The sequence below is a fragment of the Condylura cristata genome, unplaced genomic scaffold (assembly GCF_000260355.1).
Source record: "Condylura cristata isolate star-nosed mole 26May11 unplaced genomic scaffold, ConCri1.0 scaffold00007, whole genome shotgun sequence".
In the NCBI taxonomy this organism is placed as follows: domain Eukaryota; kingdom Metazoa; phylum Chordata; class Mammalia; order Eulipotyphla; family Talpidae; genus Condylura; species Condylura cristata.
The window spans coordinates 33,242,054-33,305,293 of NW_004567108.1; the positions used below are offsets into that span (position 1 = coordinate 33,242,054).

At 37.1% G+C, this 63,240-nt stretch overlaps 2 protein-coding genes across 4 annotated transcripts in view; both read right to left on the reverse strand.

The window, feature by feature from the left end:
- The window catches only part of FAM151B (family with sequence similarity 151, member B), a 21,690-nt gene extending 14,041 nt beyond the window's left edge, over positions 1–7,649 (reverse strand). Inside the window, exons 1-3 of one of the 3 annotated variants that reach the window (XM_012721788.1) lie at positions 7,490–7,649; positions 6,435–6,626; positions 2,014–2,139 (exon numbers count right to left, since the gene is read on the reverse strand). In XM_012721788.1, coding sequence (XP_012577242.1) covers positions 2,014–2,032 — 19 coding nt within the window. In that variant the 5' untranslated portion in view covers positions 2,033–2,139; positions 6,435–6,626; positions 7,490–7,649. Of the gene's footprint in view, positions 1–2,013; positions 2,140–6,434; positions 6,627–7,489 lie in introns of those variants that run through there. The other 2 variants (XM_004678433.2, XM_012721789.1) reach the window with 2 other exon arrangements.
- Positions 7,650–16,280: 8,631 nt separating this feature from the next.
- ZFYVE16 (zinc finger, FYVE domain containing 16) lies at positions 16,281–60,013 on the reverse strand. The gene is made up of 18 exons (XM_012721893.1): positions 59,847–60,013; positions 48,364–48,472; positions 45,439–47,693; positions 44,148–44,244; positions 41,415–41,576; positions 39,185–39,327; positions 37,733–38,108; positions 35,228–35,350; positions 34,332–34,487; positions 33,242–33,466; positions 28,358–28,440; positions 26,655–26,759; positions 26,174–26,321; positions 23,992–24,072; positions 22,335–22,497; positions 21,392–21,497; positions 20,002–20,169; positions 16,281–17,441 (listed from the first exon to the last, which is right to left on the reverse strand). Exons 2-18 carry the CDS (start codon positions 48,431–48,433, stop codon positions 17,277–17,279), a joined length of 4,626 nt encoding a protein of 1,541 aa, XP_012577347.1. The 5' UTR covers positions 48,434–48,472; positions 59,847–60,013; the 3' UTR covers positions 16,281–17,276.
- Positions 60,014–63,240: the final 3,227 nt, after the last annotated feature.

Genomic DNA, 63,240 nt, shown 5'->3' on the forward strand with positions numbered 1-63,240 from the left:
AACTAAGACTTCCTGCCTGACTGACAGTATCAAGGTCGCTGACATGCGAGGACATTTTAGAATTTCTAGGCCTGTGCCCAACTTACCACACAGAAGGGAAGAACCACAGCTGACCCACAAAATGAAGGGAAAAAGTCAAATGTTATTTTAAGTCACTGTGTTTTGGGGGTAATATAACACAGCAACAAAAAAACAGAAAGAAATAGTTCCCTGGAAGTGGATCACTGTCTTAACAATAAAATGAAACACATGAAGCTGATTTTGGGTGTGAAGGATTCTAGAAAGACAGAGTGCACACTAATGGAAGTTGGAAAACAGTAAGGAATTTCTAACTGGAGGTGTGAGAACAGACAACACTGTGGTGAAACTTTTGGCAACACTGCCACTTACAGCAACTGGTAGAAGACAGAAGGGTACCTGATGGATTTGGGATTAGGCTAAGGAGGTTTCCAGGCAGAATGTTGAAAGTGCCAACTGGTTTCTTTCAGTTGACTTATATGATAAACTATGGCAACAGTTTACTGGGTAAAATAATTAACTCTTCATAGTTTAAGCAGCACAGAGAGGAAATATTTCCACCTCAAAACTTATCCTGAGTTAAAAAATAAAACCCACCCTTCTTCAGTTGGTAAAAAAGATTCTCAAAATAAGACACAGCCCCCAGGCTAAAAGTCAATTCCAGGACACCACCAGTTAACTCAGGGTCAAGATAAACTCAAGGTGGAATTGCTAAAAAGACAAAATGATCTTGCCTGATGTGCCTACACTATTAGACAAAAGAACGTCTAGAACTGTAAGAATATTGTACCACAGTACTGTCCCTAGTAGATCTAAGTAAAGAAAAACCCGTCTCAAAGAGAGTGGGGATGAGGCTTTTGATTCAAGAAACACTTTCTAATTTGATATTTAGAGTCTACTACATTTTTAATAGAAATGTAGCTTAAAGAAACAGATACGTTCAAAATGAAAAGAGGTATGTGGACTCTGAAATTTCTACAAGCAGGAAACAGGCTAAAAAGCTACTCAGCTGCAAAGATGGATCATTTTTCATAAACACATAAAGAGATGATCATCATTAATCTTTAGGGAAATGAAAATTTAAACCACAGTGAGATATGAATCCATATGGTGGTAAAGGACTGTAATAAAAAAGAGTAACAAGTACTGGCAAACACATGGAGAAACTGAAAGCCTTGTTCACTCTGCTCCTAGGAATATAAAACTATACAGGTGCTCTAGACAAGCTTGGCAATTCCTCAAGAAGTACTCATCTAGAAAATGGAGGGTTATACGTACATAATTATAGTCTGAATCCATAAACCAAAAGACACAGATATTCTGCCCAAGGAATTAATTATAAGTCAGTATACAATATAATCCATTCAATAACTGTTTACTGAGTCTTGCTTTAGAAACCATGAAAGACACAAAAATGTGTTGACAGATGATACTGATCTTTAAAATTTTACTCAAATGCAATATATAAACAACTGTAGTAATATGACAGTTTCAATTAAGATCTAGAGAAGAGAGAAATAATGAAAATGTGTTCATTTTGTAAACAATGAGATTACTTATAAAAATGTTTGTCAGTCAGGCCCTCCCTGGTGGCGCAGCGGGTTAAAGCACTGCACTGAGAAGCTAAAGCCACTTCTGCATGAGTTCGACCCCCGCCTGCCCCCGGAGGTGACCACATGGCGTGGCAGACCTCTTCTGACCCGCCCGCTGCTCCCCTCAGCAGTGTACTTCGTCGATCTGCCTGTTCTGCTGCCCACTCTGTCCCTGGTGAAGCCTCTCACCACCCCTGAGCCTCTGGCCTGTACCCCAGTTCTGTATGCACAAATAAATAAATTAAAAAAAAAAAATGTTTGTCAGTCTAGAATTTATACTTGAATCATCTAATTCTTTAATACCCAAATAAAAGAAAGAAATTCACCTCTTTCTGCTACTATGCCCAAATAAAAGAAATTCATCTCTTACTCAATGTAAACACAAATAACTGTATTGACTTACTTTTCAGTGCCTCATTCATTTGTGCTTTGTGGTTAGCTGCATGATACCAGGTGATCTGGGCTCCATCTTCTGTTGTAATCTGCTTATTCCTCAGAAAATATTCCAAAATATTTTCACTCCAAGATCCTAAAATAACAGCATTTGCATTGAAAAGAACAGATTATTTTTTTAATGGGGTAAGTTTTATTGATGGAGAATAATAAAGTAAACTGGGAAAACATTCAAAATTTAGAACAAATATTATATACAGATATAATAAACATGCTACTGTGTAAGTAGTAGCTTTTCCCCCACATCCTTGGCAATATTTGTTGTTACCAGTTTTTTTAATATATACCATTCTTACTAGTGTAAAGTGGTATCTCACTGTGGCTTTAACTTGCATTTTCCTGATTAAGAGGGATATTGAACACTTTTTCATATGCCTGTTAGCCATTCGCATTTCCTCTTTGGAGAAGTGTCTTTTAAGCTTTTCTGCCCTTTTTTTTTTTTAAAGATTTATTTATTTATGCATATAGAACTGGGGTATAAGACAGAGATGCAGGGGCAGTGAGAGGATTCACCAGAGACAGAGTGAGGAGCAGAACAGGCCAACTGTCTGAAGTACACTGCTGAAGGGAGCAGCGGGCGGGTCAGGAGAGGCTGCTGTGCCATGTGGGTCAGCTCCTCAGGGCAGATCAAACTCATGCTGAAGTGGCTTTAGCTTCTTAGTGCTGTGCTTTAACCCATTGTGCCACCAGGGAGGGCCTCTGCCCACTTTTTAACTGGATTATTTATTTTGTTTTGTTGAGTCCTATATGTCTTTGTTATCCATCCCTTAATTTGGGCATTTTTAAAGGCACATTAGTTATTGGCTACAAAAGATATAGCCAATAATGAGAAATTATGAAATTTTAGTATATCCTCATGATAAAATATGTACTGATGTAACTGTTAAAAATGAAATTTATGAGAGATACCAAAAGACTCACAGAGATGGTAATCATACATGTTACCAGAGAAAAGAATAAATGTTAGTGGTGCACACTGAATGTGTACATGGCACCTCTCAACAAAACACACTACATTCAAATTTTTTATAAGGACAACTAGTATTAATAATAAAATACCAAGACTCCAGAATCTAAAAACATTTTAAGTAAAAATTTCTTCTTGCCCTGTTAATGGTGAAACTACTAACATATACTTAGTCACAAATGTATGTATCTTTAGCATTTACCCTACCTGTAATCTAGGGTAGTCCTACTATTTTAAGAAGGCTACAACTGAAACTAGGACAAATAGAAAGGTAAAATTCATTGCGACTTTAAAATTAAGATTTTGGGGAGCAGTTTTAGGCTTGTAGAAAAAAATGAGTGAAAAGCACTGAGTTCCATTTATTTATATAAAAGATACTGTAATTTTCAGTAGAATTATCTGGCTTAACACACCTCTGATTTTAAAGTCAAACACAGTAATACCAGCTTTCAAAAGTTATGCCATAAAGCTGAAATAAAGCCTGGCTACTTTGCTCAAAATGCCCAGTCTCTCTTTCAACTTCCCAATGAGGAAAAGGGTTGGCCAAAACGACTCCCTGTTGATCTGTTCAAATTATGGATTACATAAATGTCACATTCCTTTCATTTCATCCAAGGGGCACAAAAAGCACTATTTCTCCCCTTTGATCCCTCCTTTTCGCATCATATGGGAAGTCTTAGCTTATGTACTAAGATAACAAAGGGAATCAAAAGTTATACAGGGGTCCTCCCTGGTGATTCAACGGATTAAAGCGCAGCACCATGAAGCTTGCCACAGCCACTTCAACCCAAGTTGGATTGCCTGCTAGGGAGATGACCCACCTGTCCTGACCCGCCCGCTGCTCCCCTCAGCAGTGTACTTTGTCTGTCTGCCTGTCCTGCTCCCCATCTGTCTCTGGTGAAACCTCTCACCGCTCTTGCCCCTCTGGCCTGTACCCCAATTCTGACGTTGGAAAAGAGGAAATAAAACTGATGTTTTCTCAGATGATATGTGTATACAGAAAATCTGAAACATTTGACACAAAAATTCTTGGGATTGGTAAGTGATTAGCAAAGCTGTGGGATACAAAAGTTAATCACTTTCTTATATATCAGCAATGAGCAAGTGGAATTTGAAATGAAAAACACTATACCATTTACATTAGCACACCCCCAAAATGAAATGCTTAGGTACAAATCTAACAAAATAAATGCAAGATCTATATGAGGAAAATACAAACCTGAATGTTAGGGGAGGTACTATGCTCCCGCCCACCGCTTACAAGCAGTCACCTTGAACTGCAGGTCCCAGTGTGCCACTAGAAGAGGGGCAGAGCTGAGCAGCCAGGTGAAGCTATAGAGCATGGAAGCAAGTGGACTCAAAATGGAAAAGGGGTTGTTTTCTCTACAACAAGGTCTTGCATGTAGGGTCTTGGAGGAGATGTATGGAAGAGAGACGAGTAGATATACTTGGAAGAGACAGGATATACTTGTGTGAGAGACACATAGGGAAACTGCCCTTGGTGGAGATAGTGCAGACATTATCTTGATTTGTGCTTTGATTTTGCTCTTTTTGTCTCAGACTTGCCTGGGCCCATTCACCTCTTTCTGTGTTTCTCACCTAGAAGGTGCTTTCAATTGGTGGCAATGTTTCAAGCCTCAGAAACCCTGCTCAGGCTGGTCCTTTTTAGCTGGATCATTTGCCCACAGGTAGTGGGTAATTTGGTGTGTTTTACTAGAAAGATATTAGTAATATCCTCTCCTTTCTTCTTTCCCCTGTCTATATACTCTAAGTATAATAAAGATCTAGGACACTAAGAGTCTGCCTTTGTTGTTACGGGGCAGATGGCTGGACCCTGCTTTAGAGCCTGCACAGCCTGTCTGTTTAGGGTTCCTGGGTGTCACTTAGGCAGCGCTAACATGATAATTGAAAATAAAGAACCAAATTAATGTAGAGACAAATAAAAGTAGAGACAAATAAATGTAGAGAACAAATAAATGTAGAAAAACTCAGTATTATCAAAATGTTAGTTCTTCCCAAATTGACCTACAGACTCAAATAATCCCAATCAAAATTCTTACCAAATTATTTTATATATTTTATATCAACCAACTATCTTAAAATCTAAATGGCAAAAACCTAGAATAGCAGGCACAATAATGAAGAACAAATGGAAGACACAATCCAACACCAAGACTTACTACAAAGCTAGTAATGAACAGAGTATAGGATTGCTGAAAGGACAAATAGATCAATGAAACAGAAGAAAGACTCAGAAGTAAACCCCTAGAAATAGAATCAATTGATATTTGGCAAAGAAATGAAGCAATACAAAGGGGTAAAGATAGCATATGGAAGAAATGGTTCTGGAACAACTTAACATTCACATAAAAAAATTAATGAATCTAGAGACAGACCTTACAACTTTCACAAAAAGTAACTCAAAATAGATCATAGACCTAAATGTTAATATAAATGTAAGTGCAAAACTATAAAATGCCTGAAAACAGATAACTGCATCAAGAAAATGTGATATATTTACACAATGGAATACTATTCAGCAATCAAAAAAAATAAACTCATGCCATTCGCAGCAAAATGCACGGAGCTAGAAGGATTACGCTCAATGAAACAAGCCAGAAGGAAAAAGAAAAATGTTTTCGTTTATAGGATGATTACAGGGGAACCAAATAAGGGATCAGGAAAATAATAATAAATAAACAAAATTAACAGGCAACTATTAATCAGAGACATTCTGCGGGGTAGGGGGATTAATACAGGCAAGGGAAGAGCAAAAGCACTACTCTGATGACTCACGGTGAATTGGTGGTATGAATTTCATAGGGACTACAGCTGAGAGAAGAAAGCAAGTATTATACAAAAACGAGCAATGACTTATTAAAAAAGAAAACCCCAGAATTTAGGAAAGAAAACTAGCTATCTTTGGATATAGATAGAACTTTTTAGATGCAACACAAAATGTACCATCCATGAAAGAAATAATGAACAAGCTGAACTTCATTACATGGAAAACTTCTCTGCTAAAAACAACATCAAGAAAATGAAAAGACAAGTCATAGATCCAAAGAAAACAGCTGCAAAATACACACCTGATAAAGGGCTGCAGTTCAAATACAAAGACTCTTAAAGCTCAACAATGAGAAAACAGTCTAATTGAAAAATGGGCCAAATAGCTGGACATCTCACCAAAAGTAATATACAGGTGGCAAATAAGCATTGAAAAGCATGGGGAAACGCAAGTTAAAACACCAGTGAAGTACCACTTCACAGTTATTTGAGTGACCAAAATCTGTACTTCTGGTAATAACAAATGCTGGGGAGTATTCTCAATTCATGAAGGTGGGACTGCTAAATGATAACCACTTTCAGATACATCTGACAATTTCCTATTAACTTATACATACTCTTACACAATCCAGAAGCATGCTCTCTGTTATTTAACCAAAGGAATTAAAAACACGTCCATACAAATATCTTCACACAGATGGTTATAGCAGCTTTATTCATAATTGCCAAAACTTGGAAGCAACGAAAGTATCGGTCTTCAGCAGGTGACTGGATAAACTGTGATACCACCAAAGGGATATTATTCAACACTAAAAAGAAATAAGCCATGAAGTCATGAAACATGTATATTACCAAGTGAAAGACGCCAATCTGAAAAGACTACACGCTATATAATTTCAATTAGATGACATTTGTAAAAGGCAAAACTATATATAACAGAGTTAGCCTGGGGTGGGAACAGACACACAATTTTGAATTTTTATGCTAAACCATTCTGATGCCACAGTAATGGATATGTCATTATATATTTGTCCAACTCTAGAATGTACAAAACCAAGAGTGAACCCTGAGGTAAACTATGTATGATATGTCAATGTATGTCATCATTCTAATGAGTGCATCATTTTGGTGGGGGATTCTGAAAACAAGGGGAAACTGAGTGAGGGTATGGGGAATATGAAGATTCTCTGTGTCTTTCACTCAATTTCCCTATGAACCTAAAATAGCTCTTAAAAACTAAGTAATCTGGGCTCGGGGCGGGGGAAGATCATAATAATGAACAATGATATACCAGAGACATTTTACGGAGGTGGAGTGGGGAATGGGATCAAATGTGGGGTGGATTATGATGACGGCACACAGGTGAACTGGTAATGGGAAGCCCACGGGGATTACAACTGAGATGGAAAGAGGCGATGTAAAAATAAACTTAAATTAAAAAAAAAAAGTACAATATTCTTGACTTTTTTGGCCACCCCAAGGTTTTAGGCCAGTAAATAATGGGTGCGCGGTGAGAACAGCTTACTCGACCACCCAAAAAACCAAGAGGCGCTGCCAGAGTCTCTCGAAGCGGCCCCCAAGTATCCGCCCCACCATGGAAAGTAGCCGACTGCGACCCAAGCGTGGGGAGCTAGGTAGGCTAGAGACCCAACGCCTCAGAACCAGGACTTACCAGGGTCCCCAGCGGCTGCTGTCATGGTGACGGACGCCCGCAGTCCACGCAGGCGCTAAACCACGGGACCCGCCTCTGACCGTTCACAGGAGGCGTGAAAAACCGACTCCGCAAACCGCAGACTCGGGACACAGAAGATGCCAACAGGGACCGCCCGGGAGGCGCTTCCGAAGCGGAAGCGGAAGACGCCGACGCGCATGAGCAGACGTAACTTAATTCGCCCGTGCGCGGTCTGCAGGGCTGTGACCCTCAGGCCAGAGGGAGTGGGGGGTGCTGTTTTGACAGCGCCTCAGAAAACAGTCCTGAAAGTCGTATTAGAGGGAGAAGATGAAACCCCAGAATTGAAAGCAGTTGTTGGTATGGGGGTACGAATTTCCAGAGTTTCATATACTTTATGACATCCAAAAATGATCATGGAAATTAACGCCTTTATCAAAATGAGTGTTTCCGCACAAGGATTGTGCCCTTTTCGGCTCTCCACTGATTTTGGCTAAGAAAGCACTCGTAGCAACTGGACTCGCACCCACCGCGGTCTTTGCCCTCTTTGAATGCTCTTTCCGCAGCTAAACTGGCACAGAAATAGCGCGCTGTGTGGAATGAGATTGATCTGAATTAAACAACCTAGCATTACTATTTTTCTGGTTCTCCGATTATCACAGCTCGACCTGCTAGTTGTGAAATCAGCATGACAATATACCACACAAGCGGAACTCTTCTCGGTGAACTCTTCAGATTCTTTTATTAGTCTTTACAGACTTTGAGTTGTAATTATTCCAACCAACCTGCCAGGATTCTGTGTTCTCTGGCATAATCCAAAATAGTCTTTGATTTTGAGTTTCAGAAAACAATGGCATTTTTAAAAGGATTTATTGGTATATGATTGATTGATATCTGATTTGTAATTTACCTGATGATAAAAAATTTAAACATTTACAGTATTCATTGAATTATGGAAGCAGTACTACAGTCAACTTTACATTTTTATTCAACGCCTGCAACCACTAACCTATTTCTATGGATTTGCCTATTCTGGACATTTCATGAGTGAATCACATAATATTAAGGCTTTTGTGACTGCCTTCTTTCACTTGGTGTGATGTTTTCAAGGTTATCCATATTGTCGTATCAGTACCCAGTGTAAGATTCCATTGTTTGTATTTACTACCGTTATCTGCTCATTAATGTAAGGACATTTGGGTTGTTTCTGTAATAGGATGGTCCCTAGGAAAAGGGGAAGTTCCAGGTTCCCTGCCCCACCCAGAAGGAGGGTGGAGCTGAGCAGAGAAAGAGGGGAAGAAAAGCTGCAGCAGGATGGAGAGTCTGGAGACCTGAGGAAGCCACATGGAACAGCAAAGTGTGATAAGGAAACCGTGCTTGTTTCCTGTCCCTGGACTGGTTAAGGCAGATACCTGCCTTAACCAGTGGGTGAGATACCTGTAGGGAAGTGATTATGACTGTGTTTATATTGATTTTGATTTTCCTCTTTTCCTCCCAGATTTGTATGGCCATTTCTGACCCTTTCCATGGGCCCCGGCCAGAAGGTGCTTTAGTCTTGTGGCGGGCTTTCAGGCCTTGCTTTGGGCCAATCCCTTTCGGGGTGACTTTTGCCCACGAAGGGATGGGTAGCTTTGTAACAGGTACAGGTTTCATGGACTCCGCCCCTACTCCAGATGCTGGAACTCCAAATCCCCTCAGTACCAAGAAGAAGCACGCAGGGACATGAGGGCGGAGCTGAGCAGCCAGGTTGGGATAAAACCGGACATGTGGGCTCTGGGGGGCTCTTGGCCTGGTCGTTTGCAACTGATCGTTTTGGCACTCAATGGGTTTTCAGCGTGCCGCTGGAGTCCAAGTCAGCAGAACTGGTAGGATATCCTAGTTAACCTGTGTTTCTCTCCCTCTTCCCCTGGGTAATATTCCTTTACCTTTCTCCTTATAAATAAATCCATTATTTAACCTTTTGAGTGTGTCCATAATACGATTGAATCGTAAGCGCACGGGTGAAGACCCACAGACAGGCAACCCAGTTCACATTGGGGTGCCCTGTAACAGCTTCAGGTGTTCGATTTAGACATTACATTGTCTTCTGTATTGTATACTCACTGTATTAAAGTCCCTTTTCATTAAAGTTTTCTATGTTTGTCTTGATGCAGCAGATGGCAGAAACCACTTAGAGCAGGCAGGTTTGGGGGTTGAGTGCTGCCCAGCTCTGTCCTGTAACATTTCCACATTTCCACAATTTTGGTTACTGGGGGAGGGGGGTGGAGTGAGGGGTGCTGGGGGAATCACAACAGGTCTAAAATGAAACAACAGCATTTTTTTGAGGAGCACGATCAGATTTGCAAATCAGGGGGGCACAAATTCAAGTAACACCCAATTGTGTTCTTCTGCAGTCTTTGTGCAAGATTAAAGGAAGAAAGAAAGATGAGGGAGAATACTGCAAAAATAAGTTTACAAAAAAATTGTGATACACTAGAGACATCCTTGTTTGTTGGCCTTTAGTCAAATGGCTTTGGTTGCTTGGGAGAAAAAAAAAATTCCTTTTCCTTAGCTCATGGAGAAGTCTATGCTAAGCAGAGAACCAGTTAACAAATACTTTCAAAAGCTGAGTTTTTAACTCAGCAAGTTGGAGTCTCTCTTCAATATTCACTTTCACAGCACTGTCAACATTCACATATAAGTTTTGTGTGGAGCCTATGGATGAATTTCTCTAGGGTATATACACAGAAGTGGAGTCATTTCATATGACAACTGTTCTTAACTTTGAGGAACTGCCAAGGTTGCAAAGCAGCTACACCATTTTACATTCTCACCAGCTATGTATGAAGGTTCCAATTTCTCTATAACCCCACCAACCCTTATTATGCTGGATTTTTAAAAAATTAGGCCACCCTAATTGATATGGAGTATTTCATTGTGGTTTAAATTTACATTTCCCTAGTGACTAATAAAATTGATCACATTTTCAAGTTCCTACTGGCTATTTGCATATCTTCTTTGAAAAAAAATGTGTTCAAAATCATTTGCTTATGATTAAATTAGGTTATCTGTGGACTTTTCGTTTTCCAATTATAAAAATTAGTTGCTTGTACTTTATTTAAATAGTTTATCTTACATGGATTTTTTTTCTCGCCATTTCCATTTATCTGACCATTACTATGTCCTATCATAACATTTCATAAAGGTGGAGTCCCATCTTTAAAAACTAAACAGGCATTTTCAACACCTTTTTGACAATGAATCCTGGACAACATTTAGAAGACAATGGAAAGTTCTCATTTTCATTCTCCATTATAAAAAGGATAGCCAGATAGCAACTGTTACAGAAATTAAGACAGAAAACTTTAACTGAAGTATTTTCTTAAAGAGACTTCCTCCATTACCAGAGATCTTGAATAGCCTCCTGATCAGTGATCTGGAAGCAATTCTATACAAAACTGATGAGCTCAGCTTCCACTTTGGGAAGAAAATCACCTTTTTTCTGTGCTTGCTTGCATTGTTGTTTTAATATTATCTAAGAATTAGATCCTTTGGTGTTTTAGGAGTATTTTCCTGTCTTTTTGAAAGATTGTTTATCTTTTGAGCTCAGTGTTGATGGTGTTGAGTCATTTCCTTTCTGGTTTGACTTCTGTGTATTTTTGGCTGGAGTTTCTCATATTGCTTCTTCAGCTTTCTCATCATCTTCATCAGCTGCAAATTTTACTCTTTCTGTGGAACTTTGCTACCAATTCCAAGTGCAGAATGTTTCCTGGGTAAAATTAGGAGTTTCACATCCTCCTCTTCATCTTCTGATTTTGCATCTTTCTACACAGCTACTAAGTGCTGTCCACTAATATGTACAGGCCCTGAATCACACTTCACACTTAAAGGTAGTATGATTTCAAGGCTCCTGAGGGCTGTTGGCTGTACAGATTTTTCAAAGTTGCCAGTGTTACTTTCATAGAATTGCCTTTATAAATCATTGCTTCTGCTTGAAAATGCTCATTTCATCCTTTCCGTCAGTCCCTAAACTGACTTTGGAGACAACTGTGATCATTTGTAGAAATGTGACCTTTGATGAAATATACTTAACTCACTCTTCAGTAAATGCAGTTGATCTTTGAGTTTACTTTCCATGCCTGTATATTAAGCCTCCTGCCCTCTATTTTGTTATGGAAAGTTTTTGGCAAGCCCTATAGCTATCACCTAACTAGTTATTTACTCCAACTACTTTTTAAATATACATACATTGATGGCTTCAGGTTACTTTAATCCTTGACTCGAGTTTGTTCTGCAATTCAGTGAACATTTTCAAACCAAGGCAATATTCTTCTGGAACAAATACCTGGATTCTATTTTATCACTTGGCAGTTCCTGTTTTCTAATTACTCTGTTTTTTTAGTGTTTAGAATTTGTCTGGTTTCTACTTTTCAGATAGACTATCTCCTCGTTTCTCCATCACTCCAGCTTTTTGTCTTTCCATACTGTACCCTGGGTATTTTCTCCTGATTTATCTATTTCAGTATGTAATTCCCACTGTTGGCTACATTTTCTTGTCATGAAAATAATTTACTAAGTTTTAAACTGCTTCTTAAATATTCTTGGCAATATTTGTATCCATTTCTTTCCCAAATTAGCTCCCATCACTTTTTATGGTTTCCATTCCCTAGAAGTACCTTTCGGCCTTTCTTTAGGCATAAAAAACAAATTGGATACCTAAGTCTTCATTCATTTTTTTTACTCTTTCTTGCATACGGAGTTGAGTTTCCTTAAGAATACCTACTTATTTTTTACAGTTACTAGATGTTGAATTTTAAAAGTAATTTGAAGTCTAAAATTAAGTTACTTTCCTATGGAAAGGATTTACATTTTATTTTTTTTGGCACCTGGAGGCGTTACGTAGGAAAGCTCTTTAAGCAAGTGGTTTCTTTGGATTATATAGGCAGTTCTAAATGTAGCTATAATTTTACATAATTGTTTATTTTCATCCTATCATAAAGGTCAAATACTTGCAAGGGTGGGGCAGAGTTCATCCTATTGTGGGCAGTTCCGCTAGACTGACATTGCCTATTAGATTCACCACCTTGTGTGGACCTGGAACTTAATTTCTGCCCTCTTCATCCCATAAGGTTGTCACATAGGGCCCTATGTTCTCATAGCTTCTCTTTACATTTGAATTGGACATTTCTTGAATTCCCCTTATGTTTTAAAATAGTTTTTATATTTTCATCAGCTATAGTGGTTTTTGACAGGAACATATATCTACATTTCCCAACATGCAAGTTCTAGAGATGGGAAGTGTCCCTGCATTCAATTACAGTTGTACCTAGATGGGAAAATTCTACTATTTCTCTTGTAGTCCTACACTTAGCACATAATACTTGCGGCACAAAATCCATAAATGTTAAGAAATATGCTTAATTGTCCAAACAATTATGTTTAGCAATGTTTATGTGGCTCAAAGATACAGATACCTTGGATTAGTTACCTAATACTCAGTGTTGCATTTAACAAATCACCAGAAAACTGAACAGCTTAAAATAACAAATATTTATTTATACATTTTTTGAGATGTGGAATCTGGGAGTAGCTTAGTGAATGGTTCTCATGAAAATGCAGTCAAACTCTTGGATTAGATGGCCTGACTGGGGTTAAAGAGTCCATTTCTATATATGTGCTATATGTGGCTGTTGGCAAAAGATTTATTTAAGTTTGTCACCAAATGGGCTTCTTTGTGGGATTGCCTATTGTGGCTGCTGGCTTCTTTGAAAGAGGGGAAGAGGGGAAGGTGAAGAAGAGAGAAAAGGGTGAAGAGAGACAGAAAAGGGGGGGGTGGGTGGTAGAAGAAGAACATAGGAGGCACCATAAGATGGACAACATAGTCTTCTGTGGTCTCTGATTCTGTCTCTTTTGCTGTATTATATTGATCAAAAGACCAACAATGGTACAATGTGGAAGGAGATACACCAAGAGATGGGGATAATGGTGGGTTGTCTGAAAGGCTGGCTAGCAACTTATTTACCATCCAAAAAGGAAAAATAAATATTTATTAGAAATTCTTAATAAAGCACTTGAATTGAACCTAGTTCTTCATTTGTATAAGCATGAAAATATGGTTGTAAATTTTATCAATGCAAATGCAGAAAATATTTCCCCCAAAATGTTAAATTTTAAAACGAGTGCCATTCCATACTAAATACAAATCATAGAAAACGAGGTATTTCAAACTCCTAAGAAACTGATATATTAAAAAATTACCAATGTATCAAGTGAAAAAAAGACAAATTTAGATAGCAAGATTTCATGTCTGGTAGGGAAAAAAATAAAGGCATTAAGTAAAGCCCAAATTGAAAAAAAAAATCCTTCAAATGTTTTAGTAATAAATGTTATTAAGAGAAAAATAGTCCTACTAAAACATATGGTCATAGTTCTAGTAATGGGTTTTCTTCTTGCCTTAATGGAATTAAGATGTTTTTATCGGGCCTTCCCTGGTGGCGCAGCGAGTTAAAGCACAGCACTGAGAAGCTTAAGCCGATTCTGCATGGGTTCGATACCCCCTTCCCCCAGAGGAGATGCACATGGCGCAGCAGACCTCTCCTGACCCGCCCGCTGCTGCCCTCAGTAGTATACTTCCTCGATCTGCCTGTTCTGCTCCCCACTCTGTCTATGGTGAATCCTCTCACCCTCTGCATCTCTGGCCTGTACCCCAGTTCTGTATGAAGCATGTACCCCAATTCTGTATAAGTAAATAAATCTTAAAAAAAGATGTTTTTATCAATCACTGATAAAAGAACTTTGACAGAAACAAGGAAACCTTTAAGATTCTATTATAGACTGTAAAGTAACTGAGAAGGTAATATTGTGTTCTTTAGTGTACATAGCATGCTCCTTTTATATAAAAACATTAGGGAAGAAAATAAAGTTATGTATTAATAACTGTTATTTTGTACCTAATTATACAGAAAGAAATATAAATGATTACCTCTTGAGATCAGAGACTAGGAAAACAGGTAGATGCACCCAAGGTGGGAGGTCAGGCCTCCCAGCTAGCACCTGGTTGTCTCAGCTCTATCAATCTATTGCCAGCCACTGCAGCACGAATTTGATCCCCTTGTGGGCCAGGGAGCTGACCCACAAGGCCCAGCAGACCTCTCCGCCTCACCCACTACTCCCCTCAGCAGTGTTTTTCAGTAGATCAGCCTGATCCGTCTATGGAATCCCCTCACCTCACCCCACAGTCCCTTTGGCCTACATCCCAGTTCTTGTAATGCATAAGTAAATAAAAACAAATCTTAAAAAAAAAGATGAGAGATAAAACTTAAATTGATAAATAATTCCTCGTTTTTGAATCATGTGTTTGTCATACATATAAAACCATTAGTCACAAAGAAAAAAAAAATCCCGAGGATGGTTAGGAGGCTTATGATTTATTTCAAGATATTTTCTTTTAAATTTTAAGTCAAATTATCAAAGTTATGCTTGTTATTAAAAACGTTCAGGTCAATAGAAACAACTTTCTGTTTTTCACTTGAAAACTATCTAAATCTAGGTTATTATAAACTTAAGCAGTTTTTATGATTAAATTATAAGATGAGCTATTCACAGAACACAGACGATTCTTTAAAATAAATTTCCTTAAAAAGGAAAATTCATTTATTCTATGTAGTATCTACTTGTCGGATTTTCAACTCTTGCCTAGACAAGTTTAATGCCCACTATCTAATGCAAGGCTTTACATTTCCCTCTGGTTACTGGCATGGCTATCCTTTGTTGTTTTCAACTATCTGGTCATGATTCATAGCTCTATTATAGCATTTACTTTTACTTTGTTATTTATCCACTTCCTACACTCAGCTGCAAGAAGGAAAGAACTATTTCATTCATCTTTCAAGCATGGAAGCTAATAAAATACTCTGCAAAGAGCCAAGTATATAGATACAAAGTGTGCTGGATTGCTACATAAAGCAAATGGCTAGATTTTACTACCTATTTCAAAATTCAGAAAAAGAAAATACTATTAAACTATATAATATAGACCAAAAAATGGATCAATACACACTGAGTACAAAGAACTTTTTCTTCATCTTCTACACAATTTAAAATTTAAATAATTATGAAAAATAAGAACATGACCAGAGAGTAACACATGTTTTCAGAAACATATCTATAAAAAATACTTTAAAATGTGCCTCTAAATTTCAGGCACATAATTCACATTTTTATTAAATGCAAACAAATCTAAATGAATCTAATAAGAGTTCTCAACTGTTTGGTTATCTTAAGGTGTGTTCAGTATTCATAGGTTATACTGCTACTTAAACTGCAAAGTAAACACACTACCTGATGCAATTCTTATTTATCTTATACCACTTAAGGAAATTTGCAAGTTATTACATGCTTTCACTTGTATTATTTATTATTTGTGCTATTTTACATTTTTATGAAGTAGCTATTTCCAGAAAGCTTACATTCTCCACACTATCTGATTAACATTATAGCTGTAACTCAGCAGGCACTATCTGCCCAAATGATTAAATTTCTCACTCCTAGCCTTAGACTTCAGATCCTGAGTCAGACTGTGACATGATCTTCAAATTGAGAAGGTTTATAAATATTTTTCTTGAAACAAGACTATTTTCTTTCTTTGGAGATGTATGAGTGTTTTGATACAAAAACATGTAAGCCACAGAATATGAAAATCATCAAAATAATGACTGGATTTTATATAACTTAAGTTACAGGACTACTAAAATATGTCCTTTATTTTTTGCTGTCAGAAGAAGAAAGCTCTGAAACAATTTCAAATATACAGAATATAGCTTATGTTAAAAAAAATCTACCACAAAATAATTTAAAATATGCAAAAGTAGCCCATTAAAATTTATACTGAATACACTGATGTCAATGAAAATATGCAGTTGCAAGAAATATTTAAAGGAAAATTAAAAAAAAAAAAAAACTGCTTTAGGCTTTATTTATTGCTACATAATGACTACTTCAAGGGTCATATGGCCTGTCATCAATCACTCCTAAAAGTGATAAATACAGTGGTATACATTAGAAGGAAAGGAAGAAAAATAATGCACTGTGATACAAAAATATTACCTATTTATAAATTATTAAAGATTTATAAAACACATACTGAATCATATGTTCTCACTATAAAAACAATCTACTTAAATATAGAAGCACAAAATCTTGAAGCACCACAATTATTTTAAGAATACCCATTTAATCAAGAAAAACCATATATGTAGTAATTATTATTTGAGGAGAAAAAGGCAAAATTCTGATTTTAGTCAAAACAATCAGTTTATCTAATCATGGAGGTAGATCTCCATCCACTCCAATTATACAAGTAAATTATCTGCCTTACTCAAAGAATTATGTTAAGTCCAAGATTTGGAAACAGGTCTGTGCCACTGACAAACAATTTAACTGGCATATACACAAAACAAGTATTTCCTGCATAAGGTTACATCTCAAAAGAGCCTTCATTAAAAGCATTCTTGGGATAAAGATGTATACCTAAAATGCAGATACTTTGGCTTAGCATTTAAATAACATAGTAAATGCTACAAGTTTCTTACTGAAGAATTTATCTTTTTAGTATCTATTATTATAAAGCTTCAAAAACTGTGGATCCTTTAAATTCTTAAAAGATCTGAATAGTAATTAAAAAAAAAAAAGATTCCTACCTAAAAAGCAAAGCTTAAGGTGTTCTGAATATTAACCATACTTACTTTTAGTGTTTGTGGCATTTCAGCTTTAGTTTTAACAAATTAGTTTGCAATATATAACTAATGTCCTTTTACAAAAAAAGATTTTCAATAATGAAAAATACTAGTTCTATTTCTAGTGGTAAATTTGTAGAGTTGGAGGTCCCACCATGGATCACAGGAATTAGAGCATTATCAAGATCATTCAGATAATGCTGAGGCAGAAGCTGGCCTTCAGATCCTGCCTGAAATTCAACCTGCAAAAAACAAAAAATCTTGGGAAGTCAATCCTAAAAGTGAGCAATCTTGTTTAGCTCAGCAGATAAACTATTTAAAAAATAGTTTTGACATGCTAAGAAAATACTGATATTTTATTTATAAAATGTTTTCCATTCTCCCACATTTCCTCTATCCATCTACTATATGAATAATTCTCTCTTACAAATATGAAGATTGAAAATTGACACTACTTTATACCTTAGGTTCTTCTCAATGAACATTTGAACCACTAGAGGACAGAAGTTTTGAGTAAGTACCAATATGACTTTAATAAAAACTCTTTTGTACCTCCCCCTGGCTCAGCAGGCAGTTTGGGAAGGCCTGACTAGGTAAGAGAATGTAAGGTTGTCCTGGGTACAAGGCCATCAGACAGACCACCATGACCAGAAAAATCAGCCCAGCCTCAGAAATGGCGTAGTAGAGGCCAAGATATGTTTCTGTGTCAGAAGGTAGGACTCCAAGACCAGACATACAGCAGGTCCCTGGCACAAACTGGCACCCCAAGAAAAAAAGCACATAAAAACAAAGCATGAAAAACAGCCTTATGTCCTCCTCTGTGAACAGACTTCTCACCCAGTTTCTCTTAGCAGTGTATTTCAATAAATCTGCCATTTCCTTTCTGCATCTGTCTCTGTCTTTTCACCCTTATACCTCTGGCCTCAATCCTGATATTTCTGACAACTACAACTATCGTAGTGTAGTTTGGGGAAAAAAATCTATTCCAAAAGTTTGAGTTCATTTTTGTGATATTTAATATTGAAAGTTAATGTTGCTGTTGAAAAATTTATTTTTAATAATTTGACTAAAATATATTATTAGTGTTTTCTTAAATAACAAATGATAGATGCTTCCTGGGAAAAGGAAGTTTTAAAAAATGAGATGAAAATGTAAGTTCTTGTATCCAATAAGAACTATGCTATCCAAGTATAACACATCCTGGCTGGATAAAAACAAACCTCCAGCATACCACACTCATTCACATTTAACCATTCTAATGAAGAATTGCTTTGAAATCTATTATACTGGATGTATTAACAGTTACAAAATAAATAAAACTATTAGATATGAATTGAAAGTTCAAAGAAAAACAAATAGCTCTTAGGTTAAGATGATCATCACTCACTATAAGAAAAGTAAACATTAAAATTATGTTGGAATACCACTTTCACCTGTCGAATTGGCTAAGTTCAAAAGTTGATTGCATGCCACTCTGGCAGAATGTGGGGGAAAACTTTCAGAAATGGGATAAAAATGTAAGCTTGGCATAATCTCTGAGACTATATATTTGCTGAATACATATGTCGACCTGACAATTCTCTTCCAGGACATTTTTTAAAATTCATACGGAACTGGGGTACAGGCCAGAAGTGCAGGGGGTTGAGAGGATTTACCAGAAACAGAGTGGGGAGAAGAACTGGCAGATGGACAAAGTACACTGCTGAGAGGAGGTCAGGAGAGGTCTGCCGTCCCATGTGGGTCACCTCCAGGGTGCAGGGATCAAACTCTCACTGAAGCAGCTGCAGCTAGCTTGCAGCGTTGTGCTTTAAGCTGATGCACCATTAGAAAGGGCCACATTCCAGGACATTTTCTTATAAACTCACATTTAGGCAAAAGCAAAACACTTTGAACAACTTTATCAACTGGAAAAGTACATAAGCAAATACACACTAGTTAAGTAAATTATGGTATATTTATGTAACCAATTATTTCTATACTACTGTTGAAAAGAATATCAATGTATTGATGTTAATATAATAATTATATTATAATTAAATATAATAATTAATATAATAATGTATTAATATTAAGGTAGCTTTAAAAAATGGTAAGATGTAAAGGAAGGGGAAAACAACATGCTCCTTATTTATATATGCCTAAAACCATAAATAATATATAGTAACATTGATTGCCTGACTGGGAAAGGAGGATGAGGGGGTGTATGGAGCTAGACTGAAGAGCTGAAACAGTTCTATGGGGAACCATTTACATTTAGCCTGGAGTTAGCATCTCCAGGGCCATCTATTGCAGACTAAAATGAATACTGCTCTCTACAAACATCCAGAAAAAGGGAGTATGTGTGTGCTTTAGATCTCTGATACTTTTAGATCACATAAATATAGAATCTAAATAAAGTTTTAAAACCTACTTATCCAGCAGGACTGCTGTGGAGCAGGGGTCAGAACACTAAGGTCTATGGGCCAATTTGGCCCACCAATTATTTCTTTAAACAAAAATTCAGTGGAACACAGATGAGTTTATTTATTTACATAGTGTCTATGGCTGCTTTTGAGTTGAATAGTTGTTAAAAAAAAAAAAAAAAAAACATTCAGCCCCCAAAGCTTAATTTTGTCTAGCCTTTTACCAAAGTTTGCTGATCCCTACTGTGGAAATTACATGAAATAATGTATGTGAAGTATAGTACACATTAGTGGGCAACAAGTTTTTGCTTCCTTCATCTGAAAATAAAAGGTTAGAGAAAACATTTTCATTATTTTAATATGATATTCATTTCAAAAACAAACCACAAAAATGGCTCACCTTATCAGTGTCGATGGAAACTCTGAGGCCAATTTTATTCATTCCATTATTCTTTAGGGTTTTCAGGTGAGGGCACAGTGCAGCACTACAAGCCATGGCTATCTCTTTTGCAAACTGATAACGAGTTGCTGAAACAGATAAATCTTGGTCCTTTAGAAAGTAGAACACCTGAAATACATTTAATTATGAAACAAGGTAAGATTAAGATTTCAAGTAACTTTAAAAATATGGCCAAAAAAAAAAAAAAAAACAACGGCTAACTGCTACTTTCAATAAAATTCAATGTTTCTGCCATGAAACTTACTAGTTAAGAGCATAGATAGCTTGTGTCTGCTATAAAACTTACTAGTTAAGAGCATAGATAGCTTGCTTTAGACTGTAAGTTAAAAATTTTAAACCAGGGCCCTCCCTGATGGCACAGCGGGTTAAAGCACAGCACAAAGAAGCATAAACCACTTCCGCATGAGTTCGATCCCCGCCTGCCCTGGAGGAGCTCCACATGGCGTGGCAGACCTCTCCTGGCCTGTCCGCTGCTCCCCTCAGCAGTGTACTTCAGCGATCTGTCTGTTCTACACCCCACTGTGTCTGGTGAATCCTCTCACCCTCTGCATCTCAGGCCTGTACCCTAGTTCTGTACGAATAAATAAACACATCTTTAAAGAAAAAAAATTTTAAACCAAATGCTATGGAATATGGCAGACTTAGCCAATTTTTTGCCCAAGATTAACTTAACCTAGAGTAATGAAAGCCTAGTTAACTCATGTTAGAGGATACTATAAGATCACCATCCTTTAGAAAGTTAAGCTCAAATAAAGAAAACAATGTTCTATCATTTCTATATGCTTTATGTGTCCTATCTTGCATAAGCATGAAATCATAAAGAATACATTAGAAACAAGTAACATTACTGCTATCCAGGAGGAAGAATGAGAAGGGAGTACAGAGGTGACTCAAGGGAGTTGGAATCTATTGTTGTATAGTTACAGATAAACTTATGTAGGTGTTACAAAAAAGGAATTTACAGAAGTAACTTTCTCACAGGAATGCTGATTAAAGCTGATGTCAACATTTTATTTTTTTTTAAATAGGAGATAAATGAAAATAATATGGTCGAACAGCCTATTAGTGTACAGAGATGCTAATGCTGCCAAAACTTAACTTTGCTGTCAGGCAAGATCATGCTACAAGGGCCTAACATCACCCTATGGAAACCCAAATCCAGTGCAGTAAAGGCAAACTAGCACGGAAATGAGTGTGTGTGAAGGTGTAATAGAAAACGTGTAAAAAACTTCACTTAAATATCCAGAGGTTGAATACTGTGAAATCTCCAAGTTTAAAAAAAGGAACATTTCCAGACAGCATGTGAAGGGAGGAAATCTTTCTCAGTTACCTCGGTGCACTTTACAATCTTTTCATCATTTTCAAAATCTGCTTCCAGTTTTATTTTTTCACTTGGAAATCCTTGCAATGATATCCCATCCACTGAACTAATAACACTATAGAAAAAAAACACAGTACAGTAGAATTATTAATACCAAAATCATTTCTATGAAGTGAATTACTGAAATTAAGGGGGAAAATTATGTAGCTATAAATTAAAAGCAGCAGTAAAAAGAACCAAATTACATTAAAAACAATTAAAACTGTAGTCATTTACCAAGATTTGTTGATTGTGTAGCAAATTATATCTATTTTTTCATATACCCAATTATGGCCTGAGGTTTAGAATACCTTAAATAGTTTCCTAACAGAAAAGCTGTCTCATGAATTTCAAAAACTCTATTTTGGAATCCTTCAGCATTAGCCCTCTTCTTCCTTCTTTGCTCCAGACCCCTTAGCCAATCTCCAAAAAAGAAAAAAAAATGGGTAACTGAAAGAGGAAGGAGTGGCAGTAATATTCTGTAAGTCCCCTAATGTATGTAGTATTAAATCAGTTGCTTGTATTTCTAGTGAATGAATACAATACAGAATAAACTTCCAAAGGGAATCCTTTACTTACTTGTCAAAAATAGGTATCAAATGACAGAAAGTGTCTTGCCTTTCTCAGCCTTACATAAGGCTCGCACTTCTACACAAGGATGTTTTATCATTGGCCCCCTCCCCAAATGACCACCACTTAATAATTTATAGGACCCTGGCCAGGAAAATACACATGAAGCTGGTTAGAAACATGTCTGAAAAAAACAGACTGTATTCATTAACTGGCATATATGCATTTAAGTCAATGTTATAATTCTATATTTATTCATAAAATATTCAACTTTATTAACAGAGTGTTTTTACCCTCTCCCCCCACCCCAAATCAATTACATTTAGTAACAAAATATTCCTACCCTTTGTTTCCTTTTTCTTCAGAATCTACCCAGCAAATATCCACATATTCTCTGAGGTCTACAGCATCCACTTTCCCACATGTAATTTTGAAGTCTTTTTGTTCTCGCAGAGCTAGCCGCAAGCCATCCATGGTCTCGGGAGTTATCTGTACCATTAAGCCATCTAAAAATAAAGTTATAGCTCGCATTTATTTTACTAAACAGCAAATTATATCTCTTAGCCATAAAATCTGTTATCAAATTGTATCTATATCTACTATGAAAAGCACCTCGTGCAACATGAGGCATGTTTTAAATCATCTGTTAAATCATCCTAGTAGTTGTTTTCTACTAGGAAATAAGGAACATTTCACAAAGTTAAGAATTTACCAGTCTTTAACCGTTTAAGAAAATAAAGGCAAAAACTTCTCCTTCTGACTATGATGAGATAGCTAATTGCAAACTAGCAACCAACCATGACTATTCAAAATTTGGAGGTAATTGCTTTGGACACTATCAAAAAAAGTGATACAGGATCCCTAAAGGAAAACTCAACAGCTGAGCCCACAATAATCTATGCTTTCTGGTTAAAGACAATTTCTACACAGTGACTCACTAAGCCTACACAAGCTCTTCTGGACTGAGAAGTCAATGTCAAGCATGGGGAAACCTGGAACCCGGTGTCCAGATTAGGGGGACAACAGATGTTTGTGTATGTATGTGTCCTTTTTTTTTTTTTTAATTATTTTTTTTTAAAGATTTATTTATTTGTGCATACAGAACTGGGGCACAGGCCAGAGGCTCAGGAGCGGTGAGAGGCCTCACCAGAGACAGAGCAGGGAACAGAACAGGCAGATCGACAAAGTACACTCCTGAGGGGAGCAGCGGGCGGGTCAGGAGAGGTCTGACACACCATGTGGTCACCTCCGGGGCAGGCGGGAATCGAACTCATGCTGAAGCAGCTTTAGATTCTCAGTGCTGTGTTCTAACCCGCTGCGCCACCAGGGAGGGCCCTGTATGTATCCTTTTGACTAGAACTTGGGCTAGAACAGGGCATACATTGATAGGGTGAGAATAAGGCCTGAGAATAATCTACTGACCAAGAAATTCCACTCTGTATATAAACTCTAGAGAATATCTCAGACATGTGTCCACACATGCCAAAAGTAAGCTATTAGCAGCATTATTCCCAACAGCAAAAAATGAGAAATGATCTAGCTGGGCATAACCAAAAGATGGATAAATTATCCATTCACAAAATAAAATAATAGCAATGAAAATGACTTAGTTGCTGGCAATAACAGGTATTTTAGAGACAATGTTATATGAAAATAAAAGTTCCATGACTATGAAGAATGATAACCACTTTTATAAATCTCCCAAATAATCAAAAATAAATATTACTTAAATGTATGTTTTCACAGAGGGAAAAAAATAGTAAGACAATGATGAACACAATATTCGGTCTAGTAGATAATTCTTGGAGAAAAGGAGAAAGAATGCATGTGTAGACCCAAATACTAGTCATATTCTACTTCTTGAGCTGGGTAGCAATGTCACATCAGTTTATAGTACTAGGCTTTATAATTCATATAAACCCTTTTATGAGTATCAAATACATATTTAAAAATAAATAGAAAACATTTACATTAAAATAATCTACAGATGCAATTCTTACCTTCAACTATGCTAGACTTAGCAAGAAATCCTGAAGATGTCTTCAGAGCGCCATTGAATACTACAAAACTTGCACCTGTCACTGATTTAAAAAAAAGAAATAATTTACGTTTTAACCTGATTTCTATTTTTTTAAAAAGATTTATGCATAAAGAACTGAAGTACAGGCCAGAGTTGTAGGGGGTGAGAGGAAACAGAATGGAGAGCTGAAGAGGAAGACTGATGAAGTACACTGCTGAGGGGAGCAGTGGGTAAGTCAGAAGTCTGCCCTGCCATGTGGGTCAGCTCCCTTGCTAGAGATAGAACTTTTGCTGCAGTGGCTATGGATAGCCTCATAGTTCTGCACTTTAACCTTTTGTGCCACCAGGGAGGGCCCTGATTTCTATTTTTTATATAGTATTTGTTAAATGCATAATGTAAATGATGGCACATTTTAAAGCCCTGGGTAAATACTGTTACCTTCACCACTTACAATAGAGAGCTTATAGGAAAACAAATCAAAGAACTGCATAAATGTACCTTAATGTTTGTATTAATAATCAATGGACTACAGTACTATTTTAAATGCTTGCATCTGTATCAGTAAGGATGTGGGAAATCAAACATCCACTACTAGTAAAAGCTTAAATCAGAACAATCTCTAAGGAGAACTTGATTAACTATACATTAAAATTTAGAATACACTTACCTTTTGATCATACCACGTGTAAGAAGTAAAGGCATGTGTACAAAGTTATTTTTTACAGTCACAGTTCGTTAACAATAATGCCCATTAATAAGGAAAAATTAAACAATGTACACATGTAAAATACAAAGTTATATGGAATGTAAAACATCTTTAATAAACTAACACATAATAATCTATACGTTATATTAATTAAAGAAAAGGCGGGTCTCCCTGGTGACACGGGTTAAGACACTATGAGGCTGTCTGAAACCATCCCTATGTAGGGGAGGTGACACACATAGCATAGTAGATCTCTCTTGTCTTACCCACTGTTCCCTCACAAGTGTATTTTGTCAATCTGCCTATTCTGCTCCCCACTCTGTTTCAGGTGGATTCTCATTCTACTCCCTGCATCTCTGTTCTGTACCCTAGTTCTTGTATGCATAAATAAATGTTTAAAATATAAAAAAATATATTTATATATAAAGAAAAGGCAAGGCACAGAATGGAACAAATGTTATGATTGGCTTTTAAAAAATTAAAGGAAGATGTGTACATTTACGTGTTTGCTTAAATATATGCACACAAACAAAAGTATCTCTAAAAGGATATGCAGGAAACTGGCAACAGTTTGGATGTCTGTAAAGAGGGAAAGACAGAGGCTTGGGGGTGAAAGAGAGGAACAGATTTTGCACTACATCTTGAATTTTATACTACATAATAAAGTGTTAACTGAATTAACACTTTCACTAAACTTTTTTTTTTTAAAAGATTTATTTATTTATGCATTCAGAACTGGGGTATAGCCAGAGGAGTGGTGGGTGAGAAGATTCGCCAGAGACACAGTAGGGAGCAGAACAGGCCTACTGACGAAGTACACTGCTGAAGGGAGAAGCAAGGGGGTCAGGAAAAGTCTGCCATGCCATGTGGGTCAGCAAACTGGCAGAGAATTGAACTAGTGCTGCAGTGCTTCAGAGAGCTTCATAATGCAGTGCTTTAACACGTTGCTCCACCCGGAAGACTCCTCCACTTAACTTTTACTTTGTTAGGTTCTCTATTGCAAGATTTGGTAATCACAGTAGCTATTCAAGTCATTTAGCAAAAACTGAGAGTAATATCACATCTGCAATTTATCTTACCATCTTTATCATATTTGTATCCCTACTCACAGTTTTATAAATCCTTCTTCATTCTTCCCCCTCCCGTGTTCCCACTAAGAAGAGTTGAAGCAAAGGTGAAAAAAACACCTCACCCAGAGGGCAACTGCTGAAAATAAGGCTCCCACCATATGACTAAACTAGGCCTGAAAAGATCAAACTGCACACTGTTCTAGGTCTTAAAGCCTAAAGTAGTCCAAGAGAAAAACAAATTAAAAAGCAATTTTTAATGTCTATATATCTATAAATTTAAAGCACTTTTTATCACCATCAATTTAGCAAATGAGGTGTGTATATGTGTTTCCCTTCTGAGAATTCTACTTATTGAGGCAGTTTTAAGATTGATACCAAAGACTCACCTTTTCTGGGATGGCCAGTGGCACTGTTGGCCTGTGTTTGATAAACGCCATCATTCTGTATGCAGACTAGATGAGAATCTGCTTCTGTGCTAAAACTTGCCCCAATGCTAATGACATGTTCATTAGAAGAATTTATTACTTTCATTATCTGGGGGAAAAAAAAATTTATAACACTTCTAATATTTTATGCATTTATTAGTTACAACAATTCAGTCGTATTTCTGAACAGCTTCATAATTATCCTGAGAATGTGATAGAAGCCAATATTTTAATACAAAATCACCTCAGTTAATAGGTAAGACAGTAAAGAAAAAGAATAGGATAAAACAAATCACTTACTAGGAAACGTTTAAAATTTCCAAAAGTGTATGTTGTTATCTAGATAGTCTGACTCAAATAAAACAGATTTAATTTGCCATGGTCTGAGGAAACCTAATGTTTAATAAACATCTTTAAAATTATATAAAGCAATTAGACTTACATCATTGTATTTTTTCCTAGGTATTTTTATGCAGCTTTTTCCCATTTCCATATGAATCAACAGTTGATCGATATTATGCAAGGTGTACTGGTAATTTCGAAGATCCTACATAAAAATAATGACATTTCCAAAAACCTTTTATTACTGTCCATTAACATTGTATCTTTAAGAACAGTCAATGCTTTAAGACTTCTGCTATATAACTACCAAAATACCACTGAGAAAGCAGAATGAACTGATAAACCAACTAATCCTTCCGGCTACTCCAAGATGGCAATAAAGAAAATCATTCTCAGGAAGAACATTGTAGTATTGGGGATGGGGGGGTGGTGGTTCTCTTTCTAATTTAAATCATCCAAAACAAACAGGTTTTCAAACAAACATGAGTAAGTAAAAGAAGTGAGTCCACTGAAAAAAGTTTTGGTGGTAACAGGTAAAGACAAAATTACAGAAATTGGAGGTGAAAGGGAACCCGAGAAATCATCTAATTTAATCCTTCCTATTATAAATTTGCTAAAAATTACCATATAAGTAACTCTGGAATGCTTCTACTAAAATTTCCAAAGTTCGAAAAATTGTGTAGATCTCATATTAACTTAAAGTATAAGAATTGCAGAAGAATTAATAAAAATCAATTAAAATCAAGAATAAGGCAATTATGAGATACGATGTACTAAAAAGAAATTCATCAAATTGAACTATTAGGATGAATTAAGATTTATTATAAATTTGATAATACGAACTTTCATTATTCCAAACATAACAAATTAAAATAGAAAAACATTAATGCATGAAATTTGTTAAAAAAATTTTTTATGTAATTGTAATACTGTGATTTAGAGAAAATAGCCTGATAATTTAATGACCAAAACATCTATATTTCATAAATACTTGCCTTTCATCCACAGATCCCAGTTCAAAACTCCCAAAGCATTTGAATGTCTAAGTTCAGTGTTGATCAAAGTTTCGATTATGTTAATGAAGTTAACTTTGGGAAAACTCCCAAAGTCAATAGGTTGGCTACCAGAGAAAGTAACCTGAATAAAGGTTGGAACTCCTCATCCCCCACACCACATCACCTCTAAGGGGAGAGAGGCTGGATTTTGAGTTCAACTGTCAATGGCCAATGAAGTAATCAATCATGTCTTCTTAGTAAAGTATTCATAAAGCCCAAAAGGAGGGACTAAGGAGAGCAAATAGAGATTTGGGGAGAACAACATGCTTGGAGAAGGCGAGGGTATGCCCAGCTTCCCCCACACCTTGCCCTATTCTATTTGGCTGTTGATTTGTACCCCTTAGCTTAGTAGCCCTTGTAATAAATCTGTGATCAGGTAAGTAAACTGGTTTCCTGAGTGCTATTTGTGGTTCCAGTAAATTAATCCAACTTGAGATGAACATCCTGGGAATCTCTCATTTATAGCTAGTTAGAAAAGCACAAATAATAATGTATTGAAACTGGCACCAGAAGTCTGAGGAAGGAAATACTGGAACATCAGGTCTCTAGCTACCTGGACAGAAGCACAGGCAAATACCTGGGGCTTAAACTGAAGGGCAGTCTTGGGACACTGAGTCCATAACCTGCAGAATGTGGCTAGATAATGCAAGAATTGAGGTGAATTTTCACCTCTGTCAAAATTGGTCCTTCCAGTACTAAAAAGCAGTAACAATAGAAGAACATCTAATAAAATAATTCAATTACTCACAACAAGTAAGTTCATAATAGTGTGTCCAATTTCTCCAAAAAGAGGTTTTCGGCCTCTGATACTTGTTAGAGGAGTAGGATATGCTATATATAAGAAAGGAAAATAGGTTACTGTTGTCAACAACAAACCCCAAAATGTTTTAATTAATTATCTTTAATTCTCAGTTTTCAAACATTATAGATACTTACCACCCAGCCAGTACTCTGGAGAAACTGAGAAATGAGAATAACAAGGTGCACCTACTAGATACAATACTGAACTTAAACCTTACATACTCTATTTTTTTAAACCCCATTTTTAAGTATGTCTATACCTACATATATGTATTTCCATAAATTCTGACAGCTTAAAAATAATAATGATTAGCTAAACCCCTATACAGGTACATTAAAGAGAAACATGAAGACTTAAAAGATTTTTTTATTTTATTATTTTTTTAAAGATTTATTTATTTATGCATACAGAACTGGGGCACAGGCCAGAGGTGCAGGGGTGGTGAGAGGCTTCACCACAGACAGAGTAGGGAGCAGAACAGGCAGATCACTGAAGTACACTGCTGAGGGGAGCAGCAGTCAGGAGAGGTCTGCCACGCCATGTGGTCACCTCTGAGGCAGGCGGGGATCCAACTCATGCTGTAGTAACTTTAGTTCCTCAATGCTGTGCTTTAATCTGCTGCGCCACCAGGGAGGGCCGACTTAAAAGATTTTTAAGGCATTAGTAATTAATGTTTAGCTATGTTAGTTTATGAATGGTAGAAAACTTAGTGTTTGAGTTAACAGGATTACAAGAAATGTATGGAGTCAAAGCAGAGAAAGATTACAGATCAACCTGTCACCAAACTACTCTTCTCTTTTTCTAGGGTACTATAAATATTGTGCACAAACAAGGAAAAGCTAGCCTGCTGGCAATGCAGCAGGGTCTTAAAAGAAAAACGAAGGTAAGACCATTCTTATGATGGCAAGAAGCAGATATTTTTAAACCTTCAGGTATCACTGTAGATCATATGCAAACAAACCTAATACTCATTGTACAATTATAACTATACTTCCTAAAAATTCATTTTTTGGTTTTTCGTCTTAACTTCTTTATTAAGTTGGTTGTGTAAAAGGTATATGTTCCATATTGACAATTCCTGTCATGAACAAAAGCAACAAAAATAGCAATAGCAACAAATGTTTTATATGTGAACAATCAAGTTGTAAGAATATGTAATCCAGTCCTGTACAACAAAAAAGCAAAAGGTGAATAAGCCTTCTATTCAGAATATACCCAAATCTATGTGCACAGCACCCATAATATAGCTCACTTAGATTCCTTGTTTGTGATGCATATTCCTTAATCACTCGTTTGTGAAATAAGAATGAACATAAAGAAATACAAAATCCAAATTTCATTTATTTTCACAGTATCAATGCTAAATTCAAAGCAGCAACTTCACTGACTCTAAATGTTAAGGGACTCAAAAGTAAAAGGCAACTTTAATTTTTTAACCCTATGAACAGGATCTACAAAAAAAAAAAAATGGTTTATTTACTCAAAGGAGATTAAGTCTCAGCCTGCACTTACATGGCATGAGGAACAAAAGACAGCAACCACCACCAAGCAATGCCCAAACATATCAAAGTAACTAGTTGAACCATGTTCTTTCTACTTATATAGCAAGTGTATTAAAAAAACAAAATAGGCCCTCCCTGGTGGCACAGCGGGTTAAAGCACAGCACTGAGAAGCTAAAGCCACTTCCGCATGAATTCGATTCCCGCCTGCCCCAGAGGTGACCACATGGTGCGGCAGACCTCTCCTGACCGGCCCGCTGCTCCCCTCAGCAGTGTACTTCTTCGATCTGCCTGTTCTGCTCCCCACTCTGTCCCTGGTAAATCCTCTCACCTTCTGCATCTCTGGCCTGTACCTCAGTTCTGTATGAATAAATAAATTAAATCTAAAAAAAAAAAAAAATACATTTATATATTAAATTCTAGGAAAGGTACAAGCTTTATGAAAAAAGCAGCAAAATTTTAAACCCATCAATTTACTGAAAAACCCATCTAATTACTTTATTAGAAACAAATAATGGTTCTCAAGATTTGGCAAAAGGTCATAATGTAGATGTATATTTCATCCTGTATGTTTCTCCCTTTAATTATACGCCAGTAGGAGGTGGAATACCTCCTTGGTTATGGGAAGCAGACGTACTTGATGGACTGTGTGGGCTGGGCTCCTTATACACAAACCATGCATTTCCTCCCCAAAGTATACTCAGAAAGCCAAAGATCACAGATACGTTTAGAGATCCCCTGCTAGTTAGACACAAAATGACACGTCACTTCTACATTATCACAAGGCTGAAGTTCCTGGATGGGGAGCTATCTTAATATCTGTAAGAGCTTTAGCCCAGGCAGAAGTGATCACCAAAAAAAAGTAGCAACCAGGGTAACAACAAAGTCAATCATGGGAAATTTTTGACTATCCCAATAGGAGTTTGTATAACCAATACAAAGGAAAAGAGCAGCAAAGCAGTATAGGGAGACAAAGACTGCAAATGTAACACAAAATTCTGCAGAGGAAGAATAAACTTCCTAAAAATTCTAAGAAAACACTTGAAATTATGTATTTTAAAAACTTAAGTCAGAGTTAACTCACATCTTTGTTACTACACACATATTTTGTAATTTTTTTAAAGTTATTTGGAGGCTAAGAGTGCAGAATGGAATATGCTTCGGACACTACTGTCAGAAGATATTAAAGTGATGAAGGATACAATTAAGGTAAATGTTATTTTTTTACTTCATTATGAATAAGGGAGCATCATTTGCAAACCTAACAATGTTACTTAAAAACACATTTTTTAGAGGGTATAGGTTAGAATGACATTGTCAGAATTACAAAGGGACATTACAGAACAACATTCAGTGCTATTCTAATATAATGATGTGTTGTTTTTAATGAGGCAAATGATCAAACATAGAAGGGTACATAATCCCCATTTAAAGTTACTAATTTCAGACAGTTATTTCAGCATTTAATCTTCGGACTATTTTTGCCCAATGTAAATTATAGCAAAGTAAACACACATACCATTTTCAAGTTCATGTGTAAAGAGGCGTAACATCAAACTGTTAATCTAAAATCCATCAAATGTAACTTTAGGAAACAGCTCAACTGGCCGATTTGCCATCATTTTCTTGTGAGGTATCTACAAGTGTTACTGGTCAAATTTAGAGAGCACATGCTCATAATGACTTAAGACTGGCTAGTATATCCACCTAAACTACCATAAAAATAGCATTTGAATATTAAGCTAAAGGGATGTAATACTAACTTTGAATGAAATTTCTTAGGTTTCTTAGGTTACTTTTTGCATAGCTTAATAACATTCCATATTTAGGTCCTAACCTAATGGGGGGTATCCTCTCACCTTATCAGAGTTTAATAAAAGTGACAAAGAAATTTAATGATTATCTCTTCCACTTAATTTGTTCACAATTAATGGTCACTTCTATAACTTCCCTACATTTAATTTTCCTCTAAGAAATTGTTATATTAGAATCAAGTGAATAAAATTTTATTAGCTGTGGTGTACCTCAATAAATTACTTCCTGAAAAATGTCAGGAATAAAAAAAATGGGAATTCAAAAAAGGTTAACAATAAAAAATCACTTAGAAAGAATAATAAACATAAGCCTGGATCATTTCACAATTTAAGTATCTCTAGTTATGTCATGGTTAAAAAGTAAACTTACACACAAAAAACCACATATATACAAATAACAAATAATAGCCTATATCACGTCTGGATTATCAATATCAGGAATAGAAAACTAAGATAAAGAAACTTTAAGCTTATAAAGATGTAACCAAATTATTGCTTCCCTTAAAAATACTAAATTATTGGGCCTTCCCTGGTGGCACAATGGATTAGGACACAGCACTGCAAGCTAGCTATAGCTGCTTCAGTGCAAGTTTGATTCAAGGGCCCAGAGGTGACCACTATGGCGCAGCAGACCTCTCCTGACCCACCCGCTGCTCCCATCAGCAGTGCACTTTGTCCATCTGCCTATTCTACTCCTTACTCTGTCTCTGGTGGACTCTTTGACCACTCCTGTACCTCTGGCCTGTACCCCAGTTTTGTATGCAGAACTTAAAAAAAAAAGTGTTCAAAAAAATACTAAATTATTGATGATTATAATCAGTCATTGAAAGCAATTCCACCTGATAATCCAAAACTCCTTCATGTTTGCTTCTATGTTGTACACAGATGAGAAGGGACAATTATTTGCTTCCTAATAATAGTCAATATAACAAAATAAACCCCTTATATAAGGTACACAATTCTATGAAAACTTCTCAGGATTTTCTGTATTATGCTGTAAAATTTTTAAAATATTTATGTAGGTTATTTATGAGCATCTAAAACCTTCTTAATATTCCAAACTTTTCTGGACTAACTTGATAGCAGAGGAAGGTTGTTTTGGAATTTATAAGTACAGCAAAATAAAAGTGGTGCCATTAATCCATTAAAAACTGGCTTTAATGACCCCTGAAATTCTTACTTTACATTCAACAAATTTAGCCTACATACCTTATTATTCTAAAACTCAACTTAGGGCCTTCCCTGGTGGGGCAAGGGTAAAAGTGTAGCAGTAAGATGCTGTCCACAGTGACTGCAGCGTAAGTTTGATCCTTGCCCCAGTGGTGACCCACATGGTGCAACAGACCTCTCCTGACCCGCCTACTGCTCCCCACAGCAGTGTATTTCATGTAACCTGCCTATTCTGCTCCCCACTCTGTCTCTAATGAACCCTCTCACCCCCCACACCTTAGGCCTGTACACTAGTTCTTATATGCATAAATAAATCTTTCAAAAAATAAAAAATAAATAAACTCACCTTTATATTCTGCACCCAGTCTTAACATTAAACGCATAGGAAAAACCTTTGCCCAAGGAATCTCTAGCTTCTGGATAAGAATTCCACAAAGAAAAGGATTACTTGGTAATGGTAGCTCCTCAAGTTTCTGAAAAGTAGGTGTAATAAACAGGAATCCTCCATGATCCTTGCTTTTGAGAAAACTCTCAGTAAAGGTAATATTGTTCAAATTTTCTATGTATTTTCCTGGAAATAAAACCATTAATAAAAAGATTTTAAATTGTTTTGAAGAAAAGTTCTGAGTTTAAATATCCCAATATAAACATTCTTAAGTAAAAGCAATGTAGTATATTGTTTCCTACTTCTACTCTTGATAAAGCATCTATTAAATAACTTCAGTACACAAAGTTCAGTTATTTTTATAGAGTGAGAATGAACAAAAATTTGAAAATGCTTCTAACCACAGGCATTTTTAAAGTTTTCTTCTTACTGCATAGCAAAGTGAAAAACTGTCATATCCTTCCAATCTTATATAGATGGTCAAAATGGAACACAGGAAATGTTAGAGGAAAAGTCAAAAATATCCACATTTTTTAAATAAAAAAAAAAAACCCTATGTAAAGACACAAATTACATGGCATACTAGTTCTAAAGAGACTAAAAATGATGACTAAATTTTTCTTAAGAAATCAGTGATCTTCCACGCTTAGTGAAATAAGCCAGAAAGAAAAGGAAAAATGCCGGATGGTTTCTCTCATAGCAGGAATGTAACGGAACTGGGGAGAAAATAATGATAATGATGAAAAGCTATATACCAGAGACATTTTGTGGGGGTGGAGAGGGGAATGGGGTCAAAAACAGCAGAGGGAGGGAAATGCACTGGACTATGGTGATGGCACATGGCTGATTTGGTGATGGGAACCCCAAGGGGATTGCAAATGAGATGGAAAAATGCACAAGATGATGTAAAAATAAACTATTATATATTAAAAAAAAATCAGTGATCTCATCACAAAATATATGTTTAGTATGATACTTATAGCTAAAAATATAAACACCTTAATTAATACATCTATCCTCTAGACGAACAATTCAAAATAAAATGCCATACCTTTTACAGCATCCTTATATATGGTGATAAATAGTCTGAAGATGTCCTTAGGAATAGTATCTTCATTTGGCAAACATAACAACAGAATAATAATTTCTGCCTGTCCCAAGCCATGCAATCCATTGGTTGAGTAGAACCAATATCTATCTGAGGAATCTTAAATGATAAAAGCATACAACTAAAAATGTCAATTAAACAAACAAAAAACTAAATATAATTGTCTTTTGCATTAGGCAGAGCTTTTCAAATTCTTATTTTCCCAAAAATTTTAAATTGAATTGTATATAATCAAAATAAAAAAGACATACAATGAAAGACTCTTATGGTATCAATTAATAAAAGACATTGAAGTAAAAGATGCACTGATATGCTGAAATGTGGTGGGGTAAGAATCAGTTTAGTTTCAAAGAGAATGAACTCATGCTATAGATGCACTGTTGAATACTGAGGTTTATTTACTATTAAGAATTATTCTCTATTTCCAATTAGGTAGGTGCTATATCATTTACTTTAAAGCTATCTTACTGTAACTAAATCAGGATTCTTGTTTTTTCCAATTACCAAATTTCAATTTATCTAAAAGCTAATATGAAACACAAATGTATCATGAGCCTTAAAATTCAGATCAGCTATTAGCTAAGAACCTTAACCAAAGAATCACTAGGGGCACTAGTATAAATCTGTAAGCTTAGCAAAAAAAATTTCTGTTAAGCTTGTATTTCAAATCTCAGTGAATATAAGTTTGCAAAATTTAATTATAGTTTTACCTGCCTTAAAAACAACCAATATCCAACACTGTTTATTTCCCACAGGTGTGAATCAAAACCTAACGGAAGATGTAAATAATGTAAAAATCCTGCTCATCAATTAAGTAAAGAAAGGAGAATCATACTTACAAAATACTAACTTGACATTCACAAGTAGGTTAGCATTTAGGACAAATGTAACAGGACCAAAGCTTTCATCTTCCAAAAGGGACATGATCTGTTCATGAGATGGGTGTTCTTCAACTACAGGCTCTAAACCATGAAAACAACATATTACATAGAATAAACATGACTTCCTGCTAATGTTAATATTCTAATATTCATTAGAATAAATGTGACTTCCTTTCTCTTACAAAAAATCCACTACATTGATCAAATTTTTAAAAGTACATTTCATAAATTCAATACTCCAAACAACTGTTATTCATTCAACTTTTCCATTTACATAAAGATATTAATGTGTAATACATATAAATCATGATAGTATATATGCAAGCATGTTGATTAAATAGCATTTGTACAATTTTAGCAACTGTAAAATTTTTAAACAAGCATTTTTTCAAGTGGATTCTAACATCTGAAGAGGTATGAACCTATACTTCCCAAATTATATAAAAAGACTGTAAACCATTATAACTTCAATGCAAGTAATATAATAAAAACAATAACAGGAAAGTGCACCTAGTTTGCCAGTTGCTCCTATTACAAATTCTGAAATTTACAATTCTGACTCTGAAAGTAATGTAGACTTGAGTTGTACATGCTGTTTGCTGTCACATGTCTTTCGTCAGTGGCATGCAGGGGGAAAAATAATGATGACCAAAATATGCATAGTATGCAAAGAACTGGTCCTACGGTATTTTTGTCACTATGCTAGGTTCCTGAGATAGCTCCTACTGACGAGAGAACCTATGCTTTCTTGCCCTACATCATCATGAAGAGAAATAATGATTTCAAGCTACAGGATGCAGCGCAATGCCTGGAGCAGCAGAATGTATCCTAGGAAACCACTCTCAGGTGGGAGCAAGCCACAGAATCTCCAGCCTGGAAAGGACCTTAAAGATTTTATTTTCTTTCAAAAAGTAAACAGGCTCAAAGAGATTAACTAACACGCTTCAAGCAGCCCATGTAATAAGTAGAATGAAGAGGAACTAAATTCCTAGTTTTGTCATCCAATCCAAGAGTATCTTCTCAGGCAGTATGCTCCTAAAAAAAATAATAATAATAATAACATGCTCCTTTAAAAAACATGACACAAGTTAAACCTCAGCAAATCTATCTGCAGCCACTGAAGCATGAGTTCATCACCAGCCAGGGAGCTGACCCACATGGCACAGCAGGCCTCTCCTGTCTTGAGCACCACTCCCCTCAAACAGTGTATTTCAGTACACTTGCCTGTTCTTCTTCCTACTGTCTCTGCTGAATCCTCCCACCCCCTTACCCTCTCTTGCCTACACCCCAGGTCTTGTATACATAAATAAATAAATCTTTTTTAAAATGACATGGAATGGGGCAGTAGAGCTAAAAAGATACTTCTCCAAAGAGGAAATGCAGATGGCCAACAGGCATATGAAAAAATGTTCAACATCACTTGTAATAAGAGAGATGCAAATTAAAACCACAATGAGATACTACCTCACCCCAGTGAGAATGGCACATCTTCAAACAACTAGCAACAACAATTGTTGGCGAGGATGTGGAGAAAAAGGAACTCTCCTGCACTGCTGGTGGGAATGCAAACTAGTACAACCACTATGGAAAACTGTCTGGAGATTCCTCAAACTGCTAAACATGGAGCTTCCCTACGACCCAGCAATCCCACTCCTAGATATCTATCCAAAAGACACAAAAACACTGATTGAAAAAGATACTTGTACCCCCATGTTTATTGCTGCTTTATTTACAATTGGAAAAACATGGAAGCAGCCCAAATGCCCAAAAGTAGATGACTGGATTAGAAAGATGTGGTACATATATACAATGGAATATTACTCAGCAACCAAAAAAGAGAAACACATGTCTTTTGCAGCAACTTGGATGGAGCTGGAAAAGATCATGCTTAGTGAGATAAGCCAGAAAGAGAAAGAAAAATACCGGATGGTTTCACTCATAGCAGGAGTATAATGGACCAGGCAAGAAAATAACAAAAATAATGAACAACCATATACCAGAGACATTCTGTGGGGGCGGAGTGGGGAATGGGATCAAAAACGGGGGGGGGGGAGGGAAATGCACGGGACTATGGGGGGATTTGGTGATGGGAAACCCGCGGGGATTACAATCGAGATGGAAAAAAAAAAAATGATGTAAAAATAAACTTTGTAATAAAAAAAAATGACATGGAATGAAACTCTAATATAATGGAAACACTTCTCAGGAATAAAAGTTCATTGAGTTTCACTAGTTTTAAAGATTTTCTAAATTAGGGACCTATGTCATATTCAAATAAATTCACATGTTCATTTGTTTTAGATTATGTTTTTAAATACTAAGATTTTGTATAACCTAAAGTTATAAGCCATGGCACATATTTCAACCAAACTGCCTGGTTTTTTTTTAAAAAATGCATGTCATACATTACAAACAAAAGTCATCAGAATACTGTTTTTAAAATTTAAGTAATTACAATCCTACCTGATCCCTTTTCTCCAGATGCAACCAGAAGAGGGGGCAAGCTGTCTTCATCATTAGGTAGAAGACTAATCTTATTACAAACATGCTGGTCAATACCACACAATAACCTATAATCTGAAGCACTAACACCAGGTAACTTGTTAACTAAAACACCAGAACTAGATGGTTCCTCAATTTCTGCAAATACATTATCACCTAGTGTTGTTAAAGACCCAGAAGTAAGTAACCCCTCAGTTCCTGGGTTGATAGGCAGCTTTTCCACAGATGTAACCTGAGAAACAGGACTATGAATTATCTCAGTTCTTGTAATTTCGCCCATCTCATTGTCTGGTTTTTCCACTGTAGTAGAATTGGTGTGATCCAGTGTGTTTACCTTCTGCAAAATATGGAATAAAAAAAAAAATCAGTTCATACTGTCTTTTCAATTCTGAAATGCTGATCTCTACAAGCAAACATACCTTTTTAATAAGAATAAATAAAGTCAAAATGGGCTCAGAAATTCTTCTGAAGCATAGTTTGTCAAGAAATAGTACCATTTTGCTTCTTTAAATTCAGGAACATAAGTTTTCTGCTTTACAATAAGCTAAATATTTGTTTTAAAGCTTTGTTTCTGCTTTTTTTAAGATTTATTTATGCATACAGAACTGGGGTATAAGTAGAGGTACAGGAATGGCAAAAGGACTGACCAGAGACAGAGTGGGGAGCATAACAGGGAGATCAACAAAGTACACTGCTGAGGGCAACAGTGGGCGGGTCAGGAGAGGTCTGCTGCGCCATGTGGATCACCTCCAGAGCCCAGGATTGAACTTGCACTGAGAGATCGCTGTGCTAGCTTGCAGTGCTGCATCCTAACCCCTTGCTCCACCAGGGAAGGCCATGACTTTACAGTTTTTTGTCAGAACAATATGTCTCGTATTAGTGCAATGGTTAATTTTTAAAGTGACTTCTAAAGTTTAATTTTAATACAGTAATTATCAGTAAGCCTAACCTAAAAATCTACAATTCACTGAGATTCTAAATAATTATTAAAAATGTACAAGGGGAGGCCCTCCCTGGTGGCGCAGTGGGTTAAAGCACTGCACAAAGAAGCTTAAGCCACTTCCGCATGAGTTTGATTCCCGCCTGCCCCGGAGGAGACCGCATGGCGTGGCAGACCTCTCCTGACCCGCCCGCTGCTCCCCTCAGCAGTGTACTTCGTCGATCTGCCTGTTCTGCACCCCACTCTGTCTCTGGTGAATCCTTTCACCCTCCGAATCTCTGGCCTGTACCCCAGTTCTGTATGAATAAATAAATAAATCTTTAAAAAAAAAAATGTACAAGGAGTTCTGAGACTAAGAAATTTGAGAATCATTTCCTTAAAGACATTACAAAAAATGCTCTCTAATAATCACACAAGGAATTATCTATAAAATAATTTTACTAAATTAACAAATCATTGTAAATATTCCTTACCAAGGGTACATCAGGTAAGAGAGGACTAGAGTCTTCTGAACATTTTTTAGTTCCAGATGATAATTTCGTTGTATCTGCAACTTCCCCATTGGGCAATATCCCATCTGCAAACCATACTCTCTTCTGTTCCTTGGAGCATAATCCTAGTATTGGTATAAAAATAAAAGTATTTTAATGTGGCAATACTGCCATGATTTAATACTAAATGAACCAGAAAACAACTCAAAAGCTTTTTGTTATTCACTGACAAGCCTGCCAATGGGTTGCAAGGTTTTTTGTGATACATCTACAGAATCCAAGTCTTTTTCTAACTCATGCAAAGGCAAGACTAGCTCTAAAAATCACTTGTCAAAAGGAATTGATAGGAATTATTTGTTAAGGAAATGGACAGGATGGAGTTTGGCAGATAAGGAAAAACATGCAAACAACAGAAAGTGTCATAAAAAGTCTAAATAAAGGAAACCAAAACCATACATACATTGGAAGTCATTACTTTTAACAGTGCTCTTATATAGTAAACTTCACTGCTCTCTAGTATGACCTCCCAAATTTAAAGGGAATAACTAAGTATTTGTTCTCCTTTATTACAAAGCATTCAGAGGAAGGTTATGGAAGTTGCTGTGACATATCTGAGAACATAATCAGGTAACAATGAAAAAACTGTAATATATAATTTTTGTAATTTGGTGCTTTTCTTGGGTTTGTACTACTTTTTTTTTTTTTTTTAAGATTTATTTATTTTCACATACAGAACTAGGGTACAGGCCAGAGGCTCAGGGGTGGCGAGAGGCTTCACCAGAGACAGAGTGGGGAGCAGAACAGGCAGTTTAACGAAGTATACTGCTGAGGGGAGCAGCGGGTGGGTCAGGAGAGGTCTGCCACGCCATGTGGTCACCGCTGGGGCAGGCGGGAATCGAACTCAAGAGGAAGTGGCTTTAGCTTCTTAGTGCTGTGCTTCAACCCGCTGCGCCACCAGGGAGGGCCCTGGTTTGTACTACTTTTATAAAAATAATAATTTAGGATGTTAAGAAGAGATTATGTAAGTGATTTTTAAAACAAATATATTCATCTTTAGAGCTTTAATATACAACCATATATGCTGAATCTCCTTCTTTAAGCTATGATAAATGGAAAATGGCTATTAAGTGACAAATTTACTGAAATTCAAAATATCTATAAGAACGTATCCAAATATGCGTTCAGTTGGCATTGATAGTCAGTTTCTAGGATGTTTCACATTACTATTCATGTTTCTCCTGCTAGCCAAAAATGTAACATCCCATCTTAGTATTAGTATGATTTGGTAGGTTTTTCAGGGCCTGGGGTGTTCAAAATATTATATATAAATTAATGGTATTCCCAGACCCCCCAAAATAACCTAGCAAATCATACCAAATAGTAGTGTTCTTTTTTCAGGTAGTAGGGAAATCTTTTAAAAATGTACTTGGCCTATACTCAAGATCCTAAACTACAAGATGTGAAAAAGAAAAGAGAGCCCTAAGATTTTTAAAAAGCACTCTTTATTGTGGCAAAATATACATTTAAAAGCAGATTTTTAAGGAGAGGGAGATTTCCAATTGTCTGCCTGTTGTCTCTCAAATCCTACATCCTTCATTCTACAAGGTGCCCTTTGATGTCAGGCTAACTATCTTGGACAGTACAACTTCCAAACCCCAACTTTGATAATGTTCAGCCTGGTGAACAGGCTGGAGTGAGAGGCTGGAAGGTGGGAAGAGGATGAATTCATTCTGGTTCTAGTTCCTGCCAGGATCTTTGCAGTCATGCAAAGCCCCATGCCCATGATTTTCAGCACTCCTAATACCAACCTGTGAACACTCCCTTCAGTCATCTGAACACAAACCTCAGGAAGCCCTTTTGATGGTTTTAGGATGTGCCACAGTGTTCTCCCAGAAGTCACAGCACCAGTCGTATTCTACCTAACTCCTGAATCCCAGGTCTGATAGCCAAGCACCTCCTGACACCCCTGCTCTTAGCCCTCATAATAATGATAATACCTACCCCCCCCACCCCCTAGGGTAGTGGCTGCTTCTGGCACTTACTAATCTGTGCACTTGAGTGTGCCAATGCCCTTTTTGTTCTTCACTATATTATATGCCTTCTGCTATCTAGCTTGGTTTTTCTTTCCTCACTAGAAACCTTGTCTATACTAGAAAATATCTATTTTAATAACTCATCTTTAATCTAAGATAAAGCAATTCCTTCTAATTACCTTCAACACATGGTTGTTTAAGTGCTGAGATTGGTAAAGTTGTAGGTGAAGATGTACTGGATGCCTGAGTCTCCGGAAGAGGCTGATTAGTGGCACATTCATCAGAATGACTCAGTTTAAGGTTAGAATCAGTTGGACTCATCATCCTTTCAAATGCCTGAGCTATAAAAGGGAAAAAATATTAAAATCTCACATTTTAAAATTTTAATCAATGGCTAAGCAAGAAAAAGAAGTGACACTTGTAAAGATAAAATCCTTACTGTAGCTGGCAGCACTCCAGTATAAGTTACCAACTAGTTATTTCAGTGCTCTGTTTGGCGTATATTTGATATCTACTAAAGAACATAACTGTTACATAACACGATTGCCTGTTTTGCCCTTGCACCCTTAGTCTATTTACAACACCATGCAGAGTGACTCTTTGAAGACAAAAATCCTATCACATCATTCCTCTGCTTGAAATCCTTTAATGGCTTCTTCCCAACTGGAATGAAAATTTAAGGTGATACAATGCCACATAACCTTACCCTGCTACCTCCTCTGCCTTCCCAATTAGCTGTGTGACCTCAGCTCTCATTACAAACCTACTCACTAAGTATGAGCCAGTCACCTAGGCTTCCTTGTTCTGCAAGTCTAACAAGGATACTCTTAACAAGGATTGCTCTTAACTCTTTTCTTTGCAGAGAATGCTCTTCCGATAGGTAGTCATAAAATTTTATTCTCTCACTTCAAGTCTCTACTCATGTCACATAAAGCCTTACTTTCCAACCACCATTAATACTATCTCTTGTCAATAATCTGTTACTATCTACTCCTCTTACATTCTTTTTAGCTTAGAATATTATTGCCACCTGACAGTCTCTTTGCTTGCTGTTACAATCTCCACACATTTATCAAATCATAAATTCTAAGAAAACAAGGATACTACTTTGTTCTCAACTAGAGTTCCAAACTGCAGAACCATGCCTAAACACTGCTGAATGATTTTTCATTCAAAGGGCATGGGACAGCACTGGCAGCTCTTCTTTTTACAATCCTCCTATAAATGCTGCCACTGCTAAAATAAACTTACATTATTTAGTGCCACTAAATAATAGTACTCTCATGAAATGGTTTCCACTACCCAAATGAAATCCAGATAGCTTATCCTGGGTTTCACAGTAATTTATGTTTTGCTCCAAATCTCCTAAACAGTAATCACACACATACTTCCTTCAAGCTAACACATTCTCAGCAAGTCTGCCTCATTATTGAAATTCTCTCATCAGTCTGTCTTTCTGGCAGTCCTTCAAGGAGTTTGTCTTACAACCCATAAGTTATCTTTCTCTTCTTTAAATGACATTGTTTAAATAATCTCCTATAACTTTATGCTTTCTTGTGGTGTATAAATTAATGATACAGCCAAAAACAAACTTACAGAATAAAACAGGTAAATAAACAAATTCATTCGAAATATACTTTGATAAAGCAAATGTTGATCTCAGCATGCTAAGTCTCAATGTCTGTTACCTTCACCCCTCTTGAATGCTTAGTTGGAATATTTTAATGCTTATCCAAGATTCTGACCTATCAACACAAATACTCTTTAAAATCCTCATAATTATTTCATTTACTTTTGAACTGGGGAGTGATACTTATGTGGAAGCTTGCTCTAGTATGCCTGAACTAGATCTAGCAGGTTGCCATGGTTTACAACACCAGCAGTCATTTTCCAGGATACTGAGAGAGCATAAGGAAAAACAAAACTACAAGCACTAAAATTGACCTTTTTATACAAAAGAAAGGTACAATATGCAAAGACATAAACTATCTCCCAGAGCAGAGATCAACAGCAGAGATTAAAGCAGCTTACCTCAGGCTAACAGACTCACATCAGAGCTTTTTGAAGAACTGCTGAAAAAATTTATCTTCACTCAAAAGAGAAAAACAAATTATTATCAAGTATTCTCCTGTCTAAGAGGAAGGAGTACTTGAGTTAGTTCACAGGCCTGGTCTTAAAAAGTCCCAAATAATAGTTGCTGGGAATTAAACTGTCAACAAAACTTTGAAAATGTCAAGAAGTAATCAAAAGAACAAACATGTATTTGAGGAAAAAAAGGTAACACACACACAACTCTTAAGAACTGAAGACTATCAAGATTATTGCTGATAATGAGAGCTAACTAGGGATCCAGAGAAACAATGGAAAACACATACAAAAAAAATCTTAAAATCAAGAAAGGAAAGAAATGATAAAAACATGCAAATAGTATGGCAGTCCTATGAAACTGACTATAAAATCATAAATACTACTATCTTTTATTCCCACTTTAGGCTGTTATTAATTAAAGGGTGGGAACTGTTATCTTGCCTTATGTTGGTAATATATAAGACTGACTGCTATTTATTGGTAGGTATTCTACAAATGTTTACACTAAGATGATGAGGATGACAATAATGATGACAGAAACAAATAGGCAGATAAAATGCAGCATTTAGGGACTTTGGTACCTGTTCAAAGTTAATGAACTGCCACTCCAGAAACTGAATGCTTCCTTTCCACACTGGTAGTATTAATTGTGAGAGTGGAACAAAAAGAAGAGAAACCAAGCCTTGGGATGTCCCACCTAAGCCAGATAAGTCAACACTAGGTCCTCGCCTTAAGAAAATAAAGAAGTTTATCTTTGTCACAATCCAGTTGTTTTTAAGACATATACAATTACTGGAAGAAAAAAATGCCAGGTTAATACTCACCTTTACTAATAGTCTCATAGCAGACTACACATACTCTTGCTTCCTTGTCAAGATACTGTAATTTACATTTCCTATTACAACAGACACCACAAAATACCTAAAAGGAACAAAATAACAAGTAAGGTTTTGTTTTAGGCATATTTATACTTACTGGAGGCAGGGAAAGGAGAATCCTAAAATCTAATTAACTAAAAACACTTTTCCTTATTATACAAATAATTTGTCTAATCACCATAATCCATAGGGAGCTATTAAAATAAAATTTTAAATGAGATCTACAGTTTAAAATCGTATCTCTGAAAAGAAGAATTTCTTTACATCAATTCTATCCATAGAAAGGAATAAAAATTGGGCCCTCCCTGGTGGCACAGCGGGCTAAAGTGCAGCACTAAGAAGCTAAAGCCACTTCAGCATGAGTTCAATCCCCGCCCTGGAGGTGACCCACATAGCGCGGCAGACCTCTCCTGACCCACCAGCTGCTCCCCTCAGCAGTGTACTTCCCTGTCTGCCTGTTCTGCTCCCCACTCTGTCTCTGGGGAATCCTCTCACCGCCCCTGCACCTCTGACCTGTACCCCAGTTCTGTATGCATAAATCTTTTTTAAAAAAGGGATAAAGATTTTCTTTAATGAATACATTCATAATTTAAAAAGTATTCTATGGCTATTTAAAACTTTAAAAAGCAGGCATCTCTTTCTACCTATTGCTTCTAAGCAAGCATCATCTTCTTCCTTTCTTCTAATAAACCTAACATTTTTGGATCTTAAAAAAATTTTTTTAAAGTAGAATTTTTCAGAGAGGAAGGCTGATCTGAAACCAACCAATAACTGAAAAGTGTTGAATAAAAAATGCAGTGCTATTTCTAAAAGCAACTCTTGGAGTTCATAAACTAAGATAGAATGCAAATAAGGTCAGCTTCGGTGTTCTGAACCTTATGTAAGTGAGTTATTTTTCCCTCATCTAACTATTAGCTGTAGAATGTTGTGCTATTAAGTATTTAAAGATAAAGGGGCATCCAGTTGAATTTGGAACAGCTGATGTTAGTGAGATAAAAACAAGTATTAGATTTCACAAATATTTGTAGTTAGCATTCCTCATTTCCAGTGTGTGATACCCACGACAACCCTCCATCAACCTGTAGAATGACAATGCTTTATACACATCCATATAGGTGAAAAACAATGATTTTGAAATAGTTGAATCCTTTAATCATCTATGCATCAGGGGTTTTTCTGGCTACATTTAACTTTATTTAAAACATTTCAAAATAAGACTTAAGAGAATATAACTTACTTTCCCACAGGCTCGGCAATGGTGTCGCCGTTTTGTAAAAGTAAATTTGACTTGGCAGTTCATACAGTTTGGAGCTTCTGAATCAGGAACCCAAGGAGGTTGTTTCTGGCCCAAAACCAGGCCTTCTTTACAAGTACTTGTAGGAAGGGATTCTTCATTTGAGGTTACAAAATTAGATCCACCTTCAAAATTACTTTCTATATCAATGTAATTAGAGTTGAAGCTAATCTGATGATCAGTTGTAGAATTTGTTGTATAACTGGTTGAAGCAATGGTACTTCCTATGCTGGGCTCACTTTCAGCCATATTTGGAACATCTGGTTTACTTGGTTCTTTTGAACTCCTTGTTCTTGATGGAATACTAAACAATTGCTTAGGTCTGGCCCCTCCAACATGAATAGACTGGCTGCTAATATCAGAGACTGATAATTCATTTGTAATTTCAGACTTAGAGCTAGATAACTGTTCAACTGGAACTGAGCTTGTTTCCTCTAAAGAAAGGCCACTATTTTCTGTTGTTTTCTGTTTATCAACGGTCTCATAAATCATATTAACACCAGGATTTTCCCCAGTAGCTCCTGCTTTGGCATTGAAATACATATTATTGATGGTCCCATCATCTAAGCCTTTCATATCTATCTGATTCATCTGAGTTTCTGAGTCATTCGCATCTTGTTCAAAAGATTTCATGTTACCAGTCTGAAGATACTGTTCCGTCAAAAAAGCATCAAGTTCAGCATCACTAATTAATGCACCACTCTTCATTCCTTCATCAATATTAAAGTAATCTAAGTCTTGCCCATCAATACTGTTTGAAAAAGTGAGATCTTCACAATGATCAGGAGATTCTGCGGCATTTACACCAATAAGTTCTATTTGAGACTCTGCAGCTATAGAACAATTAGTATGATCAGGGTAATCCAAAGATTCCACTCTGCCTACTGTCTGGTCAGGATCTAACTTCCTATCCCCTGTCTTCTCACTTAGTGGCTCGTGGATCTTTTCACATTTTTCCTGTCTCAAAAAATCAGCCTCTTTCAATTGTTCCCCACCCAGAATAACACTCTTCAGTATTTCTCCATCCTCAGTTACTGTATTTTGTATATTATCTTTACAGTCATTTTGAGGTAAACAATCACCATGAACTTTACTTTCAATTAATGATCCATATAAAGACTCAGGCACTGGAAGACAGGACAATGATGAACATATATTTTCGCTTAAAACATGTAAAGTAGAAGAGGAATCTTGGGTTACATCTTTATTATCTTTAAGATTGATATTTCTTGAGTCTTCTTTTGAAGACTGTTTTATAAATATAGCAGTCCTATCTTCCTGAAAGGAAAAGTCAGGTAATTTGGAATATTCATCTCCTGAATTTGAATCATTTAAGCATAAACCTTCATTCTGTGAAAGATTGCAAGGCAAACTATTTGTGCTGTCTTCTTTTAAGAATTCTGTGGCAGGTGTGACTGCCACATCTACTTCCTCTTTTACCAAAAAGCCATCAGCTTTTATTTTACAAGGCTGGTTCCTGCGCTGTAGGCTGTCTTTGGCGTCAAATATTTTGGAACTTTGTTGAATCAAAGCAGATGGCATGTTGAAATCAACAACTGGTTCTAACTGATTAGAAAACTTATCTTTTAAATTTTCTTTTCCATCATCATTATATAAATCTGAAAGTGTTATATCAACTTTTATATCCAATTCTTTAGTTCCACTAATTTCTCTACTTTGCAACTCACAGTTGGTATCATTTTGTTCCTCTCTGACAGTATTATCACCATGGCCTAATGAAGAATCACAAAGAGTTTCTGACACTGAAGATAAATCCAATCCAACCAAAGATTCTGCACTAGACTTAAAATCATCTGGCAATAATCTTTTAATATCTTCTTCACTATTAGTTACATGAACTAAGTTACCCATGTCACTTATCAGATCACAGACAGGTTTACTACATCTTCCCATATATGAAGGCTGGATTTCATCTGAAGTGCCACCATCCACAGAAGAAAGAAGATCAAGTCCTGTTACATTTTTTTCATTTTGTATAGAAGTTAGTCCCTCGAGAGTTTTTTCATTCAGGGAAATCTTATTTGTTTCATAGCATGTATCAGCTGAGGCACAACAATTAACACACTGATGATCCTTTGGTAGCAATGAAGTTAGCTGTGAGGAAGCCAATTCTGAAGAGACTGAACAATGATTAGAATCATACGCATATTGTGCTTCTTGAAGATAATCTTGTTCATCTAATTAAAAGAGATACATGTTAAGGAGACCCAAATCAAAATTATTACAAAGATGCTAAGACTTCTAAACTAACTTTTAAGAACAGAGATGAGTTCATTTCTTACAAAATGGTAATAATCTGCAAAATTATCTTTATTTGGATTTAAAGTAGATGAGATTTTTGCTTCTAAATACAGATGTTAGATAGTAATAGAAATTCCATTCAAAATAATTCAGTTTGCACTAAAAAAACCTGATGAAGGAAGAGCTGAAAAACAATCTCACTATTATATTTTGGATTCCAGTTTCCTAGTCATTATTCTAAGATGAGAAAAATACCCATTCTTATGGTAATAAAATGCCCATTTACCTAAAGCTTTCAAGTTCTTTTTAATCAGCCCCGATTTTTATTTTAAAGGTTTTTCTTTTAGCTAAAATTCTAGCTTCCTCTAGTTTTCTGACTACTGGTTCCATTCAGGGTAAGAATAAACTAATATACTACAATGAAATAGAAAAAGCTTTATGTAAGATAAGATATCATGTGAACAAAAGTGAAGCCAAATTTTACTGAGTACATTATACCAGAAATAAGTGAACTAGACATTAAACTTTCATTATTTCAATAACAAAAATCATTTATTAAAAATAAATAAAATTCCATTAGTGATAAAAATAAAAAAATCAACAAACCTGGATTTTGTTCAAAATCATCAAGAAGTTTGTCCAAATCACTGACCGCTGCCTTAAAGTAACTGTCCATCTTACTTGTAGGTTTATTCAGGATTTAATTCCTGTATGCCTAGAAAATAGAAAGAATGATAATTCATTCAACTGTCTAATATATAAATATTACGCCATTCACTGCATGCCAAGAAACTTGGAAATTAGATACAAATAAAACTTAAGAATATTGTTTAGCGGGATCTATAACGTAGGTGGGGAAAATGACTATATATAAAGATGACATAAAAATCAACTCTGACAATAACTACATCAATAAGCTATTGTAAATTTAAAATCATTTCTCTAACTCCTGAGTAAAGAAGACATCATAAAGCTAAAAATGGTACCATCAACTAAAATACCACATACAAAAATTAGTAGGATTCAGCAAAATGTTAGTTCAGCAGATACACAGAGCCTTAAGATACCTAAAATAGAAAAAAGACTGAAAACTCATGCTAAGAATAGAAATTACAGGAAAACTGATTTTAGTGTACACATGAAAAATATTCTAAAGTTTTCCTAGAATGGCCACCACATAAGTGAAGAAGAACAAGACTGAGGCCTCATCCTCTAATTTGAAAACTTACACCAAGGTTACAGTAATAAGGGCAAAGTAGTAGTGGCACAACAAGAAACAAGTAGATGATGGAACAGAAGAGAGAGCCCAGAACAGATCGCTCTAACATAGTCACTGATACTTAACGAAGGGGTAAAGGCAATTTTAAGAGAAGGACAGTCTTTTCAACAAGTGGTACAAAAAATACTGAACACTTCTATGAACCTAGATACACAGATCTTATTGCTTACATAAAAAATGCATTTAAAACAGAAAGTGGGCCTAAATGTAAAGTGTAATACCAAAACACCTATTGAAGAAAATATAAGAGATTCTACAAATTTTGGATATGATGATTTTACTGATTTCTGAAACAAAAAAATAATTGGTAAGCTTGACTTTGTTAAAATTACCTCCTCTGAAAAAGTTCCTTTTAAGAGAATGAAAAGACAAAAACTGAGAGATAACATTTGCAAAACATGTATGTTCAAAACAAAAATCTAGAAGAAACCCTTAACATTCTGTAATTTTAAAAAAGTGGGCCTCCCTGGTAGTGCAAAGGGTTAGCCTTATCACTATGAAGTTAGCATCAGCGACTGCAGCAGAGTTCTTTCCCTGATCAAGGAAAGAATACACCTGGCGTAGCAGACCTCTCCTGTCCCGCCCATTGCTCCCTTCAGCAGTGTATTCCAGTTGATCTGCCTATTCTGCTCCCCACTCTGTCTCTGGTGAATCCTCTCATCTACCACACCCCTGGCCTACACCTCAGCTCTTGTATGCATACAATAAATCTTTTTAAAAAAATATAATAAACTAAGAGTAAATAAGTTTAAAAAACAAGCAATGCAATTTTGAAAAGATAAGAGTTCTGAACAGAGCTCTTCACCAAAGATGACAAAAAGATGGTAAATAAACACGTAAAAATAAAATCAACACTATCTGTGTTTAGAGAACTGCAGATTAAGACAATGAAATATTTCACATCTATTACAATGACTAAAATTTTAAAAAGTTGACAAAAACAAAGACTATGAAGATGCTGAACAGCAAGAACTCCCTTTTATTACTGTTGGGAATACAAAATAGAAGTCACTTTGTAAGAAGCTTGACAATTTCTTACAAAACTGAACAGTCTTACCATATGATCAAATGATCATACTGCTAGCCATTTACCCAACTGATTTAAAGATTTAAATCCACTAAGAACTTAGATTAAAAATTTATAGAATGGCCCTCCCTGGTGGCACAACAGGTTAGGATGCAGCACTGCAAGCTAGCCACAGCTGCTTCAGTGTAGAGTTTGATCCCCAGCCCTGGAGATAACCCACATGGCGCAGCAGACCTCTTCTGACCCGTCCGCTGCTCCCCTCAGCACTGTACTTCGTCAATCTGCCTTTTCTGCGCCCTACTATTGTCTCTGGTGAATCCTCTTACCGCCCCTGCATCTCTGGCCTGTACCTCAGTTCTGTATGTATATATAAAAAAATCTTTAAAAAAATTATAGCAACCACATTTGAAAGTGGCAAAGTTTAGAATGCACTCAAATTTTGTCCTTTAGCCAGTGACTGGGTAAGTAAACTGTGGTACATCCACACTCTACAAATGGTAAAACTACAGAGATAGTAAACACGTAAGTGACTGCCTGTGGTTTGAGTGACAAAGGGTTGAAAAGATAAAGTCCAGTGGATATTTTAGTGTGGTGAAACTATTTTGTATGATATCATACTGGAGATACAGGACAGTAAACACTTATCAGTAACAACAGAACTTTACAACCTTGACATATGCAAATTTAAAAAAAATATTTAGAAGTCCAGACAATCTCAGAATGAAATGCAGCATTTATACATTTATACAAATGTATAAAACAACCTTACTGAAAAAAGTATGTGGAGGAATAAAGTGCTACCTTCAGAAGAGTGTGGAGTGTGTAAGACTCAAGGCAAAAGGACCACATGCACTGTACTCTAGTTGACACAGCTGTTTCCTGTGTGGGTACCAGTTAACAATTCTGAAACCACCATCTATGTATGCTGACACTAAAATAAAGTAAATGGACAGCTAATGACGGAAGCCAGGTTTCTCACTGTTGGAGGGGAAAGTTATATAGATAAGGAAGGGGAGAAAGCTAAAATGATTCATGTGGTAATGCATTTACTCAAAGGAGATACCAGAATAAGTATGCTTAGCTTAATATAGTCCAATGGTTACACAAGTGCTATTTTTTTTTAAAAGATTTATTCATTTGTACATACAGAACTGGGGTACAGGCCAGAGGCTCAGGGGCGGTGAGAGGCTTCACCAGAGACAGAGTGGGGAGCCAGAACCTGCAGATCGAGAAAGTACACTGCTGAGGGGAGCAGCGGGCGGGTCAGGAGAGGTCTGCCACGCCATGTGGTCACCTCCGGGGCAGGCGGGAATCGAACTCATGCGGAAGTGGCTTTAGCTTCTCAGTGCAGTGCTTTAACCGGCTGCGCCACCAGGGAGGGCTCACAAGTGCTATTTTTTAAGGTACTTTTAGATATTAAGCATAACTATATTATTTCTCATGCTATCAGCTGAAAGGGCACAGGGCACACCCCAATAGCAATAAGCACACTTAGGTATTGTTTTCTCTAGCAAAAGGAACCAAGGCTCTATGGATAAACAGCTGATTCTAAGTTTGGGGCAGAAAATATACAAAATTAGCATGGCGCATTTTTTTTTAAGATTTATTTATTTATTCATACAGAACTAGGGTACAGGCCAGAGATGTGGAGGGTGAGAGGATTCACCAGAGACAGAGCGGGGAGCAGAACAGACAGATCGACGAAGCACACTGCTGAGGGGAGCAGCCGGCGGGTCATGCCATGTGGTCACCTCCGGGGCAGGCGGGAATCGAACTCATGCGGAAGTGGCTTTAGCTTCTTAGTGCTGTGCTTTAACCCGCTGTGCCACCAGGGAGGGCCAGCATGGTGCATTTTATAGTACCAGAAAGATACCTCTTATATATTTGTTCATTCATATATTACAAGTATTTTGGCCAGTGCCTATCACATAAAATGTGTTTAATATATACTTAGTGAATAGATATAAATGGTTTCAGAGAGAAATAATAGGCCAGCTGGTTATCATATCTGGTATTAATTTTCTCAATATTTAATACCAGTAGCTAGAAAATAATGGCCTCTGAAATTCCAAGTAAATGATCTGTATGTCTCCCGGGTGGCGTAGGAGTTAAGTCACAGCCCTATCATGCTATCACTGCTTTGGCCTGAGTTCCATCCCTGGCAGACATCTCCTGCCTCAACCAGCTTTATTTCAGTAGATCTGCCAGTTATGCTCCCCACTCTGTCCCTGGTGAATCCTCTCACCTTTCCCCTCCCCTGCACCTCTGGTCTATACCCCAGTTCTTGTATGCATAATAAAAACAAAGCTTTAAAAAAAGTAAATTATTTGCATCTTAGAGTCTACAACCAGTTATCAAGCAAGTGTGATGGTAGGATTTTAAAAAGATGTATAGTTTATACTTAGAAGTGGGGTAAATATGCATTTACTTTGGGATGATTGGTACAATACTTTTACATCTATGGAACCTACTTTTTCAAGCTCAGTGGCTTGAACTATATTTAAACCGTACAATCTGTAAGGTTTTTATAGACTATTCACCTGTGAAACTGGTTACGCAAATCATGTATTTCTTAACACATGTAAGAACAAACAGTAAACTATGTTTAGGTATGTAAGAACCCCTCAAATCTGTCTCCTATTCAGTTTTCTTCAGGAAGCTACAAGATTCACTCTGTAACATGAGGAAAACACCAAGCTACCCAACATGGAAGAAATAAATGGAATCCACAGACAATCACAAAAGGACCCTCCAGGGAGACAGCAACAGACCTAGAGCGCAACCAGAAGTGGACAGCAGAGTGATACACAATTATAGGAATGTTACAAAACAGTGTCGGATATGACTGAATCTGCTAAAAGGAGCTTTATACATCTTCTCTAAAGGATGGTTAATAGATTAAATAAAAAAAATAAAAGCTATAACTGTTATAAAGACCCATGCAAGAAAGATATAACTAAGCTAATTGTAAACTCTGAGAAAAAACAATTATATTAGGAGTTATCATCACAATATACCACCAGACTCAGCTGTGCACAATATTAACATAGTTAAATGATGTAAAGACTAAATAATGATTTAACCTAAAATTAACATGTAACAAACTTACAAATAATATGTGGGGGGGAGTGAGAAGTGCAATGTAGTGTATTAAGGTTGATGCAACAATCCTAAATTTCTATCTTCTACATGAACTTGGCAAATGGTAGAAAGGGGAGATCCTATATAAACATGTTATTTGAAAAAACTAGAAGTGAAAAGAATTAGATATACATTAATTCAGAGAAAAATAACAGCCTAGTTAACTAATTAGGCTTTAAAAACAGAAAGCTTCTAATTTATATGACAAATTAACTTCTATACATCTAAAGTGTTTCTAGTTATATGAAATCCCTGGGGGAATTATTTTCTGTGCTTTGTGATTCTAATGAGGAATGCTGATGGAGAAAGGCTGCTTCTGGATCTTGGTATTCAGGAGACAGAAGGAATATTGTTTTTCATTGTAAGTTTTAGAATTATTTGACTATTTACAGGTATCCCTCATCAATACTACATTAAGAATAAATAAAACAGAGGGCCCTCCCTGGTGGCACAACAGGTTTAAAGCACAGCACTATGAAGCAACTGCAGCCACTACAGCATGAATTTCGATCACCTGCCAGGTTGGTGACCCACATATGGCAGACCTCTCCTTACCCACCCACTGCTCCTCTCAGCAGTGTACTTCAGTAAATCAGTCTGTTCTACTCCCTACTCTGTCTCTGGTGAATCTTCTCCTGCCCCCACCTCTGGCCTGTACTCCAGTTCTGTATGCATAAATAAATAAATCTTAAAAAAAAAAAAAAAGAATAAAATAGCAAAAAGCAGTAATGGAACTGAATAAACAAAGTACAAAAAAATAATAAAGTACAGGGACTGTAAATTAGGTATAGAAATAGCATTTCTAATCTTTTTCTAAGAAATTACAAGTCATTAGTTACTGAGGATCTATGTATATAGCAATATGCTAAGCAGCATTATGTGAGATGTCTACGAAATCAAAAATGGTAAGATAATTTTAAGATAATATAAACAAATTATTTGTTTATAAAAATTGATAAACAATTTATACAATGTATAACAATGCAAATACTGTACACTGGAATCTTTTTTTTTTTTAAGATTTATTTATTTATGCATACTGAACTGGGGTGCAGGCCAGAGGCGCAGGGGCAATGAGAGGGTTCACTAGAGAAAAGAGCGCGGAGAGGAACAGGCCCATCAATGAAGTACACTGCTGAGGGGAGCAGCAGGAGGGTCATGCCATGTGGTCACCTCCGAGGCAGGCAGGGATCGAACTCAAACTGAAGCAGCTGGCTCGCTTATAGTGCTGCACTTTAACCTGCTGCACCAGCAGGGAGGGCCTGTACACTGGAATCTTGTACCATTAAGTATTATTAAGATGTACATACTGGGCCCTCCGTGGTGGCACAGTGGGTTAAAGCACAACACTAGAGAGCTGAAGCCACTTCCGCATGAGTTCTATTCCCGCCTGCCCAGCGGTGACCACATGGTGTGGCAGACCTATCCTGACCCGCCCGCTGCTCCCTTCAGCAGTGTACTTCATCGATCTGCCTGTTCTGTTCCCCATTCTATCTCTGGTGAATCCTCTCACCCTCTGCATCTCTGGCCCGTACCCCAGTTCTGTATGAATATATAATCTTTAAAAAAAAAAAAAGATGCACATACTTTCCAGGTTAATCAGCTGAGATATACTTACTGTGCCAATAATAAACAATGTGCAGGAGACACAAAAGAAATAAAAGATATACTTCCCAATCTAAAGTTTATTTATGTGTACATAGTACAATCTGCTTTAGATGATATTTTCCCTCAGTTAAAATTTGCAAATAGATTTTTTTACTAAAAATAGTTTCTAAGAAATCTCTTCATGTTTAAAATAAAACTAGCAGCAACATGATTAATCAGAAAACCAACACTACCATTGTAAGGAGGGTCCTAAGTTTGTTTTGGTAAGAGATGATAAGGGCCTAAGCTGAGACAGCACAGTACTGTACAAATGGAAAGGAGATAACTATAAAAGTGGTAAAGAATGGGAACTTCTGGAGAGTGAAAGCAAAGAAGAAATCTAGGATTACTGTCAGGCTTCCGTCATGGGTCACTGAGCAGCACGGTTACCATACCATGGCAGGCAATACAAAAGAGGAACAGCACAGAGGGGAAAATATGAGTTCGGGTTTAGACTGCTGATGGAAGTACCTTGAGAACATCGTGGGGAAGGTGTGTCCAATAGGCAGCTGAATATAAGAATCTGGAATACAGGAGAGAAGGCTGAGACAGATAAAATTTGGGAACTGGTAGCACATAGCTGTTAATGGATGAGATCACGTAGGAAGAAAATACAGAAGAGGGCAGCATCAGATGACTGAAGACCACAATTAGTGTTACCAAAGCCACTCTAGATAAAACTTTACACAGTTATGTGCATCTCTAGAAAAATACTCAGTACATAATTTTAAATGACAGAAAAATCAAATCACAAAATTTCACAAACCGTATTTACAAATTGCAAAAGGAAATATTAGCACAAGCACAGGAAAATAAAATGGGGCTTGAGGACAGGTAAAAGGTATAAAGAGGCTAACAGGGCCTCCCTGGTGGCGGAAGAGGTTAGCTCATGCCCACTGTGGCATGAGAGCCACCCCAGCCAGGCAGCTAACCCACATGGCACAGCAGACCCCTCCTGTCCCACCAGCTGCTCCCCTCAGCAGTGGATTTCAGTAGATCTGCCTACCCTGGTTCCCATCCTCTTGCTGGTGAACCCTCTAGCACCTCCAAACCTCTGGCCTGTACCCCAGTTCTTGTATGCATAAGTATGTAAATTTTAAACTATATATATATATATATGGGTAACAGATGGAAACTAGACTTTTGGTAGTGTTGGAATTATTGACAGGTAGAGAATTACAATGTTGTATCTGAAACATATAATGATGTAAAGCATCAATGAAAATTTATTTAAAGGAATGATATCTGAGATTATATAAGCCACTCACACCTACATACTATATCTCAACAGTATTTTACTCCTTTTACAAAAAATGTACTACTTTTTTAACAGGGGAAAAAAGAAAATTTTGTAACTTTCTTTAAAAAATTACAGCATGAATTCTCACAATATAAAAAGATAATAAAAAATCTGTTAGAAAAACACCTAGACACTGTTATAGTGGGTAAATACAATGAACAGACAATTAGTAAGATGATAAAATGCGCAATGCAGTATCAAAGTAAGAGAATTAGAACACATACTATTTGTTGTCTATTAAATATGAACTTAATTTTTTAAATGATAAAAGTACTCAGTAATGGTAAGGTTAAAGGACAAAAAAGCACCTCAGATACTGCTGATATAAATTATCAGATGTAAGCAGATACACCCCATTAGGGAAACAATGTGACAATATGTACCAATATTTTCAAAAGATTCCTAGCCCTTGATTAACAATTCTTTTTTTAGAAATATTCAAGTATGTTACACTAATCATGAACTGAATTCATCTAAACATCAGGACACAATATATAAATGTGCAATCATCAAAGTATTTTTTTTTTTAAAGATTTATTTATTTATTCATACAGAACTGGGGTACAGGCCAAAGATGTGGAGGGTGATAGGATTCACCAGAGACAGAGTGGGAAGCAGAACAGGCAGATGATCAAGGTACACTGCTGAGGGGAGCAGTGGGCGGGTCAGGACAGGTCTGCCACGCCATGTGGTCACCTCCGGGGCAGGCGGGAATCGAACTCATGCGGAAATGGCTTTAGCTTCTCAGTGCAGTGCTTTAACCCGCTGCGCCACCAGGGAGGGCCCCAAAGTATTTTTTTATGTCTATGAAAACTACTAAAAAGTACACACATTATGGGAAATTCTTCTACAGAAACAATGGTAGTGGAGCAGAAGCACACAGCACTAAATTTTTTTTTAGGTTTTAAAATTTTTATTTTAAGAAAATAAACAGGAGTCATTACTATGTTGTAATGTCTGTAAAGAACCTAACAGCTTCTTAAAGTTAAATCACCTAACAGCTGTAAAGAACCTAACAGCTTCTAAAGTTAAATCACCTTTCCCAGACTCCCCTGGGAGTCACTGAGAGAATTATTTGGTGGAGGAAGCCTTTCTTTTCTAAATAAGCCCCTTAACATGCTTAATACTTTCTTCATATGTCTCACCGGATTTAACACAAAAGCGTAGGAATATAGCTTTCTCTTATAAAGTTATAAAAGTAGTTCAAAATATAGAAAACAATGCTACCCTTCTTAGTAAATTTCACAGTAGTTTTTCAATCAAAATATTTTTAAATATAATATATATAAAATGGGTTTTTTATTTTTAAATATTTAAAATTTTTCTGAGGTTTGATGTATAACATGGTCAATATGCTTAATTAAAAACAAATACTTTATTAGCCCTGAATCTCTGTGGGATAAATAAACTATGATACCCTTTATTTATATGACATTTTGAATGGGAATGATAAATCGGAATTTCGCTTCAGCTGTAATACAACTGTTTCAAAAGATAAGTTGCTCATATATTATTTTTGCAATCAAAAAATCATAATATATTCATGGAGTTGTTTTTTTAAGCATAGGGAAAAGTCTAAAAAATAACGTTTGGCAAAAAACAGGCAATCCAACTACATCTAAAATCTCAACTTAAGTAACATAGTGAGGGCAGGTTTTGGAGGAAGAGACCACAGACCCAAAGGGAGCAAGAAGCACCTGAAGCAGCCTGACAAACAGGCCAAGGGGGTGAACAGGGAAGATAAGGCATTCTAGCAGAAACAGAAAGATGAGCAGAAGAAAATGGAGGAGCTAACAGCACTGGCCGCAGGGAACGGCCCCCTGGCCACACGTGGAACTAAGAAATCTGGTCAAAAGCAAAATGCTCCTGGGCTCTCCCTGGGGTGCAACAGGTTAAAGTGCACCAGACCTCTCTGGTCATGCCTGTTGCTCCCCCTCAGCAGCTACTTCGAGCTGCCTGTTCTGCTCCGAAGCTGGTGATTCCTCTACACGGCCCTTACACCTCTGGCTTGAACCCCAGTTCTGTGTGCATAAACACTCCTGAGGGGAGCAGCTGGCGGGCAGGAGAGGTCTGCTGTGCCATATGGATCACCTCCCATCTGGGGATTGAACTTGCACTGAAGCAGCTGCAGCTAGCTTGCAGTGCTGCTCCTAACCCATTGTGCTACCAGGGTGGGCCAATAAAATAAATCTTAAAAAAAACAAAAAGGGCCCTCCCTGGTGGCGCAATGGGTTAAAGCACAGTACTAGGAAGCCATCCGCAGTCACAGCAGCCTGAATTCAATCCCTAGCCAGGGAGGCAACACACATGAGGGAGCCAACCTCTCCCCACCAGCAAACTGCTTCCTCAGCAGTGTTGATCTGCCTGTTCTGCTCCCCACTTTGCCTATGGTGAGTGCTCTCCCCCACCCACCCTCACATCTGTCCTGTATCCCAGTTCTGTATGCGTAAATAACTAAATCTCAAAAAAAAAAAAAAAAAAGTAAAATGCTCTTTGGGCCTATGGCAATGGTGGCCCTTAATTCCATTCCTATTTAAACTTATGGATTCCCTACCATAACATCTTTTGCCAACAATAGCTAGAATGAAGTGTCATGGAACCTACTGTACATTTAAGAAATTGTTTTTTTAAAAAAAATCACATTCTCTTTAGTTCTTCACTCAACTATTTCTACCTTACCTATGAAGTGAGAGAAAGCACAGCAGACTCCTGCCAAACTGCTTGTTTTCAATCTTTGGTCTATCCTGAATTCTATACTATCTGGAATTAAGCCAACCCATGGTTGATTACCTTCAAATAGTGGAGTTAATGTTGATTTCTTCTCGTTCTTTATTATATTTAAAAAAATTTTTTTGATACTGCCAATTCAGTATTAAAAGTAGGTGAAAATTACATATAACTGTATGAAGTCAAACCATCAAATTTCAAACAATGCAAAAGACAAACAGGCTCAAAAGGGTATATGAAAGTAACTGATTCGACCAACAAATTGTCTATTTTGTTAAATAAACATCACATGGAACTGATGTCCATAAAGAGTAAAGAAAACAAGAACGCCCGTGGTTGGGAATATTTTGCGATCACAGTAAATAAGTTAAGAGTATAAAGTTAAGTCATCTTTCGAAATTTTTCAAAGGTACCAAAGAAAAGGTAGTGGGAAGCAACACGACCGCATCCTTCTGGTCTAAAATGACGAGAAGCATCGCTGCGAGACCGATTTTTGCCAGAGCGTGAGCGGCGATGACAGATTTATCTGCGTGCACCGAGACCTGTCTGCGCAGAGGCCACCACTCCGCAAAAACGACAGTCCCCTCCCCAGGCGGGTCAGGCGGACCTGGGGGCGCGTCTCCCTCCCCCACCCGCCACCGGGGTCGCTTCCCCCGCGGGTCGAGCACTCGCCGCACCCGGGTGGGTGGGACCCGGCAAACAGCCGCCGAGATTTCCCGCACGGCCCAGCCAGGCCCTCGGGGCTCCCCGCAGGGGACGCGAGGTATGAGGGTGGCGTTCCCTGGGAGGCTTCGGGGGGTTGGCAAAGGAATGGGTGTGTGTGTGGGGGGGGTCCTGGCTCAACCCCGGGAGGAAGCGTAGGGCCAAATCCCCAGCCCAGGGCGACAGCTCCAGGGGCCGTCCCGCCCCCTCCGAGAGGGCAGCAGGGGTGAGGAGAGGCCAAGACGTCTGCTATGGGGTGTTCTTACCTCCCCACACCCCCGCAGAGCTTCCGGGAGACCTGACTCAAAGCCGTACTGGAAGCGTGAAGAGCGACCCGGCCGGGAGTCCCCGGAGTGCGCGACGTCGGCTCCGGGTTTGTTTTCCCCCTGGGACAGGGAGAGCAGACGGCGCAGGCGCAGAGGAAGCTTTTCGCCGACTCTCACGCCCCCTTCCTCCGCGGCCGCCGTGGCCGACAGGTCCCAGGCGCCTGCGCGCTGCTTTGCGGGGCCAGAGCCGGGGGCTCCAGGTTCTTACCGGAAGTACCTGCGAAAGTTCTGGGGTGACGGCTATGTCTGAAGATCCTGCCTTACATCTGGATACGGTTTCGCACTAGACGCCCCGGAGTTTCCTAAACTCTGAAGTGGAATGGGGAGGCGATCCGCGTCATCAGTGTCCGGCTTCCTTTGCCCTTCGCTGACCTAGACGCAGCTTCCCCCACCCCTAGCCTCAGGCGTCCGCCGAGTCGCCGAGCCGCTCCGGCCTGTACCGGACACATCCGCCTGCCGGTCTACTGATTGAGCCTGCTGCGGGCAATGCTGCCCTTCTCCAAAACCTAACTTTGTGCATCAAACTAGTCTTGCAATCTCCGCTCCCCTAACGCGCTGGCGCCCTGCCACCGTCAAGCCTGCTGACCATTTCCAAAGATTCTGCCCTTCCCAGGCATCAGGACATTAGAAACTAGGGAGAGCGAACACAACATTTGCTAAGGAGTTTATAAGTTTGATACTGATCTTTCAAAAAAAAAAACCCTGCAACGTTATATATAGCTCAGGGATATTTAGGCCAGTTGTGATTTGTGGTGAAAATTTGAGAATTAGTGTTCAACTCTTAAATCTGCATTAACAACTATATTGGTGATTTCCCAGCGATAGTTCATCTCTAATCTTCATTTTCCTAAACTCTGAAATGAAATCGTGGGGTTTAAGTTCAACACTGGAATTCATTGAATAAATTATTCATTGAATACTTTATTGAGCATCTGCTGTGTATCAGACGCTGCATTAAATGGTTTACTTAAAGCATCTCATTTAATCCTAAGAATTATTCTACAAAGTACATTATCCATTTTCTCTAATATGGGGGAGGTATTGTTCACAGATAACTAAAAGGGTAACTGCCATTATGGGAACCACAGTCTCATGGAGAAAGAGTGGAATGAAAAGGGCACTGGTATATACTGGTGGAGGTATAAATTAGGACAAAGTTTGGAAAATGTATTTGTCATCATATTTTAAAATGTTCACATCACTGAGTTTATCCCTCTTGGAGAGTACAAAGAGATATTCCAGAATACAATGATTTATATAGAAAGATACCATGATGATAGTTATGTTTTTAAAATTGACAGCAATCTTAAAATCCAACATTAAGATATGGTTTTTAAAAGAGCATTGTATGCATGATTAAAGACTTTATGAAGTTTTGGTCCTATTAACTACTTAAATAGCACGCATGTCAAAGTGTATATATGGAATACAGGTTCATCAATAAGTATTACATATATAGAAGGACATAGTATAGAAGGTATAATAGTATCAACAGTGTCACTGGTTCTGCATTGTCATGGATGACAGCATCCTAAACCTTACCCTCTACCAATCTTAAATCCTGTGTAAATAGTCTAATGTGATGAACTCTGACTTCTGGGGTCACTTCCAACATAAATGATATCTCAATGACTTCCCCATTCAGTCTTCTTAAGTTGTCAGAAACAAATATGCCCTAGGTGTAGTCACTGCCTGCTGCTTCACCTTGACCAAGACCACTACCCGTCAGCTCAGTCTGAATGCTGTTCATGTGCAGTATCCTGCTAAACACACTGACAGCCTGATTTTTATCTGTCAGGAGGGTCTCCACAAATAAATTAATTGACTCAGGGTAATTACCATTTCCTCTTGAAAAACATTTTAAATAATTTGGAATAACATTTTTTTAAAGATTTATTTATTTATGTACACAGAATTGGGGTACGGGACAGAGGTGCAGGGGTGGTGAGAGGCTTCACCAGAGACAGACAGGGGAGCAGAACAAGCAGATCAATAAAGCACACTGCTGAGGAGAGCAGCAGGCAGGTCAGGAGAGGTCTGCCTCACCATATGGTCACCTCCCGGGGCAGGGATGGAACTGGTGCTAAAGTGGCTTTAGCTTCTCAGTGCTGTGCTTTAATCTGCTGCGCCACCGCCACCGGGAGGGCCCTGAAATAACATTTTAAGTATTTTAAAATAGTTAACATTACTTAAGTAATAGAAGATCAATGACACTATGTATAAAATTGTGTAAAATGTTAACAATGGTCCAGTTCAGCTAACTAGCATATAAATGTTATTTTTAAATTCTTCCTCTTGTTTGTTGCACCTTTTTTTTTTAAATTTTTTTTAAAGATTTATTTATTTGTACACACAGAACTGGGGTACAGGCCAGAGATGTGGAGGGTGATAGAATTCACCAGAGACAGAGCGGGGAGCAAAACAGACAGATCAAGGAAGCACACTGCTGAAGGGAGCAGTGAGCGGGTCAGGAGAGGTCTGCCACGCCATGTGGTTGCCTCCGGGGCAGGCGGGAATCGAACTCATGCTGAAGTGGCTTTAGCTTCTCAGTGCAGTGCTTTAACCCGCTGCGCCACCAGGGAGGGCCCTGTATGTTGCACCTTTTAACTTTTCTGTAATAAACATATAATACCTTTTAATACCAAAAAGATACTTTCCTAAACTAACAAATGTGATAAATTAATCAGTGACTCTAAGGATATAGGCACTTTTTAAAAAATTACTATTTGTCCCATTAGACTACTTAAATTCAAATTCTAGTTCCAACACTTATTAGCAACATGACCCAAATTTACTAAAATTAGATGCTCCTAGAGTTATATTGTGATAAACTATCAATTAATACATTGTATTAGCTGATCTATGTAAAAGGTGTTTAGAGATAATATAAATTATTATCATTGATGATTAAATTTCTTATTGTAAATTAATAAATTACATTCATGTTGATATATCTGCACCCTATGATCTGACTAAGGCACATCACTATTCTGGAGCACAATTATCTTTGAATATATCTTAAAATTGAATTTCTTCTGTTCTCAATATTAAACTGAGAACAAGACATGGAGACTTGGTGAGCAGTATTCATGACTGCTACCTTACCAAGCACCATTTTTGCCCATATAAAATTTATAGTCTGATTATGCCAAATATTTGATGATAAGAATTTAATTCTGAAGTCAACAAAGCATATAATAACCTCTATACCTCTGAGCCATAGGTATTATATATATATATAAAGGTATCAAATTTTGTCCACCTGGGGGATATTTGATAATATTTGGAGATAGTTTGGCCTGACAACAATGGGAGAGAGGTTATTTTTTTTTTT

Bases quoted from the DNA above. Each gene is read 5' to 3' on its own strand.
- ZFYVE16 (XM_012721893.1), bottom strand. From the start codon at position 48,433: ATGGACAGTTACTTTAAGGCAGCGGTCAGTGATTTGGACAAACTTCTT. The intron at 47,694-48,363 runs GTTTGTTGATTT...TCTTTTAATTAG, and splicing joins TGATTTTGAACAAAATCCAG to ATGAACAAGATTATCTTCAA. The intron at 44,245-45,438 runs GTAAGTTATATT...TGTTCCTTTTAG, and splicing joins ATTGCCGAGCCTGTGGGAAA to GTATTTTGTGGTGTCTGTTG.